We start from the raw sequence: 72,089 nt of genomic DNA, 5'->3' as shown, positions 1-72,089 counted from the left end.
TGCATTCACAGACAGATATAAGAATATGTCTCAGAAACATGCTAAAGTACACATCAAAGGTCTACAACCACCAGAGGCATCCATGGGAATTTTACCATTACAGCTACACCAGATGATAGGCTAATCACTTACAAAAATATCAAATCCCATACTCAAGAACATAGGTTTAGTCAGCAAATAACTGACTACTGATATTTAATTAAACTCGCCACCAGTCTGAGTCCAGCAGCTTTTAACAGTGTCCATGTTCCTATTATTGCTAATATCACATCTTCTTAGTATCACTACACATGCAGTGTCTAAAATAAGATCGGGTAAGTAAGTTTATTTCCAGAGAACATAATTCAAAGACATGTTTCTATCCTTCTCTTGCAGACAGTGAGAATTTTTAAAATGAAGAAGTGGAGAAAGTGCACCTTCAGGATTCCCTAAGAGAACAGAGATCCAGCATGAACTGTGCATAGGCTACCTTGTCTCCATTGCATTTGTAAATCTATTTGGCTTTCCTCATCCGCTAGCTTGTCTTCTGGCTTCCCTCTAAGGAAAACACAATATTCAAGCACAGTATAGCCTTAATAACTATCACATCATCATCGTTATTACTAAATAAACCTACTAGTATGTTATTACCAACTAATGCTACCTGGGGCCTGGGTTAAAGATGTGAAGATTCCTACCCTGGTACAGCCCTCAAATTATCATCCATTATTGATTTTTCAAGGTAGGCAGTGATGAAGTTGCAACAAGAAGTCTGAGGGCAATCAAAAGAGACTTCAGGGCCTTGGGAAGACTGGTTAAGGGATCAGGAGCACAAGTAGTGCTCTCCTCTATCCTTTCAGTTGCAGGGAATGATGAGGGAAGAAAGAGGAAGATCCAGCAGACCAATACCTGGCTCTGAGCCTGGCGTCACTGGCAGAATTTTGGGGTCTTTGATCATGGGTCAGCTGACAGGACACCAGGCCTGCTGGCAACAGATGAGGTACACCTGTCCCAAAGGGGGAAAAGGATCTTTGCACAGGAGTTAGCAGGGCTCATTGAAAGAGCTTTAAACTAGATTTGAAGGGCGAAAGGGATAAAACCAGGCTCACTAGAGATAATCTTGGGGTATCCCTGTTTGAGGGACAGTGTGCTAGCGAGATCCTTTAGTCTGCCTTCTCTGTGAAGGTGGGGCTTGGAGATTCATGCAGCAGCAAAGACAAAATACATGGAAATACAATACAGTGGGGAGGAAACAGTTCGGGAGGTTCCTGCATTGTGTGGAAGACAACTTCTGACACAGCTGGTGAGGAAGCCAGCTAGAGAAGGTATCCCGCTGGACCTTCTGTTGAAGGACTTGTGGGTGATGTGATGGTTGGAGGATGTCTTGGGCATAGTGATCACAAAATTATAGTTTTCGATTCTTGGAGAAGTAAGGATGGGTAGTCACCAAAACTTTCACCTTGGACTTCTGGAGGGATGACTTTGGCCTGTTTAGGAGCCTGGTTGTCAAGAGTCCCTTGGGAGTCAGTCCTGAAAGGCAGAGGAGTCCAAGAAGGCTGAACATTCTTCAACAAGGAAATCTTAAAGGTGCAGGAGCAGGATGTTCCCATGTGCTGAAAGATGAGCCAGCAGGGAAGAAGACCGGTCTGGCCAAAGAGAGCTTTGACTGGAACTTAGGAAAAAAAGGAGAGTTTATAACCTTTGGAAGAAAGGTAAGTTAACTCAGGAGGACTACAAGGATGTTGTAAGGTTATTCAGGGGGAAAAATAGAAGGGCCAAAGCCTGTCTAGAACTTAATCTGGCTACTGCTGTAAAAGACTGTTTCTATAATTATATTAGCAACAAAAGGAGGGCTAAGGAGAATCTCCATCCTTTATTGGATGCAGGGGGAAACACAGTGACAAAGGCTGGTGAAAAAGCTGAGGTACTTAATGCCTTCTTTGCCTCAGTCTTTAAGAGTAAGACCAGTTGTTCTTTGGCTACCCAGCTCCCTGAGCTGGAAGACAGCAACAGGGAGCAGAATGAAGCCTCCATAATCCAAGGGGGAATAGTTGGTGACGTGCTACAGCACTTAGACAACACACAAATCTATGGTGTTGGATGGGATCCACTCCAGGGTACTGAGGGAGCTGGTGAAGTGCTCACCAGCCACTTCCCATCATCTATCAGCAGGCCTGGCTAACCAGCGAGGTCCCAGTTGACTGGAAGTTAGAAAATGTGACACCCATCTACAAGAAGGGCTGTAAGGAGGATCTGGGGAACTACAGGCCTGTCAGTCTGGCCTTGGTGCCATGAAAGGTTATGGAGCAGATTGTCTTGAGCGCCATCACACAGCATGTACAAGGTCATCAGGCCCAGTCAGTATGGGTTTATGAAAGGCAGGTCCTGCTTGAACAACCTGATCTCCTTCTATGACAAGGTCATCTGCTTACTGGATGAGGGAAAGGCTGTGGATGTTGTCTGCCTAGAATTCAGTAAAGCCTTGACTTTGTTTCCCACAGCATTCTCCTGGAGAAACTGGCTGTCATGGCTTGGTTGGGTGTACTCTTCACTGGGTAAAAAACTGGCTGGATGGCCAGGCCCAAAGAGTTGTGGTGAACGGAGTTAAATCCAGTTGAAGGCCGGTCACGAGTAGTGTTCCCCAGGCCTCAGTACTGGGCCCAGTTCTGGTTAATATCTTTATCAATGATCTGGACAAGAAGATCGAGTGCACCCTCAGTCAGTTTGCAGATGACACCAAGTTGGGTGGGAGTGTTGATCTGCTGGAGGGTAGGGAGGATCTGCAGAGAGATCTGGACAGGCTGGAGAGATGGGATAAGGCCAACTGTATGAGGATCAACAAGGCTCAGTTCTGGGTCCTGTACTTGGGTCACAACAACCCCATGCATTGCTACAGACTTGGGGAAGAATGGCTGGAGAGCTGTCTGGCACAAAAGGAGCTGGGGGTGTTGATTGACAGCCGGCTGAACAGGAGCCAGCAGTGTGCCCAAGTGGCCAAGAAGGCCAGTGGCATCCTGGCTTGTGTCAGCAATAGCGTGGCCAGAAGGGATTGGGCCCCTCAGTACAAGAAAGACATTGAAGTGCTGAAGCGCGTCCAAAGAAAGTTAATGAAACTGGTGAAGGGTCTATAGCACATGTCTTGCAAGGAGCAGCTGAGAGAACTGGGGTTATTTAGCCTGGAGAAAAGGAGTTTCAGGGGAGACTGTATCGCTCTCTGCAACTACCTAAAAAGAGGTTGTAATGAGGCAAGTGTCGGTATCTTCTCCCAAGTAACAAGCAATAGAACAAGAGGAAATGGCCTCAGGTTGCGCCAAGGGAGGTTTAGACTGGATATTGGGAAAAACTTCTTCACCGAAAGGGTTGTCAAACACTGGAACAGGCTGCCCAGGGAAGTGGGGGAGTCATCATCCCTGGAGTTATTTAAAAGCCATGTAGATGTACTTAGGGACATGGTTTAGTGGTGGACATGGCAGTGTTAGGTTAATGGTTGGACTCGAAGATCTGAAAGGTCTTTTCCAACCTAAATGATTCTATGATACTAGTAGAAGACCAAGTTCTGAAAATCAAAGTTTTGCATGGCCACAGTAATAAGCATGACTAGATGGATGCAAGGGCAGAAAATACATGTTTTCCTCCAAAAGAAAAGTTGGGTCTTGTCTCTGTCCTTTGTTAACACTCCTTCTCTAAGTCACTTCATTCAGGCAGTGAATGCATTAAAAGTCTGCCAACAGCATATACACAATTTAAAAACATAAACCTACGAGTCTTAGTTGACCCTGCAATTGAGTGGAGGACCATCAGGCTCCATTGCTGCCTGCAATGGGCTCATAGTCCTTAGTATTGGTCTTTCTGCCTTCTTTTCTCTCAGAGGATTTTTTATCTTTTAATGTTCATGTTTTTCTTCCTGAATCTTTAAACTGCTGATTCCAGCACAACAATATTACCTCTGTCTACAATTTTACCCTATCTTGCATGGCTCTAGACTACGTACTTTCTCACAGCTCCTCACAGTTTAGCAATTTTTGCACAAGTCAGAAGGTTATTCGGTTCGGCTGACAGGGGCTGCACCCTGATAACATTACGTAGCCCACAAATTCTGAACAGTACTGGGGAACTGTTCAGCTTTCCACGTGGAGTCCGTCTTCTAGATATGCGGTTATAAATTTAACTTTTTGTCACTGAATGAACCAGTGAGGTCCCTATAAGGAAATGCTATACGTGTTAACGAGTAAGAGGCACAACATCGCTAAATACTTCCATGTTATCACTACCAAGTAAAAACTTGAAAAAATTTAAAAATAGGGTGAGGCCCGTTGCACACAGCGAGAGGCCGTCTGGGTGCGGTTCCAGGCCGAGCCGCAGCACCGCGGGGCAGGCCCCTGCCCGACCCCCCTCTCGCCACCCGGGCTCCCCTCCGTTGCCCCACTGCCTCCGGCACCGGCAGCCGCCGCTGACGGGGAAAGCCGGGGCCAGCCGAGGGCATGCCCCGTCGGGACTCGCCCGACCCTGGCTCCGGCCGGCGCGGGGAGATGCTCCCCGCGGGCTCCGGTCACCCCCGCGTTTGGAAAAGCGAGGGGCTTCGGGGCGGGCCGGTGTCCGAGGCAGCGCCGAGGCCGAGAAACACCGCCGGGGCGCTGGGGCGTGAAAAAGGGAATCCTCTAGTCCGTGTTTTCTGTTGTTTGGGGTTTTGGGTTGCTTGGTGTTCGCCACCTCTACCGCGCAGCACCGCAGGCCCCGTCCCCGCGGCCAGCCCGGTGCGCATGCGCCGCCGGTCCGCGCACGCGCGGGGCGGGTGGCGGCGGCGGCGGCGGCGGCGGCGGCGGCGGCGATGGGCGGGCGGCTGGCACGCGTGTTCCGGACCTTCAACGTGGAGAGCCGGGCCCGCCGCGAGATCAGCAAGAAGAAGCCCGTGCCCGCGCCGCGGCACCCCAGCTCTCGGCTGGACGAGCTGGCCGGTGGGTGCCGGCCTCGCCAGGCCGCGGGGGCTGCCGGCGGGGGGCGGTGTCTGCGGGGCCGAGCCGCGGAGGGGGCAGAGCGGGTGCTGGGGGCGGGCTGCGTGGGGGCGCCGCTGGGGGCGCGGGGCCGCGGCCGCCCCCGGAGGGGCGCGGGGCCGGTGACATTGAGAGCGGGGCGGCTGGGCGCGCGGGGCATGCTGGGAGCCGTGCCCGGCGGCGGTTGCTGGGGGCGGTTGCTAGGGGCGGCCTTGGCGCCGCGGCAGACGGGCCTGAGGCGCGTCGGCTCCGCGGGCCGGGGCGCCGCAGCGACGGAGCGTGCCGCCAGCGGGTGCGCTGCCCCGCCCCGCGCCGCGCGGCCCTGTGAAGCGGCGTTGTCAGCGCCTGAACTCGTGGGAGACGGAAACTTTGCCGGGAAGCACCGTGCGCCTTGGGAGTCGCGCCGTTCCTCTGGGGAAGCGGTTGAGCTGGCAGAACTACAGAAAGGAAGCAGTTTGACTCAGATCTCTCTTTTCTCTCTCCTTCTGTTTTTATTTCCTTTCTTCTCCACACTGCCTTCAGGCCGCTCAGAGATACAAGAAGAAATTTTAAGAAAGGACGACAGGCTCCTCACCTTGTTAAAAGATGTTTATGTCGAGTCCAGAGATCCACCTGTGCGGGTGAGTATGTCTCTCAGTAGGAGACATACCAGCATCAGCCTTGTGGTTTTCAAACTTGGCACAAATTCCGTTTAAAGAAAAAAGCCCTGTTAGTGCCTAAAAGCTACCTTTTTTGTAGGTAAAACTGATGTTTCATTACTCTTTTATATATCAATAGCACTGTCTGTGTTTGATCTTGGATCAAGATCAGATTATGATTGTACAATCTTTTAAATGCTTATGCAGTCTTCCTTTTTAAATTCACGTTGATCTTACTTTGTTTTTCACTTAAATTCCCACTTCCGTTTCCTCTAAGGTAGAAGGACAGTTGGCCAGCTTTTTGCAAAGGTGCAGGAGTTTGCCAGACATCTCTTGTAGTTATTAGAAGAGATTAGGATTGCTGTGGGAGCATGGATGTCAAAGACGTTAACATTTTAGTGGTGTCTTTAACTGCTGATGTTAATGTCATACTGTGCAGAAACTTTTCCTTATGCAGCTGAGGAAGTGACTTGGGTTTTTTTCTGCATAACCTTTGGTTTGTTTGGTGATAGGTTTCCTCATTGCCAGGGACTGCAGTCTTTGACTTGGAAGGCAAAGCATACCCCTTGCAGTAAAATGCAGACTGGGGTTCAGTCTTCTCTTTTCCACCATGTTATATTATGGCTTGTGCGTTTTACCTGTTGCATTATTGGACCACTTTGTTCTAGCTGCTTTATTCAGTAATAAAAGTTTTATCGTCATGTAGCAATAAAATTCCTAAGTTTAATTTGCCACTTTCATAGTACCTTGTATTCAAGACTAGAAGTATTTAAAAATGCAGAAAGATTTCTGCAGTCTCTCCCTGAAGTTTCCAAGTAATCTTTATCCTTAATTCTCATTATAGAGGCTAGGACTCTAATCTTGAATTGCTGAAGGTCTAATTTCACTATCTTTCAATATTCATTTGTAAGCCTGTCAAGAGAGATTTGAGAAAAAGCCAAAAGTGGAACAAATCGTAGTGCTTGATTCCATGCTTCCTCTGAGGTTACTGACACATAAGACCTGCTCTTGTGATGTGTCTACTTGCAGATGTTAGAAAGAGCATCATTAACATGTTAGCATGGAGGCTTCTGGGCAAAACTTGATCTAAAAGCTTCCTTCCTTTCCTGATGTTATACTGAATATATACTTTGTATGTCTATCTGTGGTAAGTGGAAAAGCACCAGCTCTAAGTCCTGAGGTGGCAGATACCCAGAGACAGATCATTTTGTTAAGACTTGAAAAATTTTTCGTTATCTGAGCACAGTTTTAGCACACAGTAAAAGGAGGAAATGGGGAACTGGTAGCATCGTTAGACAGGCAGTTACCGATACTGTAGCATCCACATCAGTTTTCTCAGCTTGTGAGTTAATACAGAATGTCTGTAGGCTAATCAGTGGCTGTGTCCTATAAAAGTAGTTTTTCTTAAATTTAAGGCGGCTTGCACAGAATCATCTAGGTTGGAAAGGACCTTGAAGATCATCCAGTCCAACTGTTAACCTAGCATTAACAGTTCCCAACTACACCATATCCCTCAGCACTATGTGGACTACTCTTAAACACCTCCAGGAATGGGGACTCCACCACCTCCCTGGGCAGCCCATTCCAACACCTAACAACCCGTTCTGGAATGAAATGCTTCCTAATATCTACTCAAAACCTTTCCTGGCACAACTTCAGGCCATTACCCCTTGTCCTATCGCTTGTTACTTGGTTAAAGAGACTCATCCCCAGCTCTCTGCAACCTCCTTTCAGGGAGCTGTAGAGGGCGATGAGGTCTCCCCTCAGCCTCCTCTTCTCCAGACTAAACACCCCCAGTTCCCTCAGCCGCTCCTCGTACGACCTGTGCTCCAGACCCTGCACCAGCTTTGCTGCCCTTCTCTGGACACGCTCGAGTCATTCAATGTCCTTTTTGGAGTGAGGGGCCCAAAACTGAACACAGGAATCGAGGGGCGGCCTCACCAGTGCCGAGGACAGGGGTAAGATCCCTTCCCTGTCCCTGCTGGCCACGCTATTGCTGACACAAGCCAGGATGCCATTGGCCTTCTTGGCTACCTGGGCACACTGCTGGCTCCTGTTCAGCCGGCTGTCAGTCAACCCCCCCAGGTCCCTCTCTGACTGGCAGCTCTCCAGGCACTCCTCCCCCAGCCTGTAGCGCTGCTGGGGGTTGTTGTGGCCCAAGGGCAGCCCCCGGCATTTGCCCTTATGGAAACTCCTCCAGTTGGCCTCAGCCCATGGCTCCAGCCTGTCCAGGTCTCTCTGCAGAGCCTCCCTACCCTCGAGCAGATCAACACTCCCACCCAACTTGGTGTCACCTGCAAACTGTCTGAGGGTGCACTCGATCCCCTTGTCTAGATCATCAATAAAGATGTTAAACAGGAGTGGCCCCAAAACCGAGCCCTGGGGGACACCACTCGTGACCGGTCGCCCACTGGATTTAACTCCATTGGCCACAACTCTCTGGGCCCGGCCATCCAGCCATTTTTTTACCCAGAGAAGCGTGTGCCCATCCAAGCTGTGAGCAGTCAGTTTTGCCAGGAGAATGCTGTGGGAAACAGTTTCAAAGGCCTTACTAAAGTCATAGTAAACAGCATCCACAGCCTTTCCTTCATCCAGTAAGCAGGTTTGTCAGGCAGGACCTGCCTTTCATAAACCCTTGCTGGCTGGGCCTGATTCCCTGGTTGTCCTACACGTGTTGTGTGATGGTACTCAGGATGAGCTGCTCCATCAGCTTCCTGGGCACTGAAGTCAAGCTGACAGGCCTGCAATTTCCCCGATCATCCTTCTGACCTTTCTTATAGATGGGCGTCACACTGGCCAATTTCCAATCTGTCAGGACTTCCCCGTCAGCCAGGACTGCTGGCAAATGATGGAAAGCAGCTTGGCGAGCACCCCAGCCAGCTCCTTCAGCACCCTCAGGTGTATCCCGTCTGGTCCCATAGACTTGTGTGTGTCTGTGTGATGCAGCAGGTCACTGATTATCTCCTCCTGTATTGTGGGGGGGTTGTTCTCCCATTCTCTGTCTTCTGGCTGAGGAGGCTGAATTCCCTCAGTACAACTAATCTTATTATTAAAGACTGAGGCAAAGAAGGCATTAAGGACCTCAGCCTTCTCCTCATCACTTGTTAACATGTTTTCTCCCGTGTCTAGCAGGGGATGGAGACTCTTCCTGGTCTTTTGCTGTTGACATACTTACAGAAACATTTCATGTTGTCCTTGATTGTTGAAGCCAAATTAATTTCCAGCTGGGCTTTAGCCCTCCTGATTTCTGCCCTGCATAGCCTCACAGCCTCTTTGTAATCACTGTGAGTGGCTATCCCCTTCTTCCAAAGGCTGTAAACTCTCCTTTTCTCCCTGTCTTGCAGCCAAAGCTCCCGGTTCAGCCAGGGTGGTCTTCTCTGTTACTGTCTTCTCTTATAGCACCTGGGGACCGCCTGCTCCTGAGACATTAACACTTCCTTCTTAAAGAGTGTCCAGCCTCCCTGGACCCCTATACCCTTCAGGATCATCTCCCAGGGGATCCTTTCAGGCAGGTGCCTAAACAAGACAAAGTCAGCCCTTTGGAAGTCCAGGATGTCAGTTCTGCTTAGCCCTCTTCTGGCCTCTCTAAGAACAGACAACTCTATTATTTCGTGATCGCTGTGCCCTAGTCGGCCTCCAACCACCACATTGTGCACCAGTCCTTCTCTGTTCACAAAGAGGAGATCCAGCAGGGCACCTTCTCTGGTTGGTTCTCTCACCAGCTGCATCAGGAAGTTATCTCCCACACATTCCAGGAATCTCTGGGACTGGTCCCGCTCTGCTGTGTTGTATTTCCAGCACATATCTTGGAAGTTAAAGTCTCCCACAAGAACAAGGGCAAGCGATTGTGAGACTTCTCCTAAATGCCTATAGAATATTTCATCCACCTCTCTGTCCTGGGTAGGTGGTCTATACTACAACATCTGCCCTTTTGGCCTTCCCCCTGATTCTAACACAAAAATGCTCTACCCTTCTTCACTACACTTGTACTCAAAGCAATCATAACAGTCCCTAACATACAGCGCCATGCCACCACCTCTCTTTCTTGTCTGTCCCTCCTAAAGAGCTTGTAGCCATCAGTTGGCACACTCCAGTCATGGCAGACATCCCACCATGTTTCTGTGATAGCCACTACGTCATAATTTTCCTGTTTTATCACGGCTTCAAGCTCCTCCTGTTTGTTACCCATGCTGTGTGCATTGGTGTACATGCACTTCAGATGGTCTGATGTTTTGCCCCCTTCCTCCTTCAAGTCTAGTTTAAAGCTCTGTCAGTGAGCCCAGCTAACTCCTTCCCCAAGATCCTCTTCCCCCTCTGGGAGAGGTGCATTCCATCTAATGCCAAAAGTTCTGGTGCCCTGTGTACCAACCCATTAATGAAAAATCCAAACCCCTGACAGTAACACCAGACTTGGAGCCACAAGTTCATCAGTTCAGCTCTACAGTATTCTTCATCCATCCTCACCACTGAAGGGATGGAGGAGAACACAATTTGTGCCCCCGACCCCTTCAGTTTTCCCAAGGACCTGAAATCTCTCTTCATTGCTTTAGGACTTCTGGTAATGTCGTCACTACCTACCTGAAAAACCAGGAGAGGGTAGTAGTCGATCGGTAGTAGTCCACTGTGCCTTTTTTGCAGGGTGTCATTCACTGGTTAAATCTTAATAAAAGGCAATATGGGGAAGGCAGAGCTGGTTTAGAAATGTCTTGGAAATATGAAGGGACTTGGGAGAAGAAACTTCACATGTCTGAGCACTGCAGTAGTCACGGGAATTAAACTCCATATGATGCTGCAAAATAGTTTCTTTTTGTCCAGCGAAGCTTGTTTGTAGTATGATTTTTTTTTTCTCCTTGCCATGAATCAGTACCAAATATTACGTTATCTACATTTATGTTTGGCTACCAAAATCTGTGGTTTGCCTTGTACGAAGGGCTTCTGAGTCTGTACAACACTTGAAGTTCAGTGATGGTAGCTTTTCAGAATTTGGGTGGGGGCTGACATCATATGTAGAATGGCTGTGGAAGAAAGGACAACTTTCGTGATATCAAGAAGCAAAGCTAGCTAAGCTTTTTTTTTTTTTTTTTTTAATCCTGTGAAAATGGGTAAAGCTAACAGGAAATGCCATATTTAGGAAAACAACTTGGCTGCTACCGTATGCATAGCAAACAGAACTGCTGTTAAGCTCTTTTTGTTTTCCTTCCCCCAATTAGGTAAAAGATGGAGGTGGTGAACATCTTCCATGCAAACAGGAGGAAAAGAGACTTACAAAACTAGGCCACTTGGGAGATCTAGACGTTAAGAAAGTTCCCAAAGGCAAAATTTCCATTGTGGAGGCTCTGACGCTTCTTAATAATCATAAACTTCATCCTCAAATATGGACTGCAGAGAAAATAGCAGTGGAATACAGTCTGGAACTGAAGGAGGTCAACTCTCTTCTGGAATTCTTCATTCCTTTTGCTGTGCAGGAATTTCCTAAAGAAACCAAAAAAGCTATAAAGCCAACATAAAAATAATTAACAAAACCCTTTATGATTTCACTTGTGTCTTAATTTTACTCTTGAGTATATTCAGTGTCTGAAAAGAGTTGGTAACGGTCATCCACCAAGGCTGCTTCCTTGTACCAGTAAGATGTATTCAGGCAATTCCATTCTGTATTAGGTAGCTTGAGTTAAATGCAGCAATTACAGGATACAGTTTATAAGCCAGAATATAACTAATAAGTTGTATGAGAACAGGTCACACAATTCTGATTATCGCATTCATATGTGACAAGTTTGGTTAAAACATGCAAGTTCTAGTGAGAACTTTAACAGATTGCCTTTCTTAGCAGAGACTTCCTGGCCTTCAGCTAAATCAGTGCTCTGTGTGTATTAGGTATTAGGTCTGTAGTTTCATGTTACTGTGTTCTTTCAAGGACTTGCTGTCAAGGTGTGTGTATATACAAATAGCTGTGTTTCTTTTGTATAAGAATGGAATATTACTTTGTAAAGAAGATTGATGACAGGATCGTTTGGGAAATTTGGCTGTGTCAAAATAAAAAGGTGGTGAATAGCAAGAAGGCCTCTTTCTGATGCTGGAACGTGGCTGATGTGTAGCTCCTCTGCAGCTCTATTCTGATTTGGATTAAATATCTGCACCTTCCTGGGTACTGTCAGTCAGTGAATTTGTAAAGAGTGATGATCTTCTAGCATCAGTCTCTTGCAGCAGTCTATGGCACCTACTGTATGAGAAATAATGGTTCATATTATAATTAATAGGTAGCTATGAAATGCAACTGGATCTACCAACTGGACCCCCTAGTAGGTCTTCTGTAAATGTCTGCCTGTGCTGTTAAAATAGCCCTCTTTCCACATGGAGGCCTTATCTGACTGACTTACCCTAATGTGGGCTAGATAAGGTCACATCCACTCACTAGTGGGTATCCACGTGCTACTGGATTGAAGATGAACATCACCCTTTCCAGTTGTTAATAAAGGCCAACACAAACTTTGATGTGATAACGGCGGATTGTAACCCTATCGATACTGTGACTGTTCAGGTCTGTGTAGGTAAGGGAGAAGTTTTGCACTAATGATTAATACTGCAGTAAAAACTGGTTCATGTTTTCCAGATAAGCTGGGGAGGGTGGGTAATCAAAATTGATCTTTAAAAATGCATTATGGTTGCTTTCATTCAAAAGAAACAAGAAACAAGATTTTATGCAGTGCTAACATTGCTAGTGACCCATCACCAAAGAAGCTGAATTTATTAAGGGGTGGAAGTCAGTACCAGGCCTACAATGTAACTTTCATTTTAAGAACTTTTCTGTCGGGTCTTAGATTTTAGACCCTGGTAAATATTTCACCATGATGATGATCAGCTTTGCTGTTTCACAGCAAGATTCTTTCCACTTCTTTCTCTGAGATGGAACAAGATATTTAGAGTACAGTTTGCCACAGTGTTTTCAAGGTTTTGCTTGATTCATTTCTAAAGTACATGATGCTGTACCTTAGTGGAACATGACACCTAAGTGCATTATATAAAAATTTGAAATTGTTAGTCTTTGGTTGTGTGGATTGGGAATGGGCTTGTCATTTTTCCTGTAATGTAATGGGGACAGAGTTGCATGCTGAAACTAATGCATCTGAGTTACCTACCACGTTAAGATTTTTATTGTTTACCACAAAACACTCTCTTTTAGAATGTTGCAACAGAATATTTTGGAGTAGTGTTCATCCTAATGTAAATATTTAAAGTAATATTCAGAAAATGGCTGTGGAGTGCATTTGGTACATATTGTTGTTATCAGAGATCCTTTGATTTCCTTCTTTAAAAGTTAATCTTTAATTAGGTATTGAAGTTGATGAAAAACTCACTGCAGTTGGCACCAGTCAACAGCTTAACCATGCCCCTAGACTAACTTGGTATGTATTTTGTCCTCTTTTGTCTGCCTTTGTGAACTGTCTTGTGGTGTGGCTGGACCATTATAGTACCCCATTTCACATAGAAAATCCCTAGAGGCATTATGGTATACTACTGCTTTAATTGCACTCTTCAGCAGACATGTGCTTTGGGATGTTTGGTGCTCATCATGTTCAGTGCTCCAGCCATACCATCAGGACAAAATCCTGTCCATGAATGAGATGATTGCAAAGCTGTCCCCGATTTCTCTGGAACCAGGATCTCATCCTCAGACCATATTGTCCACAGTAGGGAAGCAGGCAGGCCCCACAGCACAGGATCCATCTCCCTGGAAGCAGGTGAACTCCTGGTGGCCCAGAAGGCTCCTCTGGAGCAGGGAACTTCTCCAGCACAGTGCATTCACTTCAGGAAAATTAGACGCAATGCAGTTTGCTGTCGACACACAAATTCTTCTGCCGGTCACCTGCCCCACCTGCTGGGCAATGTCAAACCAGCGTTATGAAGGCATTGCTGATGCTATGGGATTGTGTAAAATCTGTACCTTTATATATCCAAACTATCCATAGTCTGAATGTTTAGCTTTCACTGTTTCTTCAGACTGGGAGTGTTTACCTTGCCCAAAGCTCACAAGAAGGTCCAGAAGCATGGATCTCTTCTCTTTGCTCTGGTGGGAAAGCCTCTCCCTAGTCAAGCACTTTCTGCTACCATTTTGTCCTGTGTAGGCTACCAGCCACAGCCAGCCACCAGGTCCTTGGCAGGTGAGTGCTTAAGTTGTGTTCAAGTGAGTATGTGTTTGAATATAATTCTGCCTTTAGGGTTGATGTCTGGGACAAGACTATTCTCATTGTTGCATCTTTCCTAGAACTGCTTCTTTCCTTTCTTCCAGTTTCACAAGATTCTACTCACAGGTTATCTTGCCTGCTTACTGGTTTCTGGTTTTGATGCAATTTCTAATTGGAAGAATAATGGTCTTTTCTTTACGCTTGGTTTTGTCTGTGTCCCTTTCTGTCTATATCCCTTTCCCATAGCTTCTTGGCTGTCAGCCTAAGGAAAGGTACTCTTCAAGCAACTGTTTTGAAGAGGTAATTATGGGGAATTTGTGGGAACCTGCAATTCAGTTTTCTGGTACTCATATGTGGAGAATTTTTCATGCTTCATTGCCATGCATGCGATGCACCAAATTTAGCTGAGATGTTTTTGGCCACCGTATAGAATCTACATTTGGTAGGGAACAACCTGCGTCACTCAAACTGCTTTGTTCTTGTTGAATTAATGTAAAAAGTGTAGCAAGTGTAAGCTTTGTGAACCTGTAAGGGAATTATTTAATTTCTAGTATAAATGACACACAGGTAATAAACTTCTTTGTATGTGGTGTTATTACACCAGTTTTCAAATGTCACTGAATAGAGCCAGGGTTGTCTTGGGCACTGAGACAGGGTGAGTACACAGGGCAAACTGAGCCTTATTTGGAAATGAGGGTTACATTCCTGGTGAGACATAAAATTTAATTTCTTCAGGGGAGTTCTGGCAGGCATACTGAAATTCCTGACTTGAATTTTTCAAAAAAATCTCTCTTTAGGGGGAGTCCATTATCTCACCCACATCTTCTGGGACATAGTCCCACTGCTCTAGCCTTGTTCTGTCATTAAGTCTATTCCCAGCCTTCTCCATCCAGTCTTACCTGCTATGAAAACTTTATGCAGCTGCACTCTTGCTCTTTACTAGCTCACATGCAAATGTTCGTAGTATTCTGCCCTTTCAGTATCAACAACCTGTTTTATTTCTACAAAGCTCCCTTGCCTTCCAGGAGTAGCACATCTGCTGAGGTAAAGATGAGAGGACTGAGCACATGTTTTGCTCTGCAGAACTTATGAATAGGACAGATTTTCAAAAGGGATGTGGCTTTTCATACATCTTCAAAAGCTGCTCTTTTGGGATATGTGAAAATAAGTAATCTTGTGCTGTGTCACCATGTGTTAAATCATAGCTGGGTTCTTACAGTCTGATGCCAAGACAGCAAGATTGGAGCTGTGAGGCAGGAAAGTTTTAACTCTGCTTTCTGTGCAGGTTAGTCAGAATGAACTTCTGTACAAAAAGTGGTCTTTTTGTAGCCTTCCAGCACAGGGAATTTATCTTTTAAGCTACCTCTTTTTACTCAAGGAGAAAATAAAATTATGTTTATATGCAGGAGTGGTGTACTAAACATACAAAAGGGAATATCTTACTTCTGTATTGAAAAATGGAGTCCAACCAAGTAGTCATAAAAGAGGATCAAAATGCAAAAGTTTAAAAAGGTGGCTGTCTCACCTTGTTTCATATGAGCACTGTGTTTTGTGTTTGAGATTTCATGAAGCTTCACGTTTCATGGCTCCGTTTTGCAACCCTTTTCTATACAGGAGTTTTCTGGTTCTTAATCAGGTGGTTCCACTGTTGAACTGACACCAGGGGAGGCCTGACCAGTGTAGGTGAGCTTCAGGTGCAAATGGAGTTTGGCACTTGAGCCTGTGGCAGTTGTACGCCAACTGATGTGCTATTAGCAATCAAAACACTGTGTCAGTGCCTGTTATTATTAAATCTGTTTCCAGCAATCTACAAGTCTAATGAATTCTGTAACCTTTCACAGTTTAGGTACTGCTTTGTTATTATCAGAACTAAGTGTTTTCTGCTGAAACCCACCCTCCCAAAACGTGGATTAATTTTTCTTAGAAACTTAACATTAGTTTTCTTGGTCTGAAACAGAGGCTTAGATTTACATGAGGTGATAGCAGTTTAGGTACAGCAGCGTATCTCCTGTTGCGTGCTGGAGGTAGCGCACTGCAGGAGCTCCTGTGGCTCTGTAGGGTAGAGCAGGGTTTGATGTGTCTGTTACCAGGAAGAGAATTTTTAAAATCAGTCCACCGAGGTGGTTCTTCTATGACTGTTGTGCAGAATCCCCTTTGGGTGTCAGTTACTTCAATTGCTGAAGCTCTGTCTTTAGGTGAGATGTTTTGGCTTCCTGATGGGAGTAGTGCCACTGTCGCTTCTCTCCTGGGGGCAGGATAGACCCCATAATCATCCATAAGGATTCCTTGTACAGGAATGGAAGGTGGATGGTGTCTTGTAAGACTGAGGCCCGCAGGCTACCACTTTTTAAAAAGCTGAGGGAGGTGATGGTGTGGCTGGAGGAATTCCTACCTTCAAAATAGTCACTCAACAGCAGCCATACCTGTGAATTGGTTCACTCAGGGAATAAGGGATCCCACTGCTGATGAGCTGCAAATAGTGCTGGTGAAAGCTAGATTTCCTCCTGCCAGGGATTGCTTTAACTGGAAGCCTGAATGTAAAGTCACAGCTGGGAGCCATGCTTACATGAGAAAGAGTGGGGCTCTGCAGAAAGGACAACAGCGCTGGCAACCTGGGTGCAGCTGGGAGTGCAGAGCTGGTTATAATTGCCTGTGTTGGCAGACAGAAAAAGAAACAAAGGTGGAGTCTTTGGAGCATTTTCTCTGAACTGAAGTATGCCCTGTTATTAATTGCACAGGGCTTTGTTCCCAGGAACATCATCAACACAGTGCGGTTTGTGACTCAGGCAGGTTTGGCTATACCCAGGCCACATGTTGGGTATGAAGTAGGGGCAGAGTGCTGCAAGCCTGGATGGCCAGAACCCTGTTGAGCTGCTGTATGGACAGGCCTGCTGGGAGTTGTACATTGCACACATGCCACACTTGATTGCCTTCTGCCTTGGTCTCTGGTGTTTGCAGCACAGTACTGTAGCCTAAAGGATGCCACAAGGCTTGATGGTTGGGTCTCTCAAGGCTTGATGGTTTGGTCTCTCCTCTTAGAGTAGGGATGTGGATTTGCATCCCCTTTAATGTGAAGCAGAAATTGAATGTTAGGTAGGAGTCTAGCTTAGCTGTCTTCATGCACCCCAAAAGCTCTTATTTTAGTTACATAGTTCCTCTGCAACCACGAATTTCCTTCATGAGCACCAAGCATAGCAGAGCTCGAGTCCCTCTTGGTGGGGCTGAGGTGGGGAAGTGGTAGGGGCTGCAGTGGTGGGTGCCAGATGGGCTTACTGCTGCCCAGGGAGGGAAGCCTTGCTTGTTCCTTACCATTCCTATGCCTGTTTCCAGCACTACAACCCACTAGAGCCCACCACCTCTCTTTTTGCTAGCTCAGGCAATTGGCAGACCACTTTATGAACCACTTTCATTCACTAACGTAGCAGAAAACAAATCAAAACGGTATATTTAAAACAGAAGGAGAAACAGTTATTACTATTGTCAGCATCAGTGACTATCCTTTGGTTGGAGCCAGCATATATTCAGTTTATTTCTATTATCAGCCATGTTCACTGGGGGAAACAAGTTATTAAAATTGGGTATACATTTGTGCACAATTTAGGGGCAAAATGTTGACATGCAGAGGTACCAAAATTCTTCTATGAAGTTTTGAAATACATTATCCCCAAGTTATTTGATTTGGGATGGGAAAAGCATATTCTAAAAGCTATTTTTTTATATTGTAATAAAATATTTTGTCATAGTAGTATGCGATGACATTTATTTCTAAGACCAGTTCAAACTGAATGCAAAATATTTTGTTCATACACCAAAGCTATCCCTTGCTTTGCCAGATAATGAGGATGACTTTTGTTAAACACCTTCCCACCTTTACCTAAATGCCGTCCTCCAACTCCCCCCTGCTACTTTGTTGATGAGTATCATCTGTCAGGTTTCTAGTCCTGTTTCACAGATAGGCAATTAACTGTGTACAACGAGTGAGGCTGATTTACTGTCCACCTGAAGCTACAGTGAAACTGGAATAAATAGAAAGTGAGTGCATTGAATAGCAATGAATCAAAGCAAAACAGGCTACTGAAGATGTCTTTATGAAGAAATAATGCCACTCTTTTGGCTCTGCTCCTCCACAGAGGAAGAAAGTGGGAACCAATGTCATACTGTGTTCTGCCTTTCTCAATTAGCTGTCACCAGTTAAAGATTTCCTGTGTGGGAACGAATTCACAGTTGTCGTCACTTAAAGATAAATTCTATCAGCTCACTTCTGCACATGCAATACTTCAATATTAAACTTTTTTTTACATTGCACAGTTCTCATTAATGTAGCAATTTGAGAAATGGAGCCATTTTTCTTGTGACTTTCTTAATAGGTTGACATTTAATCATGGTTTCTTAACCCTTTTTAAAGAAATGTACTATTTCATATATTTTGAATTAAAAAATTTTAATTTTATCATGGACACATAGCTGTGATTAAAAGCTGAGAAGATACTACAAAACGCAAGTCTGTTCTTTCAACAGATGACATAAGTACCTGTTCGTGATGTATAGACTCCATGACATATATAATTGTTTAGCCTTCAGAAAGTGGTGAAACTGCAGTGTTTCAGAGACACTCTAAGGAAAAAACATGGTTTTACTGACAGAGCACTATAGAAAACCCTTGTTGGATTTTCATCCTCAAAATTTTTTGTTTTCTGTAATTATGCTGCTGTGGAACTTTGTTACAGAATTCACCCCTTGCTGTAACGTCATGCTCTAGCATATAACATTCAATTTTGCCAAAAAAGTGTAGTTCTCAGCCAAGAACAAAAGCTTGAACTGTGAACCATGCTACTCAAATCCCCTTGAGTTTGCTGCAACCTAAAACAACACTGCTCCCTCTGCTTAGCTGCTACGTACTTCTGAAAATGAAAGATTAAAATCTAGATGTAGTTGAAGTCAAAATGCAGAACATGATGTTAATATAAATTACATAGGGGTTTTGATGTGCTTTTTTTTTTTTTTTTTTTTTTTTTTTAGTTTTTAACAATATGAAAGACCTTTGCTAAAGTAATCTTTTGTCCTTGATGAAATTATAGCACCTCCTTTGCCTTTCCCTGTACAGATCATCTCAGCTTCCCAAATGAGGGAGGAAAACAGTAGACAAATAGATTCAAATGTCAGGTTGAAGAATGTGTCATGAAGGATTTTCAAACGTTACGTCCTTTCTACACCAGGCACTAGACATGGATAGATTGCATTTGTGCTGTCTTGATCAAAGGTTTGTTTCAAGCGTAAGACAACTTGAATCTGAACTAACTTCACATAATGCTGATTTCAAGTTATTTCCATGAGAAGGAAGAATGATTACTTAAGAGATAAAAATCCCGTGTGCATTCCAATTGGTCAAACTGTTTCTATGGTTGCAGAGCGGTGTCTAAAGATTCAGCTGGAAAAATGTGGCTTAAAGATGAGAAAACAGCTTATCTGTTGCATCCCTTCACTAGATACACCAGATAAAAATGGAGTTCTAGGCTGCGGAGGAGATACAGGCAGATGGTTTTGTTGCTGAATCCATGCAAATAACCCCTCCCCAAATAAAACTTTTCCTGAAAGCCCTGCCAAGTCCATATATCCTGCAGGTGGACTCTTTTTTTGTTTTATGTTGTTAGCTCGCAAAGTTTTCAAGTGGCCCCAGAGATTTGTAAGAATCTAATGAGATTTATGCGGGGGACTCTCAAGGGACCTCATTGCATTGTTTGGGATGGTGACTTACCAAGAGGTACCTAAATGCAAACCATGAAAACAAGAATAATATTTGTTTTGGCTGTGTACTGCAAGGACACTTCACCCCATAGCTTTTAGAGAAGTCATCACACAAAGCATTACTTAATTTACTGATATGTTTTTCTCTAGTTTACCATTAGGAATAATATTGTCTTATTTTTTCCTGAGGTCTGCTAGCAGCACAATAGGAATAAAAAATTTATAGGCATAATATGAGAAATTAATCTTGACTTTTCCTAGGCATGCTTTTTTACGTATGCATCTCTTGCCATGATACAATAATATTTCTATTTCACTTTTTAATTTTACTTACAAAATTGCAGATCATTAGCAGCATCTATAATTTCTGTAATACTTTCAGAGCTTGTCCTTAGTCCATCAAGGTTATACAAAGGCAACTGCACTGGAATAATGAGTACTGGAGTCTTACTGACGTGCAGGAGAAGGATGACAGTTTTAGCAGGCTGTGGATGCTGTTTACCTTGACTTTAGTAAGGCCTTTGACACTGTTTCCCACAGCATTCTCCTGGTAAAACTGACTGCTCCCAGCTTGGATGGGCACACACTTCTCTGGGTAAAAAACTGTCTGGATGGCCGGGCCCAAAGAGTTGTGGTGAATGGAGTTAAATCCAGTGGGCGACCGGTCACAAGTGGTGTCCCCCAGGGCTCGGTTTTGGGGCCACTCCTGTTTAACATCTTTATTGATGATCTAGATGAGGGGATCGAGTGCACCCTCAGACAGTTTGCAGGTGACACCCAGTTGGGTGGGAGTGTTGATCTGCTCGAGGGTAGGGAGGCTCTGCAGAGAGACCTGGACAGGCTGGAGCCATGGGCTGAGGCCAACTGGAGGAGTTTCCATAAGGGCAAATGCCGGGGGCTGCCCTTGGGCCACAACAACCCCCAGCAGTGCTACAGGCTGGGGGAGGAGTGGCTGGAGAGCTGCCAGTCAGAGAGGCACCTGGGGGTGTTGATTGACAGCCGGCTGAACAGGAGCCAGCAGTGTGCCCAGGGGGCCAAGAAGGCCAAGAAGGCCAATGGCATCCTGGCTTGTGTCAGCAATAGCGTGGCCAGCAGGGACAGGGAAGGGATCTTACCCCTGTCCTCGGCACTGGTGAGGCCGCCCCTCGATTCCTGTGTTCAGTTTTGGGCCCCTCACTCCAAAAAGGACATTGAATGACTCGAGCGTGTCCAGAGAAGGGCAACGAAGCTGGTGCAGGGTCTGGAGCGCAGGTCGTACGGGGAGCGGCTGAGGGAACTGGGGGTGTTTAGTCTGGAGAAGAGGAGGCTGAGGGGAGACCTCATTGCCCTCTACAGCTCCCTGAAAGGAGGGTGCAGAGAGCTGGGGATGAGTCTCTTTAGCCTAGTAGAAAGCGATAGAACAAGGGGTAATGGCCTGAAGTTGTGCCAGGGAAGGTTTTGAGTAGATATTAGGAAGCATTTCATTCCAGAACGGGTTGTTAGGTGTTGGAATGGGCTGCCCAGGGAGGTGGTGGAGTCCCCATCCCTGGAGGTGTTCAAGAGTAGGGTCGATTTAGAGCTTAAGGATATGCTGTAGGTGGGAACTGTGCTAGGCGAACGGTTGGACTAGATGATCTCCAGGGTCCTTTCCAACCTAGATGATTCTGTGATTTTGTGAAATAGTCTGATACAGATCAGTGGCATAATTTATGATGCTTTGATTCTTTGTTTTGATGGTATTGATACATAGGCACAAGTGAGTTGACATTTTACTTTCAAGTCTCCCACATTTTCACAAAGATATCACACAAAAAATTGTCCACAGTTTCTTAATGTCTCAGGTCTACATCAGATGTATGAAGAAATCTGGGTGCAGTGACTGACACCTCTATTTTTTTTTATTGCCTTATCAGCATACACCAAATTGTTGTCGTTATATCACTTAAATCACTCCAGGAAGACTCTCTGATGGTTCTGTGGCATATACACATCTGTCTTTCTGGTAGGTGTTCATCTTAAGTTCAAGTCAGTTATAAAGCTGAAAAAGTCTGATCTGCCACAAGAGGACTGTGGAAGACCTGCCTGTGCCAGTGCAGGGGGCACCATTATCCTCATCAAGGGAATGGAACAAGATAGACCCTGTCCTGATCCTGCAGCTGAGACATGTGAATATTTATTTACAAAAATTGTCAGGTTTCCACCAACAGAAATGATGCATGTGATCAAAAATATACAGTTAGGTTTTAAGATTAGCTCTGAGTCTTCTGTAAATTTCTCAGAAATAAAGACTAGTTCAGTTAAGATTCTGTTGTTCACTTCTTTTTGTGTGAGGGTTGAAAAACACTGAAATATACTCTTCTGTGAAAGTGTGAAGTGGCACCCTGTGAAGATTTCTGAGTAGTAAAAGGCTGATAATGCTCTAATCATATGCTATTGATCTGACTATGTGAGAACACTCTTATCGATTATCTTAATAAAGTCAATTAGTCTAACACCCTAGACACTTCCTTTTAACACAGTGATAGAGCATTATTCTACATTACAAAATCTCTGACACTGTACATCCTGAGTCAGTAAATGACAGTGAACTTTAAAAAGAAAAAAGATATGTTGCTTACAGACGAATATGATTTATTTCTGCACAATGGAGAAATACAATGCAATATTATCATTCTAGTATTAGTGTAATAGCTTGTTTTTTGGGAGCAGTCTAAGCTTACTCAAGTGTGCTAAACTACATTTGGAAAGACATAATATTCCTATTCTTTTTTAAAATCTCCCAAGAGAGACTGTAAAATGTCTGGATCATCACCTTGTGCTGTGACAGATGCTCAATCCGTTTTGTGGGTCAGTTAGATCCCAGGTAAGTATAAAGGCATTTCACCTGCCTATACTGAGGAAAGAATCTGCATGTGAGATGAAAAAGAAGCATGACCAGTAGGTCGAGGGAGGTGATTCTCCCCCTCTACTCTGCTCTCGTGAGACTCCACCTGGAGTCCTGTGTTCAGCTCTGGGGTCCCCGATATAAGAAGGACATGGACCTGCTTGAGCGGGTCCAGAGGAGGCCACAAAAATGATCAGAGGGATGGAACACCTCTCCTATGAAAAGAGGCTGAGAGAGTTGAGGTTGTTCAGCCTGCAGAAGTCTCCAAGGAGACTTCATTGTGGCCTTTCAGTACTTAAATAAGGAGCTTATGAGAAGGATGGGGACAGACTTTTTAGTAGGGCCTGTAGCTATTGGACAAGGGTTAATGGTTTTAAACTGAAAGAAGATTGATTCAGGTTGGATATAAGGAAGAAATTTTTTACAACAGCGTGGTAAAACACTAGAACAGGTTGCCTATAGAGGTGGTAGATGCCCCATCCCTGGAAACATTGAAGGTCAAGTTGGATGGGGCTCTGAGCAACCTGGTCTAGTTGAAGATGTCCCTGTTCTTTGCAGGGGCGTTGGACTATATGACCTTTAAAGGTCCCTTCCAAGCCAAACTATTCTGTGATTCCATGAAAGTCAGCCTATTTAACATGTACCATCAACAACTAGAAAGCAGCAATACTTTATCTCTTTTTGCTCATTATTATAAATAAATTGGATCCTCATACAGATTTACCACATAGGGTAGATATCAAAGATCTGTATAATATTGTTTAGTGTTTAGAAAATATTTAATCATCGCTGTAGAGTACAATTTGCATTATTCCCATTTTTCGTGCCAACATGATTTGTATGGCAGCCAATGTGTGCTAATTAGAGAATTTCCCTAATTAACTTTTGTCAGTGTGCTGCCCTAACATGACTTAAAATGTACAGCTTAATGTATTAAATATATTAAAATTGCTTCTACTTCCCATTGTATACCAGGGAGTAATTTGCTATTAACAGCAAGTGTTTACAACAATCTTTAAATGTACATATTCTAATTAAAGTGAACATCCAACATGTTGGCCAAGGATGAGTCATACTTCACACCAGCTCTACAGGGAAGGAGATCTGAGTTGTGTATTCTTCTAAAGCAATGGCCAACAAGAATAAATATTCTTTTGTGTGAAATGTATTTTGTGCTGCTTATTGCCTGCCTAAAGGATGGATTAGTGAACATGAAAGTAGGAAGACTGGGCATATATACTGCTTGGGACAAGGATGGCAGCTGCAATGGAGGGCTGGAGAGAGGGCTATTTGAAAACTTGGTTGATTAGATTTTGTTGCTAAGCACAAAGCCTACTCTATGTGCATTTTTATCTCTCAGGAACAAGGTACCAGCATATGCCATCCTAGTTACCATGGTTTCCATTCAGCCACGGTGCCCTCTCAGAAAAGAAACAACTTTAATTTTATATTCATTACATATATTCCTTAGGTATCTTAAAACCAGAATTGCAACTTGAATTACCTATGGACAGATCATCACGATTTGGTTTTTGAACACGATACATATTTTCCCAGACCTAAAAGCATCTCCTCTCACACCAGAGAGGTTTGAAAATAAACACCCTCACAGAGATGCCTTTTGTCAAAGAGCACTGAACCTTCTGAACATCGTAAGTTATGACGCACCCTGACAGTGAATGGATTGTGCAATTCCAATCTGGCGCCAGATGGTACCGTCACATCACTAGTGAGCAGTGATGGACCGAGGGCCTGGAAGAAGCTGCCAGGAACCTCCAGAAGCCACCGCTGGCATCCTGCTCCACTGCTAGGAGGACACACTTTGCCGCTGTGATGGTTGAGGTGAAGAAAAAAGATGCCCAGCATGAGAGCAATCCCCTCTCAAAAGAAGGAGTCGAAGAGAACCGAGGCCTTTCGAACAAAGTGTTTATTCTGAAGGTGTCAGGCTAGATCAATAGCTTCTGATCTCTGCACCTTTCATCAACTCCAGAAAGGGCAATGCACAGTGATCCACCCTCTAGCAAGGCCCCTTGCAGTCTTTACCTATTATATATTTAAATTACACAACATTCAGTATGATATTTTCCCAGATGAATTGATAGTAATTTAGTTTGGGCTATACAGAATACATGCAAAGAAGCAAAATATGAAATGGATTAATGATATCAGAACAATAGCCAATGTTCTCAATTTTTTCTGAATTTTCACCTTTTCCACGCAACAGTGGTTCTCAGCATATGATGGACAGAGATAGCAGAAGCTGGTCTTTGGGTAGAAAATTGCATGTGAAATGACATATGGAATATGCTAAGACAGATGGGATAATCTAATTTTTAAATGTGTCTGTCGAAACAACCAAGGGTAAAATAATTAGTAGTACAAAAGCTAATTCCAGTAGGTCTCAGAGTCAGATCACAATCACTAAACAAACTTCTTTGTGATTTTTTGACCCATCACTATTTCAGACTTCCTACATATGCTAAAATACTTGTGAAACAAAGCTGCAGTTACACTTGTCAGTAGAAAACGACAAGGAAAGACATTCCCTACCCTAACTGTCCTTCTTTCTCCCACCTCTATAGCTGATTAAAGCTGTGGTAAATCTGTAGTAAATAACCGTTGGAAAATGTTGACAAGTTAATTGGGCTCATAACTGCGAAGGCAATGAGACATTTCTGCAACTGTTTAGATCAGCTTTGTCAGAAGTAAGTCAGTTACAACGGCGACACATTTAATTCTACAAAGAACACATGGAGAATAAATCAACTTTCAGGCTTGAATTATAGTGCAGGAGGGATAATTACCGTAGCAGAACATGTACTTAGAAACAAAAACCTTTTGTAGTGCACAAACACCTGGAACAGAATTACACTGAAAATTAATGTTGAGTATCCAAAAAATATAAAATAGGAATATTGAATAAAAGTTATACCATTTTGAGCTATGAGAATTTACATCCTCAGTGGGGATGGAGAAGGGTAGCTTTGAACAGACTCCCAAACATATTGAGGTGATGCCAATGGTTCACTAGGCATCCATTTATTCCCCAAAGACAATTGTGGAGCTGCTTGCATCTATTTGTTCCACAGTCTCCATATGCCTGGTAGGTGGATGACATGTATGTGCAGTCTGGAAGGCCTGCTTCAGTTAGAAATGTATATAAATCAGAACCACTTATAACGATTAGAAGTCATATCAAAAACCTAAGATGAGCTTTGAGATCTGGATCGATAGAACTGAGCTCTTTTTACATAGCTGCTCTGCACCAAATTTTGCCAATTTTGTATTTAGCTAAGTGCAAATTGGCAGTTTGTTCTTCTTGCTACATTCTCAGATATTATAAACCTGTACCTGGTTTAAAATCTAGCAATAGTATATAGTGTGCTAATTAAAATCTGTATGACATTTTGAGTCTATCTAGATAAAATAAACTTGAGCAGATGATGTGATGAATTAATGAGTTTTGCAAATTTTTTCCTATTATAAAAAGTTGGTTTCCTTGTCCATCATGCCACTAAATGTTCCCATTAATCGAGCGCACTCTGGAACAAAGGACATACATTTGAAAAAAAAAAAGATCACCTTCACTTTGGAGTCACCTAATCTATATGAGTTTGCTGGAGTTTTCTTGGAATGCAGAATGAGGCAGTAACACAATCTAAGTTATTTCTCATTTACAATAAACATCTTCAAAGAGGTAGGAATTACAATATTATCAGCCCCAAGCACAGAAAAGTCTTGTCTCACAGTTGCCAAGAATCATATTACTCCCCTCAAGCATCAGGGAATTTTAAAAGAAATATAGGGTTCATGCGGTTTATTTCATTTACAATTATTGAACCTTTGCTGTAGACTTTTAATCTTTTCTCTACAACCATAAGGCTTAGAAACTTCCATTAAAAAAAAGAAAGAAATAAAGCTTTTCATCCACTAGCAGGACTGAAAGAAAGAATTAAAACTTCTCGAGAGGAAAAAAGTTAATATATTTTTTTCTCTATGAGAAAAAAATAGGTGAGTTAATGTAAAATCCATGATATCTCAATCAGATATTGCGGATTGGTTTGGAGGAAGGTTTTCCAACATATAGTTAGGTATTTTCTTCAACATTTGTGTCTTATCATTTTCTCAGAAGAGGAAAACAGATAGTAGCTCATATATTTTGCCTATAGATGGAATGATACACCAGATATCCAGAAACCACACTGCTGATCCAGCATACAGTGTATTATTGTTGACAGAGAATAATTACAATTTTTCTGCTCAAGAAGAGATTGCTTTTTAGGGATGCATGAAATAATCACATATATAATCTGTATACCACTTTGGATTACCAGTAAATAAAAGTAATATATAAATCTGCAGTGTTGTTTGTTAGGAAAAGCCCTCAGTAGATTGCTAAAGGAGTTTTTGTTTAAACTAACTGATCTTTATTTCCTCTGAATTATTTCAGAGTAAATTATGTCCTTTAGTAGTTTATGGTTATTCTGAGTTCTTCCTTTATCCTTATTTTCATATTTTATGTAATCTTAGACATGGCCACTGTGATGATCTAATGTGTTCTAAAATAAAGTGATGTAATGCTTCCTTGATTTCTGATTTCTTTAGAACAGAAAAGAAGCTTTAGGGAAAAAAAGCAAACCCACTATTGCTCAAACAATTTCAAGTGAAAGAAAAGCCTGAATAACCCTTAGAAAATTACCACAGTGATTGACTACCTTCATGATTCAAGACTGAGCTCTACCTCTAGACTAACTGTGGTAAGCTTTCAGCTATTTATTGCCTCTTATTTAGCCAATGTTTATGGCACTGAAAACCAACTATATTCCCCATGAAGATACTTACAAACTGTGATTTAGTAATATAATTACATCACCTCTGTAGTGCATATACAAAGAAATGCACACAGTATTATTCTACTGACTGTTGAAGAAGGATAGGAAATACCTGTAGAACTACAATTGTCAAGCAAATTGTAGGTCCACTCAAAATACCAACTGTTCCAAAAGAGATGCTCATAGTAGCTCTAACATGAATCCTGCCCTGTTCGTTCTGTTGAGGAAAAACACCCCGGAGGCTGTAGAAGTTGTTTTGGTTTTGCACCCTGCAGACTGTTCTTAACATCAGTGCACTTAGGAGATACAGCAGATTTAAGAACTGTCAAGCTGTGACTGAAACATTTTCTATTAAGTCTGGAGCTAACATTATGATACAATGGATCTTTTCCATTTCTAGCGTCTGTAGGCTGGGACTTTGCAATGAGAGCACTAAGATGCTGAACAGGCTTTGAGGAATGTGTAGCTGCTGTGCATTGTCAGTCCTGCAAGCCAGTCCTTCTTTTAATGTATAATTAAATTGTGGAACTCATTTCCGTGAGATGTTATGGAGGTCAAAAGTATAAGTAGATTAAAAAAAGAAGTGAAAAAACCCCACAACACCACCGAAGTGAAAGTCCATGTGTAGCTGTTAAACACAGCAGTCAGGATGTAACATCTTCTAGCAAGAACAAGTGATTTAGGAAGTCCATAACTCACTGACTGCTGGAAAACAGATGTAATTATTTCGTACATGGCCTGTTTCTTACACTGCTCCTGTAAGCATCTACTGATGACCCTTAAGAGGTGGGCTAAAGCATGCCAGCACGAGTGCCACGCTAAAGCTGTCTAGCTTTGTGGTAGACTTGCTAGCCTTGGGACGTTCATTGGTCAAGGTGTCAAATGCCCCTTCACCAACATTTCACACTTGCAAGGACCAGCAGTGTGGTACAGAGGCATCCAAAGGGCCCAAGAAGAAACGGGCCTCAGTGCAGCGTGAAAGGAAGCACACTAGTTTTTGAGCTAGACCTACAAGTCCACATTGTCCATTGATTTTTCCTGCCATCTATCATGCCACAGGAAAATATCTGAGAATGCATAAATCTGGAAGCAAAGTGTTTTCACTCTGTCCGGAAATGTTGCAAGCTTAATATTTCAAAGGTCTTCACTGCACGGAGACTATCATTCAGATTACAGCAGAAATAACTGGTTGCATAGATACAGCTACTGGGCTGTGTCAGATAGTCACCACAGAAATGGCAGAAGCTGTCACTGTCCTTTCTTTCAGAGCCCACTTGCCTCTGGAGTTCAGGTTGTGGAACGGCCTTTGTGGGCACTCCTAATCTACTTCTTCACAAAGTCAGCTGGCATCATTTAACCTATTGCTTAATGTATTTTGAGCTAATCTTGGCTGACCTTTCACTGAAGCAAATAAGAAACACTTGTACAAGCCTTTCTGCTGGCTCAGCTCTGATGACAGTGCCCTCCAGCAGAAAAGCAGTCCTGTCTAAAACTTCCACAGATGCTTTCACAAAATAACACAACTCCACAGCTCAGTAAAGAGCTCACTCCCAGCACAGGCAAGGTATAGCAGAGCAGAATATGGATTTTCTCCTTTTAATCCCTAAGATAGAGCAGTCGCTGTGTCCCCACATAAAGAGTAAGATGCTCAGACTGTAGAATTCAGGGCTTTTTTTGGTTGTACTGCACAAAAAAGAAAGACTCCAGGCTGTCTCAGAGACTTCTGATTAAATTGGCAGAGCTGCAAATCACAGATGTCATCTTTGTACTGAAAAGAGTTCATCCCACCGTGACTTCTGCTGAAAAGCTGTTCCAGAACCTGATTATTCTGACGATTAGAAATGTTCTAAATTTCAAGACTAAATTTATTCATAGCTCTTCTCCCTCCTTGGTGATTGCCATCTCACTGCCTGTGTATTTATAGGCATCAATCATAATATTAGAAAGGACTTTATATAGAGCAATCAGAAGAAATATGCTTCAGTAAACATGATCTGAAATTGAAAAAGGATGGTTTTATTTGTCCAAGTTTGTGGGTTAAAATATATCTTTGCTGTAATCACCTCCTCTCTGCAATAAAAAAAAAAAAAATAATCAGAGCTAGCATCAGCAGGTCTATTTGAAGACAAAAAGGGAAAGGAGTATGCTGATCATTAGCAAAAGGCTGATTGTTCAAACATGTTTGCTTTTAGCAACACAGAGTTGATTTAAAAGAACACAGAGCTTTCATATTAACAATCTTTATCTCCCCAGTAGTCATCATTCATAAGAGTAGAATAGTGTCAAATTACTCAATTTTAAGTGGATATTTTACTTATTTTTTGGATATTTTACAACCCTTCCCCCAACCTGCAGGTAGCACCTTCTTTTATTTGCTAGAAACGTGATTTAAAATATCTGGATTTTTAAAATGCAAAACTAAACCAGCAAAGAGCATTATAACAGATGCTGTCTGTTTGTGCAATTGCCTTTACAGGTGTCCTATATTATTGTTTCATGTGGATACTGAATAGACAAGAACTAATGTGCCAAGCAGAATGTAATATGCAAAATGTCTGATCACTAGAAAGCCAGTACTTCTTTCTAAGTAAAATGCATAAGCAAAAATTTATTTCTTCAGCATGTGTCTGTTTGCTTGAACTCTGCTATAAGGCTTTCAAGTCAGAGGGTGCATCATATGCAGGGTGTATGCACACGTGTACACACAAAAACCACAATGTCATAAAGTCTTTGATAACAACCTCCTAATTTCTCACTCTTGGCATTTGTGCATCTAAAAATTAGAGATGAAATTAAGAAAATAAATAAAAACCTATGAAGACTGCAATGATTTTTAAGCAACCCCAATTCCCCTCCTCCTTATCTACTCAGAATGGAGATCACCAGCCACAAAGAAAGAAGATGACTTCTCTATCACAGAACTCAGATACTGCTCCAAAATTAACTCTAGTTTGCTCTTTCTGCTGTCTTCCTATCCAAAATCTACATCTACAGCATTTCTACCTTCAAATATATGTTTGAGCTTATTTAAATAAGAATTTAATTTCAAAGTAGAGCTATTCCTTTGGAAGACCTACAACACTGGGACCAACAGACATACATTGTACAAGAAATTGTAAAAGTAATCACTCACTGGATTTAGAATGAAATTCTGAACCTGTATAGGTTAACATCACTTCTAAAAATAAACAACACTATTTAATTGTCTAAATAAGTTATATCTGAAGTTAGTGTCTAAAGTGTCTAAATAAGTTATATCTGAAGCATACAGATTGTCACATAGCATTGCCAGATCTAATGGCCAGATACAACTCAGAAAAGAAATGTTAGTTATTGAGTCTGAAGCTCTCTGAAATCACCAGGTGAATTTGTAGCAGCATTCAAAGAAAATGCAAAAAAAAAGTGTTTGGCATCATCTAAAATGATAGTGAGAGAGCATCATTTTGCCTCAACTTTAGTGTACCTATTGTACCCACATTTTGAATGCTCTATACAGTTCTGGTCTTGGTATCTGGGAAAGGACATGATAGAGTTAGGGAAGATAGAAGACAACAGAAATTATTAAAGGGATTAAAAGGAGTGGCTTATGAGATCAGACTAAAAAATTTGAGATTTTTCAACTGGGAGAGTGGTGAGACTTGTTTAAGGTTTATGAAATCATGAATGTGGCTTAAAAGATTAATATGGAACCATTTTTCATGAAATTTCAGAGTTTGGTTCATTTGATTAAACACAGTGGCTAGTGAATTTCTAGACTTGCTGCCAAAAGACGTGGAAGCAGATCCCAACTGCAGGTTCAAACCGGAATTGGACAAGTTCACGTACAGTAGGTCCAAAACATGGATAGTAAAACGACTAGACAAGGATTTACCTTTCTTACAGCCATGAAAGCCAGGGGATTACAGGGAAAAAGGTCTGAAGAAGGTGGCCAAGCCTGTGTGCGCTCTATAAATAGTTTCTCCTACTGATGCTGTTTCTATTTGCTTTTCTGTTTCGGTACATATTATCAAAATCTTGAAGTCCCCTAGGGGGAAAGAGGACTAAAGTCAGTGAAAACAAGTAAAGAAAAATTAACAACAATGAACAACAAATTAAAGAAAGGGAAGAGTTACAGGATTGAAAATACAGAGCTAGGGAACTGAAACAGGGTGTTAAGCAGAGAAACCCTGACATCATCCACTGAGGAGCAGGTGGATGGTCCCAAATGATGCTCTGCCTGGAGACGTGGGAGGATGATGGAATGAGTGGACACCAGTCCCACAGTCACCAGGATCTCCCCATCAAGTTTGCTTCTGGTGACATGAATAACCAAGAGGGACAGCACCTGGAAGAGGTTGATGAGGAGGTCCTGCAACCTGGAAGGGTCTTGGTTGAGGATTGTATAAATAGAAAGTTGAGAGGAGTTGAGTGCAGCTAGAACTTCAGTAAGAGGTTCTGAAGGAGCTACAGGAGAGACCGCAGCCTGTCTCATTTGATGTACACTCAAAGTACCTGATGTGCACCAGGGTCTCTTGCCACTGTCAGAGAAAAAAAGTATCCCCAGCTCAAACCAGTGGGTGTTTCCTCTGTTCACGTATGTTCTTAGACATCTTTGTCCCTGAGGAGAACGAGTTGTGAAAGACTCCACAGGTAAAAGTGGAAAAAGGGAATTTTAAATATTTAGGACAAAAAATATTTAGGACAAAGGGAATTTAAGCATTTGAAAAATTAGCTAGTCTCGGGTGTAAGTAAAATAGGGTAGTATCTTTTTTAAAAGAGAGAACTGAAAATTATGTGCAACAGTAGTGTAAAAGCATTATATTCTTATTAAATCCTTTGAACACAAAATTTTGTTTTAAACTCACTATTTCATGTTCATTCTTTGCTGAAGTTACTTACCAATTCAGAGGATTCCAACACAGATATTTCCCAGCGGTAAACTGTTTGCTTTACTTACTCTAATGCTTTAATAAGTTTTTCACCATTATTTTTATTTAACTGGAGGAAGCATTTGTCATTGGTTAGCAGTTCAGAAACCTGTTTTATTGTAGAGGTCTCTTTGTAACATTAGGTGCATGGGGCATTGCCTTGAGTACTTAAAAAACAGAAATCAGAATTTTTTTAAATGAAGAATATCTGTGTTGTGCATCTTGATTTACAGCATCTATTAAAAGTAAAATTTGCTGGTGAATGTTTTCACATGATGCTCAGAATTAGATTTTGCAATACCAAATTAGTGACATCAGAAAAAAAAGGTGTCTTGTGGCAGAAGTCCTGGTTTTTTATGCTTTTCATAGAGAGTGTAGTTGCACAAAACACTAGACATGTTCAGACACTGTGCTGTAGATAGTTGCCTGCATTGAAACATTGGAAAGTCAAGCCAGCTAGTTTCAGTAGTCTGTAATGTAAGGACCCCAAAGCATTTGCTGAAAATAAAGACTGTTATTTAAATTCCTATGTTATAAGTAAAAATAGTTGTTTTAAAAACAGAGATATCCATATGTACCATAAAGGTTTTACTGAAAATTGTATCGAGTAACTGGTGTATATATAAATCTAGTATGAATGTGACAAAATAGCAAATTTACAAAACCAGACACAGCTGGGATCTGGGTGAGGGGGGAAAAGACTACAGTTCTGTTATTACACCCTCTGCATGGAAGCACAGGAAACACTAAACTGGAGGGAGAGAATGGCAGAGAGCAGGGAAAGAAGTTTGTAATTCCTCTCTAGGAAGTCCGTGGATCAAGATTTTTTTTTACCCTCATTTCCTGGATTAAAGAACAAAATGGAACAAACGTCATATTAAAAAGAGTACATTGACTTTAGTAATACTGGATGTAGCCTCTCCTGCCAAAATCAGAAATACCAGAAAGTGTCCAGCACACTAACTACAAGGGGAGTTCAGTTGGTTCTCTTACAGGAGAGTCTAAATGAAGAGAAGCGTTGTCAGTCTCATTCCTTTTTTAAAACTGGGACATGCGATTAAGAGACATAGTTCTCAGAATTGAGTTTTGGGGGCAAAATACCACTTGGGAGACTATTTCCTGCCATGTACTCCCCTTCCACAAACTTCCGAGATTATTATAATTGATAAAGGATTTAAATTACAGCCCAGACACTTCAGGGTCTTATAGACTGGAAGCTGAATGCTGAATTTTCCCAAAACATTTTTTTTTTCATGGCAATGTGAGTGATGCACAGATGCAGTAGAGCTTTGGTTTTTCTTGCTTCAAAGGCAAACAGTAGCAACTGAAGCAGCAAATGACCTTTGAGAAGAAGGTGAATTTATGAGGTTTGTTGACCATCTTTTCATTTTTGCTATGAGAAATAAAAGAGGAATGACTTCAATGGCAGTCAGATGGCCAAAAGAGAATGTATGTCAATACCTGAAATTACATAATAAATGATCTCATATTTGCTTGGCAATGCCACAAATTTTGCTGAAATGCTTTCTCTCTTACTCTCAGAATAAAAGGAGGATAGAAAACTAAGTACTGAAGCTGTGAGGAAATGACTAGTTGCTATTTGCTACACTGCAAAAGCAGCTCTAGAGGACCTAATTTTTCTAGAGAAAGGTGTGAAAGAATTTTCATGCTACATTTCAAACTCAGCTACAGTTCACAAGCCTTTTGCATCAATTTTCAGATAAATGTCATAAATTTCCATTTCAAAATAGCAGTCTGTTTTTTCACTATAATCCTTACTCACCCAGTCTTTCTTTGCTCACTCCAGTTACTGTGGTGAGCTTGCTTGCATCCCACATATGGGCAGAACAAAATATTTGTGCAACTTCAAGCACATGAATAACCCCACCAAGGTCAGAGTTTGGTACTGTCCCTTCGTTGTTAAACTATGCTGTGTTTTTTCATATTTTCAGCTTCATTCTATTACAAAGAAAAAGCAAGCAAAAGGGACAATAAGTTTTTTATGTTGGATATACCAGAAACCACATTTTGAAGTCTTCCATTTCTCCAGGGTGCAGAGTTCAGATAGCCAGAAACTCAAGACTCATTTGGCATTGTATACAACTAACCGCTTAATAAAATAAGGGCAAATAAAATCTCTAAACATTTGATATTTTTTCTGTTTACCTGCATGATTTCTTGCTAGTGGGGGGTGTGTGTGTGTGTGTGTGTGTAATCTAACTCCATCATCTTGCCATCCATGTTCAATGTTTCTAAAAATCACACTTTTTCTTTTGGACAACTCTTCCCTGCCACCCCAGCCCCAGCATTACTCTTTGGCCTGCTCTGTAAGAAAAAAATCTGTGAGGCTGAATTTTATTAAAAACTTTAGAGCAGTCATGTTATGTCCTGATTTCCCTTCAAACAATACTAATGGTTTCAAAAAAAAGGTCTAACAATTTGCTCTGGGTTTTCACATACTATATTGAAAATCATCATCGAACAGAGTTAAATATCATAAATATGAAAAGAACAATCAGGAAAAGTCTAAATAATGCTGAAATGCTCATGTAAGATGTTTTCAACTGACAACTGTTTCAAGAATTCTGACAGTTGCACACAAGATGAATTAGCATAAGCATTATGTTACTTACATTGTAATAATAATACCAACAATTTAATGTAATCAGCACAGTGATAAAGTGATGAGTCATTGCTCTAGGAAAATGACCAAGGAGTCTGGAAAAGTCTAACAAATACTGTTGTCAACAAAGATACCCTGCCCTTAGTATTATCTCAGGAATTAATGAGACCTGTCTCCACTGTTGTAATAGCAGACAGAAAGAGACACTCCACCTTCGAGGCCTTGTTTGCACGGAATCATTATTTAAAACAGATCAATTCTACCTTACTGGAATTAGCACAGTTTTGAGCAGTCAGCAAGTTGACCACTGTGTTGTCTAAGCCCCTCCCTGGTAAATGAAACAAAAAAGGCCGGTGCTTGGTTCAGCACTACAGTTTCACGACACATCATGGGGAAAGGCACGTACATTACCGCTACTGCAAGAGAAGGGGGAGTTCTGGAAAAAAAAAAAAAAAAGGCACAGTTCACATCTGCCAATTAAATTTAGCCTCCTTGTGGAACCTGCTTCTGGGGTGAGGTAATTCAGAGGATCCTCATTTGTACAATAGAATTTTCTCTTCACTTCCTCCTGCGCAAGACCTGTTTTTCCTTGCTTTTTTTGGTCTGAATGACTAAGCTTTGCTACAGTCTTTTCTCAAGAAAACCTTTTTTCTTCCGTCCAAGGAACGGTTGGAATAACTAGCCCTTTGTATTTTAAGTTATTCATTAAAGTTAAATGGCTTTCTCTTCAAGCTTGTCCTAGGGCAACTATTATAAGGTTAACCTTTCTATAGCTGTGAATCCAGGTAAGCTTCTCAATTTCCTTTGCACCCGGCCAGACACAAACGTGTATGAATATGCCTTTGCTATAGTTCATAGTTGTTGCCTCAATACCTCTTCTGATTTCCCCAAGTAGCACTGAACATTAAGGGGGAAAAGGTCACAACCCACAAAAAGCAGTTTCAGAACGGCAGGGAGAACCTCATCATTTGTTTTTTGGGGAATAAGACAGAGATCCCCAATACAGTGTCCCAGATACAGCTAGATTATTGTACTTATAACAGGGGTAACAAAAAAAATACCAAACCAGTCAGCTCCCTAAAAAGCAATCCTGTGTAGCAGAGTCTTTACTCCAGCCATATATCCCCACAGATCACCATCCCTGCTCCACCGGGAGCCTTATGAAGACTCTTCCAAATCTGGGGTGTTCCTTGGCATCCCCACCTAGAAAGCAGGTTCCTTCCTGCTTTAGTTTCTCTTTTCAAATTACATTCTTCGAATGCTTTTCTAAAGCTCCTTTCCAAAACAAAGGAGATGAGAAGCTCATAGCTAAAACCAAGGGACATTTACACAACTCCATTGGGTACAATTAGGTAGATAGAGAATTAAACAACCTCTTGTATCCACTGCTATTTGTAGTTACTTGCTTTGGCAGTACGAATCAAATGTTAATTAATTACTTAAAAAGATCACTATAGGATCATTTTAAAATGTGTTGTTGCCTCTTCCACAAGATGGAGTGCAGTGATAATATCTGAGGATTTTCAAATTGAATCCATGTATCATGTCTCCCCTATGCTAGAATAAGCCTTTAAAGACTTCAGCCAACCTCAGAAAAACAAATCAGAAGCCCCATCGGGGCAGTTTCTCACTGGTTAGTTATGCTTATTTCAGATGGGAGGAGTTCAGAGTGCATCCCAGAAAACAAATAGAGCCCACAGGTTTTTTTTCTTTCTACACTCAATAGTAGAATTCAACAGTGATTTTCCTCTAATGGGAAATTACAACAAAAAAATGCTCACACCTACTTGTTAAAGAAGATGTAAGAATAAAGAAAATTTACTCGGTCAAGAATTTCTAAAGCAGTCAGAAAACTGCTTCCTCTCTGGATTTGCCTTGTTGTTCTCAATCACATCAGCTTCATGCTTAAGATGTCCACCTGGGAGAACGAGAAGCTTCCTTTTTCTCTTCTGTCCCGTTCCGAGTTCACTGTGAGCAGTTGTGACCTGGTGTTAGCTGGCAACCAGTTAAGTACAGTTTGTATGGAAAAGGGGATTGTGAAAGACTCTTCCTGGTTCAGACATCAAGTTCTGTAATATAATATAGTTTTCATACAATTTACATCCTTGTAAACCTGTTTAATACGAGATAGCGATCCTTGACAAATACATTTTCATTACGAAAATAAAACAAAAAGCTACAACCGCAATAAGGTGCCCTGAACCACGCAGACTCTGGCCTGCAATTACTAGCTATTGCCTTGCACTTTCCATCATCGGTATTCACAATATCCCCGTTTGGAGATGATATGGCTGCTCATACCACATACTGTGTGACCTTAACGTAGCACCTACAACCTGTTCTACAAATCCTCACTGAGTTAGCTACGTGGGCCATGAGGGATGTTAAGGCTCATCTTAGTGTTTAAAAATCAGGCGGCAGAGCTCAATATATTGAGACAGCAACTCTTTATGTACGCAGAGCCTGCAGTACCACCAATCGCATGTCGTGTTTATGTCCCTGCCTGGCAGGAGCCTTGATGCTCCCCTGCAACTGTTCATCCTGCTTTCAGCATCTCTTTTACGCTGGTTTTTAAAAGAGCTGTCTCCAACTTTACAAGAGCAGTCCGCTCGACGCCTGGCGCTGAGAAATGAACGGGGGGGCCTTGCAGAGCAGCTAAGCCCGGCCTAGGCTGCCTGCCGCCCGCAGGTGCGGGGCACAGGGCTCGGAGGGCGCCGGTCGCCGGCCCCGACTGCGGGGCCGCCCCGCCGGGGATTGCCGGGGGCCGACCGGCCGGAGCCTGCGCGCGCCCCCGGGAGGCGGAGCCGCGGCGCGGGCGGGGCTCGGCGGCGCTGCGGAGAGCGGGACGGGCGGCCGCGGGGACCGGGGGGCGGCTGACTGGCAGCGAGCGAGCGAGCGAGGGAGGGAAGGAAGGAAGGAGGCAGGCAGGCAGGCAGGCGCTGGCTCGCCTGCCTGCTCCTCTCTCTGTCCGGCGGTTTGGCGGCGCTGCCCGTGCAGCAGAGCCGCCGCCGAAGCGAATGGGGAGGCGGCGCTGAGCGGGGCTGCCCGCCGGGGGGGTCGGCAGCCGGGGGCAGCGGCGCGGCGGGCGAGCAATGCCCCTCACTTCTCTGCTTGCGCTGCCCTTCCTCCTCCTCTTCCTGCTCCCGGCTTTGAAGCTTTTGTTTTCCCCGGCCGCTGCGATGGCAGAAAACTTCCCGGAGGGACGGGCTCAGGCCGGGCTTGTGTTGCGCTGGGCTCCGCCGGGCACCGGCCACGCCGTGAGGTGAGGCGTCGCGCCGGGTCCGCCGGCGGCAGTTCCGCGGGGCTGGTCTGCAGCTGCCCCTGAGCCGAGGGGGCGGTGGTCTGGGCGGCAGGAGCGGGTAGAGTTGCAAGCGGCGACCGCCGAGACCCCCGCACGGTTATGCCGGTTCCCGCGGTCGGGCGGGCGTTGCAGCCCCGACGGGGACCCCGCGGGTCCGTGCCCCTGGGCCGGGCCGGTGCCGGGATCGGCGCCCCGAGGCGCGTGCGTGGGCCCAGGGCGGCCGTTGGCGGGCAACGGTCCGCGGCGGCGAGCGGGCGGGCGGGCGCTGCCCGGGGACACAGAGCGGAGCCCGGGGGGCGGGAGCGCCGCCTCGGGAAACCCCCGCGGCCCGCCCGCCGGCCCTGCCTGCCCGCGGGCAGGCAGGGCCGGCGGGCGGGCCGCGGGGGTTTCCCGAGGCGGCGGCGGCGTGCGGGGGCCGCGCTTCCGGCCGGGGCTGCATCCCCGGGAGCCGGTCCCGCTGGCGGAGGCGCTGCGGCCGAGTGCCGCCTCCCGGGTCACCGGGGGGCGGGGGCGACCCGGCCTCCCCGAGGCGGGACGCGGCGGCGGGGCCCGGCTGCTGTTTGTCACCTGCTCTTCAAGACTCTTGATGGTGCGAAACTTGATGAGGGAGAGCCTGCCGGCGGCTGGTACCGTCTGCTTGTCGCTGCCGGAGAAAAAAAAAGACGTGCCTCGCTGAAGTAAATGGAATACAGTTGTTGGTTTTAAAACGAGCATGTCGTTTTTATTTGGGTGTTCCACATGGTTTTCTTCATACTTGATTTTTAAAAGTAAGATGATCCAGTGCAGGCTAACGTCTACAGCCAGCCGTATCATAAAGTTTTCCTTGTAAATCAGTAAAAACGCTTTTCCGAGAAAACCGTTGTTTCGCGTAAAGACGCGGGGAACGCACACGTTTGAAATGGTTAGAGCTAGGTATAGCTGGCACGTTAGATTCGTGCCCAAGAGGATCGCTAAATAAAATTGTTTGTCCTTACTGAAAACATGAATTCTTAACCAGTGTCAAATGGGTTTTGCACAATGCATTTGTGACACCGTATATGCGTTCTGACATTAGAGCAAAGGTAGCAAGAGGCATCGGATTATGAAAGGGACAGTTTTAAATAGACCGTTTCTAGATATCTGAAATTCTAAGGTGATTTCAAAGACTATTGATAACACAAAATTGCTGTGTATTGTCAGTTCTCAAATGTATTTTCCCTGTTGTGAAAATGTATTTGCTAACGTTGCTGTAGCTATGTTTCTAGAATAACATAGTAGAATTATCAGTAATTATATTTTTAGTCTACAGAACAGATTTGGTGATGACTAGGAATTAGAATAATAATGATTTCTAAATAACTTTCATTTGAAATATTTACTGCCAAATGATCAACCCTCAGATACCCAGCTTCTTACACTATTTTGCATGACTCATTCATTAGGGAGTAGCTTTACTGTAAGACTATTTTAAATGTGTAGAACTTTAACTCTTTTTTTTTTTTTTTTTTTAAACTGAGAAAATAAATGAGACAGTGGATATTAGTAGATGATATGCTAGGTCTGCCTGCTCAGTGGAGACAGGAAGAAGCCAGGATGAGCTCTACTAATTTCTAATTTTCTTCTTGTATACTGCAGTGTGTAGGTAACTTTTGTAAGTCAGTGCTGATCAGGCTATGCTTGTATTCTTCAGGGCACGTACCTCCTTTGAAGTCTTGCTCTAAGAATAACAGCAGATAAAGCCTGGAGAGGCTATGACCATGACTTTACCAGTTAATTAAATGTACCCAAGACCATTCTCCTGTCCTAAAGCCAACTGGCACAGTTTAGCCCTTGTCCATGCTGTTAAACTCTCCTGCTTTCCAGAACAGGATAGCTGGATACAAGCTGCTAGTTGGGACTGGCTCCTGGCCTGTTCTAAATCCAAAGTCATGGCTCAGAATTGCATGGGAGAACTGTAGCTGGTCTGGGTTAGAAGGACACTGCCAGTCTGTAGCAGTTCAGCGGTCTGCATGCCTGAGTAAGTTGCATTTCCTGGAAACGGTTCCTGGCATTGCTTGATTTAGTAGTGTGGACATAGTCTATCAGTAACACTGTAAGTAGCCTCTCCTAACTCTGTGCTCTGTCACAGTGATCTAATTTCCCTGCATTGAGGATCTCTGGTGCTATGAAATGCTGCTTTTCATAGTCAGCTGCTTAGAACTGTCAGGACTGCTTGCTTCTCCGCTTGTGCGGGTGGGTGAAGAGGGAGTAGGTGAAGGCTTGGTGGCTTTCCCACTTACCCGTAAGGGATGGGTAAGCAGGATCAGGGAAGGGAGTACATGACTTAGTCTCTTTGCCTGGGAATGTACACCCAGAGCAGTGCATGTCCATAAGTAATCCTGATGGCTCTATGCGAATATGTCCATGGCCTGCATTCCTATGCCTTTTTGCTACTATCCTGATTAATTTGCTACAGGTAGCAGGTTGGGCAGAGCAAGTTTGGTTTTTTTTTTTTTTTAACGCTCTGAAGATTATTTACTTCTAGATGACTGGAGAGATTACTATCCTGTTAAAATTATTAGCATTGATGTTCAAAATAAATAACTGGACTCTCACCATGCTTATTGTCTTTTTTTTTTTTGTCACTGAAAATATGAACAAAGCCTGCGTACTTCATAATGTTTCTGTAAGTGTATATTATGGTTAACATTTTTGCAGTATCTTGCTTTTTGGTTCCATAATTAAACGGTGTGTGTGAGTTGTATTTTACACCATTCTTGCTTTTTCAGTATTGATATGTGTAGTTAATCTCACATAATAGTCTCATAAATAAATTTCAAAGCAATTCTAAAGGATGTCAGACTTAATTGTTACAAATGAGGAAAGTGAGGCAAGAGGAAGTGTAACTATTTAAGGAATCCTAGTTGTAAGTTCCAGAAGTAGAATGTCAAATCGAAAATTGATCTGTGAGGTCTCACTGACTCTCACAGACAGATACTTCAGTAGAATGGTGTATTTTTTTCTTTATATTTGCTGGCAGTTATTATTTTGTTAACCTAGCTAGTAGCACAGTTTGAACTTAAATAGGAAAATTCTTTAGTTGCTTCATTTCAAATTAGGATGACACTTAGATACTTACCTAAACTGTACATATGTGATGGGACTTAGTAAATGCTTTAAAGTACTTTGCCAAACAGAAAGCTTGTCTCAGTGAAATTCCAGTCAATTTAATTTGAATGAAACCTCATAAAATACAAATCTTAACATTGCAACATTTCAACATGTACTTTAGGAGAAAGGTGAGCTATCCTTTTTTTTCTGCCTCTGTGTGAAAGCACTGATATAGTAAAGTGTATTTACACTTAGGCACATGTTGAAGTGTCTGAGGAGTCCCACTGGTTTGAATGGCACTTAGAGAAATCCCTTGTATAACTGTAACCTAATTTACCACAATCTCAATGTGTATTCTACACAAGCTGTGTTTAAAAAAATATTGTTAAGACCACATAAGCACAGAAGCGTTTGGAAATTTAAAGCTTTGAAGTGGTGATGATGTGGCCTTGGGGAGCTGTGCTTTGTACTATGTAGGATCTGATTTTTTTCAGAGCACTTATCTCAAATTGGGCAACAAAAATTAGTGTATGGTTATGACTTTCGCATCTCTTCCCGGATTTTCTCCTCCTTGGAGTTACTAAAACTAGATTTGAATTGTTGATTAAATATGACGTGGTGGCACACAATAATTGTGGAAGAAGCAAGGTTTTGAACAGTTGTTCCTCTTGGTGGGCACCAGGCCTTCTAAAGAAAGCTGGATTCTGTGTGGATAATAGTATGTAGTCATGTAGTTAAAGCCGTTGTCATAGTGTTTAATTAAGGTTCCATAAACTCTTACTGCTCTTCAGATCTTGATTTTCAAACTTTAATAGCATTTATATTTTAACATAGTTTTTGGATGTGTAATTTTCCCCATGGGTTTTTTATTTTTTAGTATCCCCGAAGCAAAGGAAGTATTTTTTTCTGGGGTATCTTTGATCACTTCTTACATTCTTACCTGAGTTAGAACCTCTAAAGTTCAGGCTGGAACTGTCTGAGCTGTAGCAGTAGGTCATGATTCATATGTGGCTTGACAGTGAAGGGAAATAGCATGCTTTATACATGGATTATGAAATGACCCACTTTACCTCACAATTTTTACCCAATATAGCTGACTTAAGGAGTATGATGAAACTTTGGGGCTTAATTGCCAGTCTGTTGTCCACAGTGCAGTGCTATCTGGTGACTTTACTGTTGTGTTCCCTGCAATATTTCACTCTTGCTGACGAGTTTCTTCTGGACCACCTTGTTGCCCAGCTGCTTCCTGCATTGTTTTGCCAGATCCCTTTCTTGGTTCATTCGTGTATAATTTCGAGTTGCTAGTCACTTTAGTTGGCCAGTTAGAATATTTTATCCTAATCTAGATTGCAGCCATCTAGTCGCATGGGTCAGGACAGCTGGTCAAGCAGATCAGGTCAAGAAAGCAAAGGGGAAACAGGTTTTCAGATCCAGCACTCAGATTTAACAGGCTGTGGTGAAGGACTAATTGCTGTTGTAGCCTAAATGGGCTGAGGCTGGAACATAGAAGTACAGAATAATTGAGATTTGAAGAGACCTCAGGTCATATGGGCCATCACACTGCTTTGTGCTGAGCCAGATTGAAAGTTAGATGAGGATGCTCAGGATCATGTCCACCTGAATTTTGAATATCCCCAAGGATGAAGATTCTACAGCCTCTGTGAGTAACCTGTTCCAGTGTTTGACCACTTTCGCCAGGATTTTTTTTTTCCTAAGGCCTAATTGAAGTTACCCATACTGTAGCTTGTGTGCATTGTCCCTCATCCTTTGCTGTGAACCTACAAGAAGAAGCTGGTTCTTGTTTAAAAACAACAGATTTTTTCAGATGCTTAATAACACACTTTCTGTCAGGAATATATAAAACTTTTGCCAAACACGTGAAAAACTATCCTCTTCCAGCTAGTCTTGCAGACGTTATTAAATAGCATGCTGATCAAATCGGTTGAATTTCTTTTTTTTTTTTTTTTTTTTTTAAACGTAGGCAAAAAAAAATCTTTTGCTAGGCTTACTTTTTGAAACAGATGAGATGTTTGAAATTTTTATTTTCTTTCTTCCACATGATCATGCACTGTATTTCCCAGCAGGTGCCTGCCTCATTATATGCAGTGAATGGATGCTGGTGCTTTAGGAGGTAGTTTTAAGTTTTCAATCTGAGCTTCTGAAAGCTAGCTCTCTTGTCATGTGATTTTTTTTTTTTCTTTAATTTTTTTTTTTTTTTTCAACCTCGTTAGGTATATGGACCCTTGCGTAGCAGATTCAAACCCTCCTACAATAGGCTATCTTTCAGGAATCTGTTAGAAATAATCTGCAGCGGACTATGGTGACACTGAGGGAGTCTCAGCTAGCCTTCCAGGCATAGTAGTCAATGGAGGAAAAATAAGCTTGTCCAGAAAGTGGTTTATCCCACATATGGCTGAATTACTTGCTCAGTGTCTCAATGGCTCTTTTAGCCTTGCTATCTACCTTTTAGGACAGCTACATTTAGGCAAGGTTAATTATTAGTGAGCACCTTTGCAGCCCTTTATTTTCTTGTCATTATTCAGTATATGGTCACATGCCTTATTTACAACCCATTCTGAATGCTTAATAATTAACTTTAATGTGTGTCTTCTGTGCTGGTGTTCATCCCTGTGATATCTCCGCAACTTATCTTCATTACCTCACTATCTTGTGCAAGCTATCTTCTCATTTTAAAAACAGGAAAAGGGAAAAAGGAGTTCACAAACAAAAGGTGTTCAGTTTGACTTGCTCTGAGCACAAGGGGAAAACTACAGCAAAGCGAGAGAAAAAGTGTGTATTTTTAATGGCAATTGCAAAATAATAATCCTGTCTTTCTAAAGCTGTCTTATAACTTCAAAACCTGATAGTACTTAGAAGTGGTTATTGCTACAAGTTTTCTGCATCAGTAGTGTAGTTCACAAAATTATCCCTTACAAAGGATTGTACAAGGTTCATTATGTGTCATAACAGAGAGTATGATATCTTGTGAAAAAGACAACTTTTTTTTGTCAAAGGCTTGAGAAGTAATTTGAAAACACATGATACTTTGTTGATTAAATTCTTATCTTCAGCAGATAATACTCCAACAAGTCTTTTATTAACTGATCATTTTGATTTAGACTCTTCTGTCAGTTGTCACTTCTGAATTTTCTCTAGACATTTTTTTTTGAGTCTTACATGATACTTGTAGATGTTTTTAGAAATACATGCACATAATGCATTCATGATATTTTGATTCCTGTATCACTAACTGTATATATATACTTTTGCATGTATAAACTCCAAACTGCACATAATGATTTCAAATTGTATTTGTATTCCAAATTTCCTGTGCTTCCTCTTACTACCAAAATGATTTTAAGAAACAAAGTAAAAAAATCTCCAAACCAAAACACAAACTTCCCACATCTAGCCAAAGACATGCCCTGAAACATTGAAGCAGTATGTGTGCTATGTTTGCACTTCCATTCTCTCAAAAATGCACCCTGGGACCCAGACCTTTGTGTGCTTGTACAGAGTACTTTGGAAAAAATTGTGTATGGCCTGGAGAAGAACTACCTGTTTATTTTTGGAGCAAAATCAACCGAGTATCAGTGAGGCCTCCCAGCTCTTGCCTTATTTCTGATCCGAAGGGTTCATGAGTTGGTAGAGCTGAGAAGTTAATTCCATCCTTCACACTACTGAATTCATTCAGCGTGTCTGCTCAGGCTCCAAGTGTGTCATTTATGATAAGGAGGTGACATTTGAAAGAAATTTGGCAGTATTTAATACTGACTCATAAAGGCATGTTCAGAGTATTTATAACAGGGAGAGGTTGTAATATGTCTTACTGGTATTGGGATATCTGCATCTGCTGTAAGAAATTTCCATTGCATTTATTAAGAGGATAGAGATGGGGCTGAGTGCATCTGCTGACTGAAGTTAAAGAGTCTTTTCCCTCCCCATTCCCTTAATTTTGATAAGATAAGAAGGAAGTTCTGACTGCATTCATCTTTTCTGGAAATATCAAATCAAAGCATGAAATCTCAGGTAATAGCACTTTTGCTAAACCCAAATGAACTGGGTTAAATGTGTGTTTTCAAGGCCACTGCAAATAATAGAGTTGAAAAACATTTCCATGGTACACTGGCAATATGGTGATACACTTCAATCTATTATCAGCAAGGCTGAAAATGTAATAGCTCCTGTATATTTTCTCTGTTTTCTGTTCTGTTTTCAAAGTCTGTCTCTGTTCCTGGGTATGCAGCTATTTGAATAATTAGTTGGATTCTTCATTCCTTGATGCCAGTGTAAATGAATATGAATTAGGCATTGGCTCAGGGACTGACCTGCCACATTGGTGGTCTTCCAAGATTTTGCACCTCTAAAACGATGAGAAAGATGGGTGATCTCAATCCTAGTGTGGTGTTTTGTGGGCTTCCAGCATGCTCCAGAGCACACTGAGGATCCCAGCACCCTAACTCCAGGAAGCAGAGGCCTGGTGAATCACTCCTAGGGTAGGCTGGTATCAGCCGTTGACAGGGCAATTTTTGTAGTTTTCAGAAACTACAGAATTGTGGAATGCACCTGTTCAGCATTATGCAGCTCTTATATAGAAGCATACATCTGAGTCAGTTGTTCAGGCAGTACAGATGTATGCAGTCTGATGTGGATATGTAGAGGTATGGAGTTCGTATACAATACTGTTAAAAAACAAGATAATTAAAATAGATGCCTGAAACAGTTTAGATGAATTTGTTTTCCAGAAATAGATGTTCTGTCTGACTGCTAAGTAAACTTATGCAATTACCTCAAAGCTGTGTTGAAATTAGGTGAGATCAGTCTCAGGCCTAGTAGGAAGAAAATGGGGATGGGGAAACAGATGCTAATAAGGAAACAGTCTTCCTTGAGGTCTTCAGCTGGGGCTTCATATTGATGAGCACTTACTAAAGTTGCCAGACATTGCCAAAAGGCCTGCCCAGTTCACTACTCAGTTTGGGGACTGCAACACCACTGTGCTCTTAATTATGTTGAAGAGCTTTCATGTATATCACGAAGATTAAACTCATCTTTGAAAATGTTTTCTAAAATATATGTAATATATCAGTTGAGAACTTGCTGTGGTCACTCACTCACATAACATATATATGATTGAAAATATAAGTGATTTTAGACTAGTATTTGGGAATTTGACCCATTCCCTTACCTGGGAGAAAAGACATGAATAACTGTCATTGCTTCTGTCTAATAGAGTCAGCCTGCTTCTTTCTTGGAACCAACCACCACCAAAACATCTGAGAAATCCCTCCCTGTTGAGGGAAGCATCAGGTGTCTAGAGTAAGTGCTACTGTGCTACTCTATTAGTACTTTCTAGAGGGATGCTAGCCAGTGTATTGCAGTGAGAAACATCACTCAGTACCTTGCTTGAGGAGACTCCTGATTTATGAAAGCTCAGATCTCTCTTCAGTTGCTGTCAGGAGGTCAGGTAATATGGACTTGTATGCCACCACTGTACAATAGAGTTGGGCAAAGCTATGGAAGTTTATCACTGAAATGATTCACTTAGTGGCAAAATCATTCTCTGGACTAAAGACTGGCTTGCTATTGATGGGTCTTCAAGATGTAGGCAATGAGGAGGTTGTTCTGCTCTACATAACTGATTAATTTGCCTGTTGGATAAGAACTGCATTTCCTTTTGCCGGTTTGGAGTTGCCAGATTGATGCAAAATAGTGTATGTTTAAGATGCATTCTGCCGTCTTAAGTTGTTTCCATTCATCCTGGTGGTAGAACGCCTGATGTTGTCCAGTTTCATCTTAGCTTGGCTATGGTATTGGGAAATTGCTAGTTACTCTCCAGTTTCTGAATTAGCTTTCCTGAATATTTTGAATTTGCAATTTTTATGTTCATAACAGTGGTTAAGTGTTGCTGTTGGGGACTGGATTTTTATTTTAGTTTGTGCAGATGATCTTTATAGTTTTAGATGCAAAAACCTGAACAGTAAGTATTTTTAAGACAAGTGGCTCTACTTTGTAATGTGATTGACTTTCATCAGGTTTTTTTGGCTGCCATTAATAGCATTGCTTCCCAAACCTTTCAAATTACTTTTGTTAGAAAAGTCTTAAAAGAACAGATTAATCTTGTGCAGTTCTGAAGGCTTTTTCAGCTGGGCATGGTGGAACAAAGATAAGAGAAATGTTTTCATTTCTGAAACTCTTTGTGGAAGATGATATACAAGATCTTTCTGTCTCGGAGCCAGGACTTAGGTCTTCAGCAGTTTTGCTTAGGACCGCAGTATCAGGAAAGAGATGCTGTTGTGACACCTAGAAGTTGAAAGACTGTGCCATCCATTCTCAGTATGTGAATCACTTACTCAAGCTAGAGCAGGGAGAGTTTGTGTGTGTGTGTTAAGAACATTATTACCTTTCCAGATTCATTTATATGCTCACTAATCATGATGACTGTATGCTGTTTAAAATATAAATGTTTTTGGGCCTATTTCCGGTGTACAGGAGGATATGGTTTGGGAATTTAGCTTTCTGCAGCCAGATGGATTATAGTGTTGCTAAGGAAACAGACTATAAATGAAGTGGCAGCTGAGTGTCCCTAGAACATGAGACTGCTTGAAGCTGGTATTTTAAACTCATTTAGGTGGGTAGATAAATTGATGATGTGATGAGAAGTTAATTTCCTATATTTTACAGTTCATTAATTTTCACTGCTTTGTTACTATTTACAAAAGGTACCTTAACTTCCCGCTTAGACCACCTGGTATGTGGGTCACTGAACAAAAATTTGCTGTTAAAATTAGAAAATGGACAAAAGCTGTACAGTAAAACAGATCCTAAAATAATCGTTAAAACTACTACTCAGTGGATAGATAACGGTGTAACAAAGACCTGGCAGCAGCATGGTCCTACTGAAATGCTGGGACTAGGAAGTAAACTGAGATTCTTCAGCATATATGGGAAAGGACAGAACTACTACAGACCTGGTGAAGTTACAGATTTTTGAACTTCATGTATAAGCTGTTTAACATCTATATTATACCTATCTGATTTACATATATGAAGTTGCTCAGAACAAGTGAATTGAATTGTGGTTTTGATAGTTGCTCTGCCCAAGAAGAGACCTTGGCTCTTCTCAAATGCTTTTTCTGAAAATGTATCAGGTTTCAAAACCAGGGCTATTGATTGATACAACAGGGGTTTTTTCTTCTTCCCCCAAAGGGCAAGCATAGCTAACCATTCTAGCTAAGCATGTGGCTACAAGGGTAAAGACTTGACTTAAGAAAGCTGAGCCCGGAGGACAGACAGCAACCACTGCTGTTGGTAAGATGGACTGACTGGAAAAGGAGAAGGCAGGAGGAGTTCTGAATAGCCTGAAACACCTGCAGACCTCAGACTTTTAAAAGTGTATGGATAGGATGCGGATCTTCCCCCTCTCACTTACCAGGGTCTCCAATGTAAGAGGTAAAGTATTGCACATTGCCTGCTTTACTTTTAAATGTCTTGTGTTCCTGCAGTCAAAGTCCCTTCTTTGCAGTTTACTGGGCTTGAAAACTGAAATACTAGAGAAGATAATGGTATACATGTTCTCAGCATTGTGTGAGTTAAAGATAAATATAAGATAAAAGGAATGACTGGACTGTATCTGTATACGCTATATTCAGAACTGCACCCACTTCCAAAAAAGCCTGGTGATAGCAGATGGATAGATAGTGAAGGGCAAGACAAAAACCTAACACAAGAGTCTGCTCTGCTGTTTAGAATTTGTGTTCCCATGCATACAAGGGTATAAATTCAAGCATACAGGCAAATGGTTATAACTTTATTCAGACATACTATTTATGGGGCATATCTATACAAAATGAGACTGATGTGGACTGAATATTCATGAGTTTCACAGGCTGCGTTTGCTTAAGAAGAAAAGGGATAAAAGTGGGCTGGGAGGAGAACAGGCAATGGTTGAGTCTGTAAAGCTTTAGAAACTTGCGTTAGCTACTTCTGGAAAGGTCTTTGTAAGATGAAAATGGTAAGAACTTGCCAAGCAAAGATAGTTCGTGAGTTAAATATGAAATAGAAGGCCTAAGAAAGATTATACAGGTGGTCTGTAGAATTGCCTTTCTATGCTTTCTGAACTGAAATGCAACTGTTTTCAATAAAACACATTCTGGAAAATGAGTCGTTGTTCCAACAGTGCTAAACCTCTTCAACATGCAGTGTTTAAACTGATATTTAGAGTGCATTGGAGAGAACTGTTGCTGATCTTTTTGACCAGATAGTCAACAGAGGTCATTATGGACATGGCACTAAGTGCAGCATAACTTCTATAACTTTTCCCTCCCTGTTTGTCATATGGCTGAATTTATTGCATTGATGTGAGTACTGTCAGTCTACATATGGATTAAAAACTGCAACTGTTTTATCACTGGAAACAGTAACCTGGAGCAGACTACAGCTGTCACAGCATGTAAATCATGACTTTTCCTCTTTAATTACCCCTTTGCTGAGGGACTTTGGGATAGAGTCAGTTCAGCTGTGGTGGCTGTTTGCTCCCTGATGGATGCCTTGCACCTTTCCTGGAAGTCTCTTTCTCATCTTCTGACAAATTGTGTGCTTGTTGTATAGTGGAAGGAGCTGTAGGACCCATGAGAAAGCTGGCAACAAAGAGCATGCTGGGATCAGATTAGCTGTTGCTGCAAAGTGTCCATAGGAAAGGGATAGTAGGAGGAAGACAGTCAGCCAGATGAAAATGTTCTGAAGGATTAATTGTGGCTCTTGGACTGTTGGTGAGCCTGGATGAGAAATATTTTGAGGGAACTAAAGTACATGTAGCCAAGTGTGCTAGAACAAGTCTTGTTAAAGTGAATCTTTTTTTGTGTAAATAATGAAGTATAAACAAACAGTTTGGGCTTTTATTGGAGAGATTTTTTAGAAATATGTTAAATTCAACAAGATTTTCAATGGAAAAAGAGTAATGATTTGATAGCCAAAAAATTCTATAGAAGTTATTTTCAGCAGCTGGGTTGAGTGTAAAGGAGCTGCTACCAAAAGCTTGACTATTACAGCTGGAATAGAAAAGTGGTTTTGACAGAAATAAAGAGAAAATAATCAGAAGATTAGATAAAAATACTTAAATTTTAATCAGTCCCAGAGAAAGGCAGAAAAATTCTATTTTTACTGACAGTTGTGAAACGCTCTATAGTATCCTGATACAGAATCCTTTAAAATTACCTGCAAACATTCCCCAGTAGTTTAAAATACTCTTTTCCTTTCATAGTAGAAGCATAGCTTCTGATTATGTATGTGTTCTTTTTGATGTCTTGCACTGAATAATGTTAATTTCAACATTAACAATGTTTTAGGGTTTATAAAGAGATTTATAGAGATCACAGAGGCAGGGTTTCATTTTCTGATCTCTGATGGTGGATGTCATTACACTTATTTTCCTATAAATCTTGCCCATAACTTTGAGTTGTTACTAAATTTTGTGTGTTTCAATGTTTTAAAAATTGATACAAGTCTCTTAGACTGAATTCTTCAGCGGTTGCTGAATAGTTACAATCAAATTAAAAATTATGTTATTTATTATTCTATTTAGAGTTATTGTGCATGATAGATGATAAATTCCATACAGTATTTTCTCAGTATCAGTTTCATATTGAAACTGAGACCAAATAAACTTCTCTGTAACTGAGGAAACACTTCGATATTATTTGCAAAAGGAAACACTTCGATATTATTTGCAAAAGGAAACACTTCGATATTATTTGCAAAATGAGTTAATTGAGCATAATTAAATGGCTCTCGTTTAAGTAGGGAAATATGATATTGAGCTACCGAAGTGGAAGATGACATGAGTTAATGAGTGACCTCTTCCTGGTAAGGTAATACTTCCCTTTGTAGGTTTGGATTTTTTTGTTTTGGTTTGGTTTTTGGTGTTGTGTTTATTTTTTTTTTTTTTTTTGCAGGGGGATGTGTGTCTTTTTGTTTGTTTGGGGTTTTTAAAATATTAATTATTTTTTTAAAAATAGTGTGAAAATCCCTCACTTTTATTACTGAAAGACCTTTTTCCATGGAAACAAGTCTTTCTTAAAGATGAGGTTTGTGAACTGGGAACTGCTGTAACTCTATCCATGCGAGACATTTGATTTGGCCTATTGTTTGTTTAACATTTCCCAAGTAGCACAAAACCACTGAGTAGTGCAAAATCCCTTCAATTAACTGTCAAGTTATTTGTAACGGGGAATTATAAGGTACTTTAAAAGATTGTCCCTACAAAGGATTTGAATCCTTCAGTCAGTTTGTATATTTGTTTGCATTGTTATAAAGAAAAACCAGAAAAAAATGAAATAGTGATCTCTTGTATTACATTAAAACAAAAGTATGCTTTAAAAATCACCAAACGGACTCATTTAAATATTTTTAGCTTGCAAATTTAATAATTTATTTATCTGTTCGTGATGCATGTTCCATGCCCTGCCTGTTACGTCCGTACAGAAATTATTAGTGCCTGTATTGCATACGATCTGAATGTCTGTAATATGTCATCTCACCATGAGAGTTGTCCAAATGGGAACTCTCTATTTTAATCTCAAGTATGAATAGATTTCTAACTAGAATTGTTTCTCAGAAACAATTGCTATCTTGAAAGTGTTATTCCAGTTGGCTGGCATAAGACAAAAATAATTCTGAAGCTATTAAAACAATTAGATTACATGGATAACTATTAAGTAGTAGTTAGTTTATTTAGTCTCTGTTTTGGTGTTATGAAAAGTAAGTTAATATTGTAACGTAGCTGATTTTAATAGACTAATTTAAGCTAATAGCAAAGTATAGGGTAAATCTGGGGGAAAAAAAATCAAAGGAACACAACTGTTATTTTGTTGCATTAAGCATTTTATGTTTGGTTTTATCTGAATAGAGATGCTATTAAGTATTGAAAATACACACACACATGCCTGTGTGCATATGTATAAGAAGAAATGTGTATCATATAAATACATGAATATGCATATAAACTAAATATATATTTAGTTGTTGGCTAAATCTTACTCTTGAAGCCTTGAAGTACTCCCAGAGTAGGATGCTGCAAGCAGCAGCATTTCTGTTGCTGAAATACAGTCATCTCATTTAATTTGCTACCAGTGCCTCTTCTCTGTGAGCCAAGTGCCAAGAAGTAAGATCCATAACATCTGTATTACAGCAGCAAGACTCTTTGGGCAGCATCAGAATTTGGCTGTATCATGAGCTGAATCCCTGTGGGAAAAGCAGAATCAGGGCTGATTGCTTTGCTCTGGGAGCTAAACCAAATTCAGGAACCTATTGTGGGCAGCACACGGTGTGAAAAGAGTACAAGTTTGGTTATTCTAATCCCTTTTCCATTAGCATCCCTGCATTTTTTTATAAAAAGATGAATTTTTGCTAAAATCAATTTTGGTTTTTTTAAAAAAAGTTATGTTTTTGTGGGAGAGACAGCTTAATAAATTCTGTCAGTATAGAATGGTGTTGATGATGGATTTACCATTTTTATAAGATTAATTTTGTAAGCCCTTGCATTTTGGTAGGAGATAGTGTGCTAACGGCTGTTGTCAAAACTACTGACTAATAAGGAAATCCATATTCCCCAATTTTTAGCAGAAAGGAGTGCAGTAGTGTATGTCAGGTGTACTGGGGCACTACAAATGAGGTAGGAGTGATGTAATACAAGGAACCTTTAGATCCTTACCTTATGGTATATGAAAGTGAAAGATCTTCACATTCTCTTCCATTCAGAAAATATACTGGGGAAGTTGCTCTGGTTGAAAATCCAAAATAGCCTTAGGACAACTCTGTTAAAGGTTTCTGACTTGAAGCAGGCTTTTTGATGAAGAAGCTTTCAATATTTCGGTTTACTTTTGCCCATAGTTTGAATTATCATTCCAAGAAAATGTTAAGGAAACCTGCTAAAAAATGGCTGTGGACAAGGTGCAACTAGATGTAGAGAGCTGTCAGTAAAGCACATTACAAAAGTTATGACTCATTTGAAAAGCAAAACATTTCATAATGTTTTTGAGACCTTCTCTAGCCTGTTGATAAGTCTTTAATGTAATCTGAATGCTTGTGGGAAACAAGTTTAATGATGTTTAAGATCTCTGTGATTTTAGTTCTGCTATTTCAGTTCTTTGGAAATAGTTCCTGGTTTGGGGAATAGAAATAGACCTAATAAAATTCCTCAAAGTAATTACAAGTTTTACACAGTTCTTCTGACACAGTACCTCTTACATTCAGGAAGCCAAATCTAGATCTTGTGCCTTGATCTGTGTACCGCAACATCTCATGTCAGGACAGAAATGGTCTTTTAAATTTGCTTGCCAGGGTCTGTTTTATTCCAGATCGATCCTACCTCAGGACTGAGGAACTGAGCTCAGGAATGAGTGAGGGAATGAGGTCAGGACTATGCTTTCAGTAGCTCTACCAGCTCTAAATGCTGGTATCAGCAAGGTTGTAATTCCACAAGTAAAACTCTTTGCAGGTACTAGAATCCTTGCATTCAAATTTCACTGCAGGGTTATGAAGGGTTACCTATCTTTTTCCCTTCTGTTCTTATAGAAAAGCCTGACTAATCATTTATAAGGGGGGGAGGAATGTGTTTGGAAACCGTGTTAACTCCTGATTGCCAACAGAAAACTGCCCAAAACAATCTTACCCAATTAAGAGCAAGCTCTGCAAAGTACTGAAATTTAGTAAAATTTTCCAGATTTACTTTGGAAAAGTGTTTCTATTTTTACCCTTCTTGAAGGCTTGAAGTGGAAGAACTTTTTCATTTGTGATGATGCTTAGAATGCTTTTCAAAATTGATTTTAAAGATACTTTTAATGAGAATTGGAAACACTTTCTGAGAGGAAATGGCTCTTATGTCAGAGAATGTGCCTGTCGTGGTGGGAAGATCTGATAGGTTGTCAGTGTATTTAGTCTGTCCAAGTTCATGACAGACTATTCTGCCTGCTTTGCAAACCTGTTTACTTCTTGACACTTCAGAAAGCCTGAGAGAGATTAAGTGTTTATAATACTTACCTCACTAAAGAGGGGGCAAAACAAGTGGTGAAAGTCTATGATAATCTAATGACTACATTTTATCTCTTTTATACATAACTAAAACTGAGACTTGTATTTTTCCTTCCCACCTTGTTCTGTGTCATAAATGTAAACATCAAATTTTTGTGCTAATGGAAAACAATTTGTCTTAATAGATTATCAGAAAAATCTTTGAGGCACTGACTTCCATTGTGGCTAGATAATGGGTTTGTTCTGCAGCAGACAGATTTCTCAACACCAACCTGGCAAATCAGGCCTTATGTTTTGCGTGTTTGAAATCTGTGATAATTGGTCACAGATACAGAAACTCAGCACTCGAATGGTTGGAGGAACCAGGAAATTATGAGTGGTCTTAAAAGTAGTTTGTTCTTATTACTTCCCTTGTAGAAGAAGGTCATTGTAAACTCATTGGGTGGTTTGTCCTTCAACCCCCATGTACAATATTTATTTAGAATTTTGTTCCTGGAGGTTCCTGACATCTTTTGCTCCAGTGTGGAGGTGACTTACAGATGTTCCAAAAGCTTCTTCTGACAGAAATTAAAAGTTGTGTAGCCTTTTGAAAATTAGCATGTGAAAGTGTCTGTGTCCCATGTCTTTGTTCTTTTGATTTTTATATATAAACAATATTTATAAATAAATCAGGTCACTGGAATCTTTTAGTGTAACATAAACTCAGCTTTCAAGTCTCACTGAATTTTTTTGGCTTCTTTCTGAGAGTGTATGGAAAACCTACATTGAAAATTGATGTTCTCAGTTAACAACAGGTATGTCATGATGGAATATGCAGCTTTTTAGCTACGTTACAGGCCCAGTTTACAGAAATAATTTTAACTACTCAAGGCATAATAGCATTGTACTGCTGATTGATTGGTATGAGAGCATGTAAAGGAAGTGCTGAGATCCTGCATTGAAACTTTCATGGCTTATTCTTTTATTTCTAGACCTGTTTTCTTACCCTTTGTTTTTCTGGAATGATTATGCTGATATCTTTGCCATTTAGGGAAAATTTATTCAGCTTCTTTATGATGTTTAGTAGCACACTGTGGGTTTAAATGACATTTTTTCTGAGAGTCTTTGGAGGTCTCAAGGTCAGCATCCTGATGTTTAAGGCTAAGCAAGTATTTTAATAGATCCAGTAAGACGTGTGGTAGCTAACTGTTGTGTGTTTGTCTACAAATTAAATAAATGCAACTGAATGAGAGCTAAACCAATATTATTCCAGCTCTGGCAAATGATAGTACTAAATGGTGAGGTTCTTATGCTCCAGGAGTGAGATAGCTGGGCATCTGTTTGACTTGATGAAACTTAGATGCTGTAGTCCTGCGTAAGGTCTGTTCCTTCTGCAAGAAAGGGACATGTGATCTGTTAGGAGACACAGCGTATTCTACCTCTCCCAATAAAAATAACGTTTTATTACATGAAAAACTTTTGCGATTCTGATCTTGTCCTGCCTTGAGTATAAATGTCACCAACTTTTTTTCTTGACAGGTTATTTGGAAAGGGAGTACTTTGCTGAACAGAACAGCACAAGATGACTTAAGATTCCTGCTCTTCATGGGAGCCTGTCTGGATTGGTATGCTTGCTTTTTTTAATTTGTTAAGCTGTCATGTAGTGATTGCATGTATAATGCAAAGGTCCACTTAAAATTTAGGAAGCCAAGCATTTAGGAAGCTTCCAACTTGTTAGTTGTATGTTAATAACTAGGCAGAGACTGTTCATTAAAAGAGTACGTTTTCAATAGTATTTTCAATGTTTACTGTTCTCCTAGGTACTACAGTATTCAGTTAGCTCTTCAACATGAATGTGGTTAATACAACCATTGAACTAGTGGGGAAGTTAAAGTCAGGGGGAGTATTGTGACAGTACTAGAAATGAACCTAGAACTGTGTAAGTCCATTTACATGACCTACAGATCGAGAACATGATTTTTCCCAAGAGCTAAGAAAATAGAATTGTTCTTTCCATTTTGTATATTTGTGGTTTAGAATAGTAATAATAATTCCTGTGGCTGACATTTCTTGACAGTTAATGGCTCTCTGAATTAAGGACAGAAAGAAATATCCTCAAGAGGTCAATTAGTTGTACTTAATGACCCAAAGCAGAGGTGGCTGTTTCCCACAATATTTTCCAATGAAAATTGCCACAGTAGTGTTTATAGAGTGGAAAAAAGGAAAATTTCCTAAATTAAACTAATGCCTCTTGTGAATAGTTTTATAGGTCATCTACTCATGCAGTGTAGTTGATTAGTTTCAATTTAGGATATGTAAATAGGTATTAAAACTGAAAGCTGCTAGTTCCTTTTAGGAGGAACAGTTAGGTGAGTAACATTGCCCCTGCTGATTTGTGTTCTGACTCATTCTTTTCACTGGCTTTAGCAGAAAGGATTCCATTGCTATATGTTCCTGCCTCTGCTTAATGGCATAGGAAACAATGCTTGATTTTTGTTGAGAGGGGAGTGTGTCCTGGGCTACTTTGTACAATAATGGGGTGTCAGAGAGCAGATACTTGAGTATTTTCTATTAACACACAAATTTTTTTTGAAAATAAAGTAAGTCCTTGGCTTCAGGTTTGTTGTTCACTTTATCCTTTTTCCCCTAAGAATATTTTGCCTTTTCAATGTTTTTTGTCTTGCAAAAATTGTTTTTGCCAAAGTTTACCTTCAAAATAAAACCATTGATAGTAGCTATAAAGCATGCAGAAGCTTCCCATTTGTGAACACTTCAAACATTCCCAAGAAATAGGATCAATGTACCAGGCATTGCTAGTTTCAGGTTTCTGAATCAGAATGATTTCTGTGTGCTGGATCAAATTCTGGTGCTGGGCAGTACTGAAAATATGCTTACTTTTAACAGATAAATTTAATAACTCCTTGAACATTTTGGCAGCTGTTCATAGTGTGTTCTGATCTGCATTAAACATAACTGTTGTTATGGCACTGTTATGTTCCTTGTTTTCTCTATGTTGCAGTTACTGGTTTTGACTGATGTTGGCTTTGCATATAAGATATAATCTTTTATTTCTGGTTGAGCATGCTATCCAAATTTTGAATGGAAACCTTTTAGCTTCAAAAGCTGTTAAAAACAGACACCATAGTTTTAGCAATAATTATATTTGATGAATGAAATTTGTGTGTTATTTAGCTTTAAGTGTGTACTTCATTGAAATAATTGTGTCTATTATGTTCCATAAAAAGAAAGTTGCATATGAGTGAGAACCTTGCGTGAGAGAAAATGTGCATACCCAGTAATTTTCAGCACTGAAATGGAAAAAAAGTGATTGTGTGAAGCTTTTTTGCATCTGAAAAGAATCAATGAGAGTACATGTTCCAAAAGTGTGAATGCTGTGACAAAAAGGTATCTGCCTCTTGCTTGAGTACTTTGACCATCAATAAGCTTACCTATTTAAACTATCAAAGCATGGTTGTCTTTTACAAGCTATGTGATTACCATTCAGCAATGGCTCTGGCTTTGAAATTACAGGATCTGTCTTTCTCAAAGAGCAAGTGAGGACTGAAATGAAATTGCTGTGAAGTTATCTTATTGGTCCCTTTTTTTCAGCTTATGTTTCTATCCTTACATAATTTTGGGGAAATTGGAAGGGTAGGAAGAAGGATGGAGGCACATGTCTAATAATCATGTGGATAGTCATGGTAGAAGCCATTTAAGTAGGAGGGTAAAAAAAATAAGGAAAAATTTATATATGACTGCTATATGAAGGGATCCTCTTCAATTTATTGCTTGAATTGCCAACCACTTTCTGAAGCATGATAACCAAAAAAGAGTGTAACTAAGTTGCCTGCAGGTTAGATAACTGTAACTCCAAAACACATTCGAGCATGCAGATTCAGTATGAGGTGCATGGAAAGATTTCACACCTCAGAGTGATAAACAGCGTACAGAGAAGGGTGCTGCCTGGAAACCATCAGGAAGCAGTGAGCACAGGAGCAACACTCAAGAGGTTTTTTTTTTCTACATGGAATCCCAAGACTGCAGTCCTCTTATTAGTTGTCTTCTTTGCAAGAGCTCATCACTCCTCACTCTTTCATCTTTCTTGAAAAGAAGATAATGGCTGATGACTTATGCAACAACCAAATGGCTAACGCTTGCTTCCCACTTCAAGCACTTGGCTAGGTCCAGGCAGCAGATTGCATGAGGTCATCCTCCTCCTCTTAACACTGTACAGAAAAGCATCCAAGCTTCATACTGTGGGGAGAAAGCACAAAACAGGAGGTAGTTATTTGCTTAGAAAGCTGGAATGGTGATAGAGCATACATGAGATTATTTTTCTTATCACTTTTTCTGGGTTTGTTAGGAAAAGTCTGTAGACAACTCTGAGTTCTTTGTCCTTTGCTACATACTGGGATGCTACTGGCTTGAGAAATGCAGGGTAGCACAATCTCTTTGACTAAACCAAGGGTGCAGAACATTTTGCTTCTACTCTCCTTGTCTGGTTCCTTCTGTTTAGAAGGACAATTTGTGATAAAGCAATATTTTCCAAAAATTTGATTCTTTACCTTGGAACATTTTCAGGCTTGGTTTTCTTTTTTTTGTTTGTTTTTCTTTTGAGTTTTTATGATACATGTTATCGTCTAAGGCTCTGCTGAACTTCAAACTTCAGAGTGTAAAGTTGTGTGGCATAAATATGTTTAAAGAGCTGTAAACTTAAGATAAGTGAGCAAATTCTGTTATATATATTTAAAGTTAGTCAAGTAACTGCATGTATGTGCTCAAAATGTCTGTATTCAAATCAGATGGCCATGTACCCTTTGCAGTCAGCAGAGGGAGATAGGCGCTTCCTGAAGGTGATTCACCTCTTCCTGACATAGACATCTATATAAAGATCATATGAAATATGTCCTAAATTGCCTTCTACATCCACAGAAGCTCTGTGACATCCACAGCATCCTGTGGCAAGTATTTTCAAAATTAATTGTGAACTAATAATTTCCAGTTCTGGGCTCCTCAGTTCAAGAGAGACATGGACATACTGGAGAGAGAGTCTAGTGGAGGGCTACAAACATGATGAAGAGACTGGAGTATCTCTCCTGTGAGGAAAGGCTGAGCAAGCTGGGACTGCTTAGCCTGGAGTGGAGAAGGCTCGAGGGGATCTTACGAATGTATATAAATACCTGTAGGGAGAGTGCAAAGAGGACAGGGCCAGGCTCTTTTCAGTGGTGCCCCATGACAGGATCAGAGGCAATGCTCACAAACTGAAACACAGGAGGTTCCGCCTCAACATCAGGAAACACTTCTTCCCACCGTGAGGGTGACCAAGCACTGGCACAGATTGTCCAGAGAGGTTGTGGAGTCTCTATCCTTAGAGATACTCAAAAGCTGTCTGAACATGGTCCTGGGCAACTGACTCTAGGTAGCCTTGCCTGAGCACAGGGGGTGGCCAATGACCTCTAGAGGTCCCTTCCAACCTCAATGATTCCGGGATTTTGTGATTCCTTTGGCCTTTCCTTCTTACATTATGAGAGACAGCAATCATTCACTTCCCCTGTGCCACTAATAATTCTGTAGACCTCTATGATACCTTTTATCGGTCACTTTTGAATAGAAATCAGGTGAAGCAGACCTGAACATAGTACTGAAGAGGTGTCATGGATATGTATTATAGCATGTAGGGTGTATAAATACATAGTGTATGTAGATAGGTCCTGCTTTTCTTCTTGGTTTCTTTGTTAACAATTCTGAACACTTGGCTGATGTTTTCATAGAACAGACTATTAAACCTGAAGATCTGTTTTTCTTCTGAATGGTAATCAGTGGTTTAGCATTTGTTACTGTGCAGATAACTTTTTTTCTATACAGGCATAGCTTTACCTCTAGCAACACTGAATTTTATCAGGCAGTCTATTAGCTTGTCACTAACTGTCATGAGATCCCTCTGTACCTCTTTATAGTTGACATTTGTTTTTATTAAAGTGCTCTGAAAAACAGTTCACGTTCATCAGCAGCAAATGTCGTGGTTTCACATTTCCTTCTTCTCCCATACAGGTTGAAGAGCTTGAATCCTAGTACAGATTTTCTTTGTAGGATCATTCTGGTGACCTTTCTTCACTGCAAAACTAACTGCTCCTTTTTTATTTCCTATTTTAAACTGATTATTGTCTGTGAGAGGGCTTTACACTTATCTAATGACAGATTAGTTTCTTTTAGAGCCTTGTTGGAGCCACCTTGTCAAAAACAATCAAGAATGCAAAAGTTACCTTTGCTGGCTTATTGCTAACAGAACTCTGAAAGATACTGCCCCGGGGATCAAATTTTCTGTATGCCATGATTTAAAATCCAGAATTATTTGTTGAAGTTATTCTCTTTTGCAGTCCCTGCAGAATGCTGCAGCTTCCTTCCCGCTTCAGTGTTCTTGGCTTGTGGAGTCATAAACCTCAGTGGAACTTCGGGTGAGATTTTCATGTTCATTGCTAAAATCTATGTTTGTTTATCCTGGAAAGCTGTGTTAACTTTTCTGCTGTTGGTTACAGATTTTATTCTAACAAATATGTTACGGAAGACTAGTAATGGAAAGGTTTATAAAGACCAAATAAAGAATTATGGCTGCTATATCTGCTTTAGCCTGTAATTAACATTGAGGCTTTCTCTAGAAGAGTTACTGTAAAATAAAAATGGAAGGGAGAGAATGGAGAGAAAAGGAAAACCTAGAATAGAATTAACAGAATTTGGCAGTTTTGCAAAATGTCAATGTATATAGTTTAGTGTACTCTTGCTCAGTTTAGCAGTCTTTGAAACATAATAGGATAAATTAGAAAATCATAATATTCCCTCCGATTCAAGCGGGAGGAACTCTAGAAAGTGGAATTTGTATGACTCTGTATTGAGTTTGCATGGGAAGGTTATAGTAGTGGGAGGGCTACAGGGGTGGCTTCTATGAGAAGCTTCTAGAAGCTTCTTCTATGTCCGATGGAGTCAATGCCAGCTAGCTCCAAGACAGACCCGCTGCTGGCCAAGACTGAGACCATCAGCAATGGTGGTAGAGCCACTGTGATAACATATTTAAGAAGGGGGAGAAAAAACTCTGCAACTGCTTCTGGAGAAAGGAGTGAGAATATGTGAGAGGAAGCAGCCCTGCAGACACCAAGGTCAATGAAGAAGGAGGGGAGAAAGTGCTCCAGGCACCAGAGCAGAGATTCCCCTGCAGCTGGTGCTGAAGCCCCTGGTGAGGCAGCTGTGCCCCTGCAGCCCGTGGAGGTTGTCGATGGAGCAGAGATCCACCTGCAGCCTGGGGAGGACCCACGCCAGAGCAGGTGGATGCCCCTGAAGGAGGCTGTGACCCCGTGGGAAGCCCACACTGGAGCAGGCTCCTGGCAGGACCTGGACCCGTGCAGAGAGGAGCCCACGCTGGAACAGGTTTGCTGGAAGGAGTTGTGACCCCGTGGGGGACCCACGCTGGAGCAGCCTGTTCCTGAAGGGCTGCACCCCATGGAAGGGACCCACGCTGGAGCAGTTCATGAAGAGCTGCAGCCTGTGGGAAGGACCCACGTTGGAGAAGTTCATGGAGGACTGTCTCCTGTGGGAGGGACCCCACGCTGGAGCAGGGGGAGAGTGTGAGGAGTCCTCCCCCTGAGGAGGAGGGAGCAGCAGAAACAATGTGTGATGAACTGACCACAACCCCCATTCCCCATCCCCCTGCACTGCTGACAGGGACGAGGTAGAGAAATTGGGAATGAGGATGAGCTCAGGAAGAAGGGAACGGTGGGGGGAAGGTGTTCTAAGACTTGTTTTTATTTTCTCATTATCCTACTTTGATTTGATTGATAATAAACTAATTTTTCCCCGAGTTCCTCTTTTGCCTGTGACTGTAATTGCTGAGTCATCTCCCTGTCCCTATCTCTACCCACAAGCCCTTTTGTTATATTTTCTCTCCCCTGTTCAGCTGAGGAGGGGAGTGATAGATTGGCTTTGGTGGGCACCTGGTGATCAGCCAGGGTCAACCTACCACAGACTCAATTAAATTAGGATGTTTATGATAATATGCCTTCATGATACCATTGAAAAATAAAGGAGGTAGGTTACTCATTTGTCTTAGAAAAAATGCTGAAGGCAGTCTGGCCCTGGAAATCATCTAGCAATATTGAGCTTGCAGATAGGAAGGGAGTAGCTTTGCTGTGGAATGAGAGGAGCAGGTCATAGTGCTGCTGTTCCGTGCTGAATCCTTGGCAGCAGCCTGAGCAGGCTTACATTCAGATCGCTAGAAGTCCAAACTGGGCACATAGGTTAGACTTTGTTATTTTACAGTTCCTTTGTTGGTGAAGTATTGTCCAGGGAAGAATAAACTTTTGATCTTCCATGAAGTATGTGGTCCTTGTGTAAATTCATAAAAGTATTCCTTCCTCCCTTCACTTTTGCCCAATGTTAATACCAAACAGAACCCGCATAAATCCTGTGGGCAGGATTTGTGTTACCAAACATAAGCTTCTTGAGTTAGTTGCACAAGCTTGTCACCATGTGCAGAGATAGAGGATGAGATAGATTACCCTCTGAAGCTGCTTATATCCCTCTTCTGACTAAAAACATGAAAACAGCCTGAAGTGACTGTTACAGTCATCCAGAATGAATGAGGTGAATCCCACTTTCGTTTCTCGTGGTGGTGATCTGTTTTTTAAAAGGCCATAGAATCCTTCTGGTTTCCAGCTTGATCAGATGCCAGAGTACTCTGGGAGCATTTAGTTTAATAGTCCAGGATGGAGGGGAAGAGCTAGCACTGGAAAGGGGAGACAACTCTCAACTCCTTTGTGTTTTATTTGTAAGAACAGTACACGTAGTAATACAATACATGTAATAATACTACAACAAGACAGTACATGTAAACTCTGAAAGGAAATGTTGCATTGTATCATCATAGCAATGAGGCCACCCTTCAGGCTACTCAGAGTTCAGCAGAATGGTCTCAGGATTAGATTTACAAGAAGAAAGAGGGTGCATGCAGGAGCTTGGGATACCAAGATGAATTAACAAAGACATGTCTTAGACCAGTGAAAGCAGGAAAGCTTGCTGCAGGGGGAAGGGTTGTAGGACTCAAGAAGAGTTAGTTTCCTGCAACTTGATATGAGTCAGTCATTAAAGGAAACAAACTGAGAAATACCTTAATTCTGTGGACAAATTATTTAATGACAGGTTAGGATATTTTTCATGTTTTTCCTGAGGCATCTGCTCTGACTGACATGGAACCAAGGATTCTGTATTATGTAGGGTAGCTCAGATAGGTAGGCTTTTCAGTGCTTACCAACCAGGCAGGTAAATGATACTGATACTACTTAAGCTATTTGGAAATGTTAGTAAAGTTTCTAGCTGTAAGCAATTTCAAAACAAAGTCATGAAGTTAGTTTAAAAGTTATGTAACTAAAATGTCGTCAGTAAAGTTTGTTTTCAAACACAAAAGTTTTCCAGTCCTGGTTATAGTAAAAAAAAAAAAAAAAAAGCTTGGTGAGTGACAGTTGTACAGTATCAACAGGAGCAGGATGTCTAAGAAAAGGACTAAATATTATGAGACTCCTGTGACTGGTGCTTAAGTAAATTGTGTCAATCTAAAGTGCAAATATATATTAAGGATCCTTTTGTCATTAAGGAAAGCAGAGCTGTCGTTTGGTTCCCACTGGTTTTGGAGAGTCTTACTTTGTTTCTTTAAATTTCTTCTTTTTCAGGTGGAAATACTGACGTGAATTTAAGAACTTTGATGCTTTCAGACGTTGAATTTTGATTTGTTAAATGACCAGGAATGATACTGCCTGAACAAGATGAAATGCCTTGAAGACCTTTGGTTCTGCTTTTGTTTCTCCTGAAGCAATGGTTTTCTCAGCAATGTTGACGCTGGCCCACTCTGGGACCTCAAACGCTACTTTTATTGTTTATGAAAATGCCTATACGAATTTTACCACTCCCCAGTTCTTGCTTCATAGTGGCACAACACAGCCATTGAGATATAGTTCAGGTGCCGTGCTCACCACTGAGAGAAGTACTTTTCTGGTAAACGCTACGGCTATCCTGCCATTGCAAGAAGTTTTCAGGAGCTTGAGTTTGCCACTCCAGATCATTCTTTCTGCTGCTATGATATTTATCCTATTGGTTTCTTTCCTTGGAAACTTTGTTGTCTGCCTCATGGTCTACCAGAAGGCAGCTATGCGATCTGCAATTAACATCCTCTTAGCAAGCCTGGCTTTTGCAGACATGCTGCTGGCAGTGCTGAACATGCCTTTTGCTCTGATAACAATCATTACCACTCAGTGGATTTTTGGGGATATATTCTGCAGAGTCTCTGCCATGTTCTTCTGGCTCTTTGCCATAGAGGGGGTAGCCATTCTTCTTATTATTAGTATTGACCGATTTCTTATCATAGTTCAGAGGCAAGATAAACTGAACCCTTATCGTGCAAAGATTCTCATTGCGATTTCCTGGGCGGCATCCTTTGTTGTTGCTTTTCCGTTATCGGTAGGGAATCCTAATCTGCAGATACCCTCGAGAGCACCTCAGTGTGTTTTTGGCTACTCTACAAGCCCAGGTTACCAAGCCTATGTGATAGTTATCTTGCTAATATCTTTTTTTATTCCATTCCTGGTAATGCTGTATTCTTTTATGGGCATACTCAACACCGTCCGCCACAATGCAGTTCGTATCCATAGCCACCCTGATAGCATATGTCTCAGCCAGGCCAGCAAACTTGGTCTCATGAGCTTACAGAGACCTTTTCAGATGAATATTGATATGAGCTTTAAAACTCGTGCCTTCACAACCATCTTGATTTTGTTCCTTGTCTTCATAGTCTGTTGGGCACCCTTCACCACTTACAGCCTTATTGCCACATTCAACAGCCACTTCTACTACAAGCACAACTTTTTTGAGATAAGCACTTGGCTCCTTTGGCTCTGCTACCTCAAGTCTGCACTGAACCCACTGATTTACTACTGGAGGATTAAGAAATTTCATGATGCATGCTTGGACTTGATGCCCAAATATTTCAAGTTTTTGCCACAGCTACCTGGCCACACAAGGCGGCGCATTCGACCCAGTGCCATCTATGTGTGTGGGGAGCATCGGTCAGTAGTGTGAAGCTGCGGTTGTCTGACGATGATTGTTATTTTCCGGGATCATTTGTTTTTAGGCTTTAGGTTGAATTTTGTTTTGTTTAGTATGATTTCTTCAGTGTGGCCATATTTTATATCTTGATTCAATTTTCCGGTACTCTGTGCAATTTTGGGAAGAAAGATAAGAAGGAGGGAAAGCGACTGGTTATAGTTGGGTTTACTACCAGAATACAAAGTAAACAAAATAACAAATGTTACCTCTAGGATTCCATGGAAATCCATTCTTTTAAATGAAAACTACATTTGTAATATTTTATCGGGTTTATGCTTACTAGGCCTGCAATTGCATCTAATTGTAGGGACTTTTAATGCTGCTAAGATACAGTATATTTAGGTGGTGTAATTTTTCTGAAAAATGTTGCTGCTGTCTGCCAATATATTAGAGCCAAAAAGTCTTGGTAGATTACTTTATTTAATTTTAATGGAATATTTTGGAAGTTTTCATGGTGACACTAGAAAACTTTTTTATTTTTTTAAATATTTCCATTAATATTTTTGTGCACTTTACAACATTTGCTATAAAGTTTGTTCATTGGAATATTTTGTTCTGTATTGAAGGGATATTATTATTATTATTATTTTTATGTTATGTTGTTGAATTTCAATGAAAGACCCATGTAAGCTCTAGGAGGGCGATTTATGTTGGTATAGCTACATGTACAGTCATTGATTTGCTCTTTTCTAACAATTGATCAAAAGTAACATTAACTGCTCAGTTATCAGGGGAGCTGGAAGGAGAAAATGGAGAAATGAAAGCGAAAGAAAACATTGAAAATACCATGTCCTGAGGTTTAGGCAAACACAAGATTTAGAAAAATATAGTTCATGTGAAAATTGTCATGGAGGTGTTGTAACTTTGGGCTTTTACAAGCTATCCAAACCTGATGGTATTCCTGAAAACCTATCTGAAATTATGACTTTGGACATACAATTTACACTGGCTGGCATAATGCTGTTTCTGTTTGGAGCTCGTACAAAGCTAGGTACACTCTACACTGCTGAAATCATGCTGTCAGGCATTCATTATGATAGAACTAGAAATAGTAGGATAAACCAGCAAACAAATAGCACATGAATCATAGCTGAGTCTAGAACTTAGTCTACATAGTAATGACTGGGAAAAAAATCCTCAACTTGCTTCTTTCCCAGTTTAAGACTAAAACCATAAACTGATAGTAATGAACAACAGTTGGCCAGCAGAGTTTGCTGGGAATGTAAGTTAAATTTCCTATTTCCCTCTGATACTGCTTTATGTTGATTTTTTTTGTTGCCCCCTTTCCTCTGTAGTGCCTCCTGCCTCAAGGGCTTACTCTGTTGTTCTCATCTATTAGGCATCGGCTTCTCTCCCTGAAATGCCAAACCATGTTTCTGATTTATGTCAGGATGTCTTGGTACCTGCCTGGGAAGCAGAAAGGTGAAGGTTTTCATTGATGATAGCAATCCAGACTCACATATTTTATTTATTTTAATCATCTAAATAAATATTTAATGTGAGGTAAGTAAAATTAAGACAAGTTTGGGCTTTGAAATGTCTCTGGGGAAGAATGCTCACAGAATTTGTGCGCCCTTGCAGTGGGCTTTTTGGGGCTGATTGTGACCGAGCACAGGAGGATCGATGTACAACAAACACCAACTAGGACTAGAGTTTAGGCTTCTCTTGTTTCCATTTCTCTTTCAGTACCCCAAAGCATGGGGACCTCTTCATTGTTCTTGTATCCAAAGAGCAAATAATAATAGTTTAACTATTTTTATCTATCCACACAGAACAGGGCATTTCCTTCATACACATAGACATTTCCAGGCACTGCTTGCTTCCTGAGGCCAACTGAACATTTACACCCAAGATTTTATTTAGGTCTTAAGTGAAGAACTAGTTTAACAGTTATCTCTTTTCTTCTCATTGAGAACTATTGGTAAAAGTGTTGGCAATATTTAAATTTTAGGAGTATAAAAGGAACAGTTTCTACTTTAGTAATTTAATTTTTTTAAAAAGCTGCTAGCTGAGGTTATGGGTTATGTGTAAAGGCACCCAGGCAGTGGCAGTGTTACTGATGTCAACTTCACCGATGATGGTATGGATTTTTTTGATCAAAATGACAGGCCGTAAAGGAGTTCCACTGTAAAACAGTGGTTTAACATATCTTTCCAGTATAGCTTTTATTTCTCAATTACATTTACAATGATAGTGAAAGTTTATGACCTGTTAGTATGGATTTTCTGTTTCAGAGCTGTCATGCCTGTTTATCTCTGAAAGCAGCAAAATTGTGTTTAGCGCTAATGTAATAGAGCGAGAGCGTATACTGTCTAAGATGGCAGGAACAGGTATTTTTTCTGTCTTGCAGAGCTATAATGTAAGAGGTTTGAATGAATGTCATAAAACATGGTAATTCAAGAAGGAAAGAAGATGAGTAATACAGGGAAGTGAGTGAAATTACTTTCTTGAAGGGAGAGGGGAAAACATTTTGTGGGGATTTCATAATCTCCAATAAGTACTGGCTGTGAAGTAGAAATTGCAAACATCAAATTAAGTTAATTTGTCGTGATAATTTAGTGTTTGTTTACATTGATTGTAACAGGGTTTCTGCTTAGAGCTGCCTCTGCTGATACTTGGAGAAAAGAAACCCGAAATATGTGGCCCAAATTCAGAGTTGACTTATATGTTGATACAGTATTCACACTTGCTGGGTTTTAGAATTGATCAGAGCATACAATGAACAAAAGGGTATTCAAAAAAAGACACAAGGTGGCACAGAAGTATCCCCAGGGTAATTATGTGTTTACAGAACCATTTGGGCTATTGTGTCTAATATACTGTCTTTAGAGCAGTGCCTTGATAATTACAGCTGAAGTCCTAGAAACAAGTTGAAGACCACTGAACTGCTCGGTCTTGCTGTCTGTGATCCTGCCAAGATCAGTATAACCTTGCTAACATTTGTAATGTTAAAGCACATGTGTTGGCAGGATTTGGTCTACTGAGGCATTTTAGTGGGCTTGACCTTGAACAAGACCAAGGATTTTAAAACCTGAAATTGATCCTTCTTGATTCTACTGGGGAATTATATTTTTTTTTTTTCCTCTCCAGAAATCATATGTGTTAATAAACTGTATTCCCTCATGTTACATTTTCAGAAATCTTTGGTATGGAGGGTTGAAATGAATGTATTTTGAATTATGTTGCAGTTTAATTCATTCTGTCAAAGCATGCTGCTTACACAAGTCTCATTTGTACAAATCTATTGCTAGAATGATTCTTTTGTACTCAAAAATTGTGCATTTTTGACATTTCTTGTTTCTCATGTAAAAATATTTATGTATATAGAGAAGAAAATTGTTTTGCCTCATTGCTTTCTGTTACTATTTTTTTCACTTATATGCTTAATGCCTTCAAATTTTCTTTTGTTTGGGCATATGGATAAACAAATGCAAGATTTCGTTGGTGTTTCTGCAGCTGTTTGAGATTTTTAATTCTCAAATCACTCAGTAATGCCCTCCTTGAAAGAGATTTTGATTTATTTTTTGTGTGAAAAATAAAAATTCAGAGCACAAGCTTGTTGCTGTTGGAATGGTGAGGAATTTCTTAAGTCCAATTTTCCAGGAGCCACTACTTTGCCATTATGAACTGGTTTGATCTTTTTTTGAGAAGTCATTTTCTGATGTGGAGAAACCTTGAATTACTGTTTTAAAACAAGCTGTTAAGTAGAATGGCATTGTCTTTTCTGTACATACTAGACCTGTGAAAATACCTGAAAAACAAAAAACATTTAAAAAAAAAGAAAAATAAATATGAACATTCTCCAAAAATGTAGCAAAAGTCTATAGACTTGCTCTATCTTTGTGCGTTCACAGGTTCATAGTTCATAGGTTCAACTTCATAGTTTCAAACACTTTATCTGTATGTTAAATAACAAAGATTGTTTGCCTAATTCAGATGGTTTTGTTTAAGCCAAAATGTTTCTTGTGGAAAGAATTTACAGAATGCTCTTTTCTGAGACGTTGGGTAGAAGTGCGTTGGTATATCTAAAACAAATGAAATAATATCCAGCAAAAAAGAAAGAAAGCCTAAAAAGAAAATAACTTTCCTAAAAATACTACCTGAAATGGGTGCACTACATTTTAGCTAGGACTGAGTAATTAAGATCATCTTATTGTGTGATAAATAGAACAGGCAGTGGCACTGTATGGCATGATTCATTTTAGCACAAGACAGTGACCTTTATGATTCAAGTGCTGCATGTTTGTAGGGGATGTATGTGATTCCTCATATTAGTAGAAAGAAAAATGTTCAGCATCTTGGCTGTTTGGGGAAATTTTTTGTCTTGCTAATGATTTAGCAGAAATTCTGCTGGAATAATTTCTCTAAATGACAGAGCCACTACATGTCCCTAAAGAATGCCTGAGAGGGGATATGTATTTCCAGTTGCTTGGGAATGGCCTTGCTTAGCTGCCCACATGCCTAATTTTGAGAATCCTTCCCTGTACCTCTTCAACAACCATTTTTTCCTCCCTTCTTCTCTCCTGGTCCCCTCCACCTCCCTGAGGTAGCGCCTTCTGCGCTGTTGTGTTGCAGCAGGTACAGTGGTGGCAGGAGACACTGGTGCTGGTGGCAGGAGGAGGTGGATGTCCCTGGAGAAGCTGTGGAGCCAGCAAGCCTCTTTCACCTAGTGCCACTCCTTCCCATCTTGAGTACAGTTTGGAACATCTGTGATGGGATGAGGGTGAGTTTTACCACCTTTGGTTATAAGAGTAAGGCTGTCAGGGAAGAGCTGTTAACAGGAGCACGTATATTTGACTTCACTGATAGTGCAGGGTTCTGGTTTTATCCCCAGTAGTGTTACAGGTTTTATTCCACCTCGTCTTTCAGCAACTGAGCTACAACAGTCTATAACCAATTTGTGGCTGAATAAGAATCCCTTATCTGACTTGTGTCTCTGTGAGTGCGCTGGGCACAGGACCTGCCAGTGAGCACCCACCAGGACAAAAGTTCCTACAGCTTGCTCTCAAACAAAAATGGCACCCATGGAGACAAAGCACAACTCTGCTTGGATATGAGGGGGAAAAGAGCCATAAGTCCATGACTGTACTGCATGGTGGAGGAAAATGTGAGTTGTAATGGGTAATAATTCTTATGTGCCCCTTACAGAGCTGGTGTTTGTTTTTAAAATGGAATTATGGCTACAGAATATTGAGTTGTGTTGTTCTGCTTTATTGTGTGACAGTGAATGAATGCAGCTTGATATCAAATCGCTAACAGAACTGCAAGTAAGTGACATAGTATTCATAAATATCAAAGTAGAACTTGTTTCTGTTTTATTTATTTTATTATCCTGTCCAGATAACCAGCTTTGCTAGTGAGTGGGTGCAGAACATAGCGATAATGAGACATACTCCTTGTTTAATTGGTGATCTGCCTTAAATAGATTACTGCAATTCAGACCTCTGTGGTTGACCTGAAATAAAATTAAACCTGTTCCCAAACATGAGTAGGAATGTAGGAATTACACTAACACTGCCCTCCCTGTCTGTTGAAGATCTGTTCCTCCAAGAGGCAGTTAATCAGATCTCCAGAGGGGATGTAATCACAGCTGTAATGAATGTAACTATCTCCTTTTGATTTACCAAGCCTAGCCTCTGTGTCAGAGACAGAATGGAGATTTTGGTGGCTGAAGGTATTGTCTAAACACCTGGGATGGCGACAGGGAGCCACTGAAACTTAGAGGTAAATCTCAGTGCTAGAGTTTAAGCCCTGCTGTTCTTTGGCATGTCTGTACTGTCTTTTTTCTTAAAAAGTCATTTCTTTCAAAGGAAGAAAGATTAAGTGGCATCTCTTCTATCATCTCTTCATTCTTTATTGACTTTTAACTGTGAGAATAGTAATTTTGAATTTAGTTCCTGGCACTTGGATTTCCTTCCCTTCCTCACTGGAGGAGATTTGAAGCCATCATGTATTCAGCCTGTATACTGCAGTGTGTTCTAGAGGAGATGGGAGGTACCGTCAGTACCTCCCCATTGCTATTATTTCAAATTTAGAAATCCAGAAGGCATCATTGCATAGACATCTATTTTGTTAGACTAGATAGAGGGAGCAATGCAAGATTTGTAAGACTAAATGGAAAGTAAGAAAGAAGCCTAGGAACTCACTTGAGGGGGCCTGACTTTGCCACCCACTAATTTGGACTGCTTTCCTGTTGTGTGGATGACCTGAGACAGCCCACAGAAGTGACTGACTTTCTCTGCTCTCAGTGCAGAGGATGTAGGTCCCTATCTGACCCTCTCAGTGGGAGTCTGCATCTCTTCTGGTGCCTCTCTGGTCCTTAACCCCTCTTTCTTACCATATCACAGGAGTTCTTTTAACTAAAGTAGGTCTTTAAGGAAAAAGAAAAATTCAGAAAGCATTTTATAGTGGAGATTTTTTTTAAGAGTTGCTTTTGTTAGAACAATAATTATTTCATGTGATTTATATTACACAGGAGGCCAGACTGTATGACTGCAGTAATTCTTTCCAGCTTTATTCTGTATGAGAGGCTGATTCCACTAACAAAAAACTTCACTTTATTAGTGCTATTGTCAAGGTGAGCCTGGGTATTGGTAGAAAGAATCTCAAACATAATTTAAGGGGTACAAAGAAATGGCCCTTTCAAGAGCATTACTAACCTTTGTAATTCATCTTAGGTCAGCATTGGTGGTACTTGATTCTGGAAGGCTGGCTTTTCTAATCAACTTTCTCAGAGGAATTCATTATCTGAAAACCTGTGACTAATGAAAGATGTTTTGTTCATTTGAAGTTCAAGCTCATTTCCATGAAG

At 41.1% G+C, this 72,089-nt stretch overlaps 2 protein-coding genes across 2 annotated transcripts; both read left to right on the top strand.

The window, feature by feature from the left end:
* The first annotated feature begins 4,783 nt into the window (after nucleotides 1-4,783).
* On the top strand, nucleotides 4,784-13,030 carry NDUFAF4 (NADH:ubiquinone oxidoreductase complex assembly factor 4). Its single transcript, XM_074923019.1, has 3 exons — nucleotides 4,784-4,934; nucleotides 5,493-5,590; nucleotides 10,819-13,030. Exons 1-3 carry the CDS (start codon nucleotides 4,808-4,810, stop codon nucleotides 11,113-11,115), a joined length of 522 nt encoding a protein of 173 aa, XP_074779120.1. The 5' UTR covers nucleotides 4,784-4,807; the 3' UTR covers nucleotides 11,116-13,030.
* A 24,604-nt stretch (nucleotides 13,031-37,634) lies between these two features.
* GPR63 (G protein-coupled receptor 63) lies at nucleotides 37,635-65,898 on the top strand. Its single transcript, XM_074896075.1, has 4 exons — nucleotides 37,635-38,023; nucleotides 55,676-55,761; nucleotides 60,514-60,591; nucleotides 63,850-65,898. Exon 4 carries the CDS (start codon nucleotides 63,992-63,994, stop codon nucleotides 65,249-65,251), a length of 1,260 nt encoding a protein of 419 aa, XP_074752176.1. The 5' UTR covers nucleotides 37,635-38,023; nucleotides 55,676-55,761; nucleotides 60,514-60,591; nucleotides 63,850-63,991; the 3' UTR covers nucleotides 65,252-65,898.
* The last annotated feature ends 6,191 nt before the right edge of the window (nucleotides 65,899-72,089 follow it).

This window comes from Athene noctua, chromosome 1 (genome assembly GCF_965140245.1).
Source record: "Athene noctua chromosome 1, bAthNoc1.hap1.1, whole genome shotgun sequence".
NCBI lineage: Eukaryota > Metazoa > Chordata > Aves > Strigiformes > Strigidae > Athene > Athene noctua.
This window is presented reverse-complemented; position numbering and strand designations above follow the sequence as displayed.

Bases quoted from the DNA above. Each gene is read 5' to 3' on its own strand.
- GPR63 (XM_074896075.1), top strand. From the start codon at position 63,992: ATGGTTTTCTCAGCAATGTTGACGCTGGCCCACTCTGGGACCTCAAAC.
- NDUFAF4 (XM_074923019.1), top strand. From the start codon at position 4,808: ATGGGCGGGCGGCTGGCACGCGTGTTCCGGACCTTCAACGTGGAGAGC. The intron at 4,935-5,492 runs GTGGGTGCCGGC...CACTGCCTTCAG, and splicing joins TCGGCTGGACGAGCTGGCCG to GCCGCTCAGAGATACAAGAA. The intron at 5,591-10,818 runs GTGAGTATGTCT...TCCCCCAATTAG, and splicing joins CCAGAGATCCACCTGTGCGG to GTAAAAGATGGAGGTGGTGA.